This window comes from Calliphora vicina, chromosome 1, assembly GCF_958450345.1.
Source record: "Calliphora vicina chromosome 1, idCalVici1.1, whole genome shotgun sequence".
NCBI classification, from domain to species: Eukaryota; Metazoa; Arthropoda; class Insecta; order Diptera; family Calliphoridae; genus Calliphora; species Calliphora vicina.
The window spans coordinates 6,494,293-6,566,381 of record NC_088780.1 but is presented as its reverse complement, the minus strand read 5'-3'; the positions used below and the strand labels follow the sequence as shown (position 1 = coordinate 6,566,381).

Sequence of the window (72,089 nt, the reverse complement as noted above, 5' to 3'; positions counted from 1 at the left end):
GGACAATCTTATATGTATCCTCACCAATTATGCTGAAGGACGGTTATATACATATAGCAATGTTAATGGTGCCTAATAGATTTCAACTTAATCTACTTTTTTTTTGATTTCTTGTAGTCTTGTCAATTAATGCTGCAAGTTTATTGCAATATCCAGCGGTTGCCGTCTTGTAAAGTTATGCGAGTGGCACAAACATGTCAAAATGGTGGCGTAAATGGCATTCAGTTGTCTCTAATGGGTTACTTACACGAAGGTGGCAAACCAGAGCCACATTATTGTCCTCAAATATATTCACCTCAACTGCCTTCGGGTGAGATTGTATATGCGATGGTGTTTAAACCGCATAACTTTCAACTGGGTGTTAAATATCCTACTGTTTTGAATGTTTACGGTGGGCCGGAAGTGCAAACTGTTAATAATACTTTTAAGGTTTGTTACGATAAATTATTAACAAACATTTTCATATCTAATTAATGGTTTGTTAATTTTTTGTTTAGGGTAAACATCAGCTGCGCATGCATATGTTGGCAGCTCAAGGTTACTGTGTCATCTGTATAGATTCAAGGGGTTCAAGGCATCGTGGCATTAAATTCGAAGGCCACATAAGATGTCGCATGGGTCAAGTTGAGTTGAACGATCAAGTAGACGCCTTACGAATTTTGGCTGATCAATTGGGTTACATAGATATGAATCGTGTAGGCATACATGGTTGGTCTTATGGCAAGTAGATTGAATACAACATCTTTATCACACCACACGTCTTATTTAATAATTTGTATGTGTTTTTATAGGAGGTTATTTAAGTCTTATGGGTTTGGTGCATTATCCCAACATATTTAAGGTGGCCATAGCTGGTGCGCCAGTCACAAATTGGGAATATTATGATACGGGCTATACGGAACGTTATATGGACTTGCCACAAAACAATAAACATGGTTACACTGCTGGTTCGGTACTCAATTACATACATGCATTTCCCGACGAGTAAGTAATCTACAAAAATTCCATATTCATTTGAATATAGAAAATTTTGTTCTTTTTATTCACAGGGATAATCGTTTATTGCTCATTCATGGTCTCATCGATGAAAACGTACATTTCTTTCATACATCCCAATTGATAAATGCCTTGAATAAAGCAAATAAGCCGTATACTCTACATATATTTCCCGACGAACGACACTCGCTGAGAAATCTGGAATCTAATAAAAACTACGAGACAAAGTTATTATCGTTTTTGCAAAACTTGTAAATTATTATTCTCTGCTCTCGTCTCGTGTGTCGTTTGTGCAGAAATGAAGGAGAATGCTGAATCAAAGGCAGAATCCTGGTTGCAACACAGAATTATACATATATTATGTTTTGAGACTTTGACTTCGTTAATTGTACAATCGGATACATTTGTTGTGTTTGTTTTTAATTGCTGCTCCTTTCTCCCCTCCTAGTACTACTCTACAGCAACTATTATCTATCTATCTTTCTACTACTCACACTATTTTATTTTACAAGAAATTCTCAAAAAGGCTTCTACTAGTTCTCTGTGGCTGTCATCATCTTAAACGTCTGCTTAAGCGAATAACAAAGACATGTGATGCGAAAACGGCTAATGGCAGAGTTATTGATCGATTGGTTGGTTGATTGATTGCTTTTCCACAAAAATAACAAGGACGTGTAACAATTGGATAATTGATTGATTGATTGCTTCTAACAAATCCTGCCGGCGTAATTATGGTAAAACGTTTAAGAAATATTTATAGAATTGATGAAGAAGACGGACAACCTGTTATTTTATTGTGTGCTCGTTTAAAATTTAATTTCAATATATTTTTGTAATTTAAATAAACATAAATTATCAATGTTTTTATATAAATGAAATTTAAAAAAGTGTTAAATTATTTCTAGAATTTCAAGTTTTAAAAAATTAAAAGCGTTTTTTGTGAAATCATCATTTATTTTCTTTCTAAATTTGTTTTGTTTTTGTAAACGCAAGCACCACTGAGGGAGAGTTGCTTGCTTGTCAAATTAAATTGTATTATTGGTGTAAAGTACTAGGCACTCATATTAGGAAACAGGGCCACATCTGTAATTGAAATTTCAAAGAAATCGTTGCTTGGATTAGATAGTACAGGTGGGAATAATAATTATCTAACTTTTAATTTGTAGTATCCATTAAATAATGTGAATAAAACATGCAAAAATTTACCGATGTCACAAATTAAATCCAATTTAAAATGTATTTCTTACAATGCAAAACAACCCTTTATATATTAGATTTATTAATACAAAATTAATATTTTTTGTAGAAAAAATTCAAAATATTAAAAATAAACTATATGTAGAATTTTGTAGTGGCCTTAAAACTATATTGTAGAAGAAAGAACTTAATATTCAAGGAACTTAATATTCAAGTAACTTAAAATAAATATGGTAATCCTGATCTCGAAAAATACATCCCGGATTGTACATTTTAAAATCTCGAATCTTGGGACTTTTAAAAACCAGTTATATTAATTCAATATGTATAATGTATGTTTTTCTTAATTTAAATTAAATTTTCATGCTGAGGCGAGTACTTAAGATGTATCAATACTATTTTTAAATAAAAATTATTAAAAAAAAAAAAAAAAATTAAACAATCTTGTAAAGAAATACGATATTTATATATTTATATTATTTATTATATTTTGTTAAAAAGATGCAGTTCATTAAATTACATACTGCAATGAAAATTTGTAGTGGACTGCATGCAAATCATTTCAAATTAACAAAAATATCTTTCAAAATATGATTCTAATAAGCTTTTTTTTAAAAAAAAAATAAATAAAGTAGTGAGTTAAACATGTTTCAATGTTGTGAAAACGCGTCTGAATAAGAATGATTGATCAACATTCAAATATTTATTATTATAATCTCCATACTTCAAAACGATGTATACATACCAATGTTTTCAGTAGATTCTTCCGTATTGTAACTACAATTTTTGTATCTTCTAATTTCTGAGTTTCGAACTTCATCACGCAGTTCTTTTAAAATATCCGCACACTTCTCGATTTCTTCACTTGGTACTGAATCTACTTTATTGGTAGTTTGGTTGCCATGATTTGATTGGTAATTATAATAATTATTCGAATTGGTTAGTCCATTATATTGGTGTTTGCGGCGACGTAGTGGGAGCAGGCAAGTTGGCATTATATTGTATTGCAGACATAGATATTGTGTGATGGTCCCTGAGCTCAGTTAACGCTCCCTGAGTAGAGTTAAGACCATAGTTGAATCTGGGTAAATTATTATTAGGTTTTGAAATGTTTTCCGCTGTTTTTAACGAATCCGTATGAATTTGCGTGTTCTGTTTCTGCTCAGGGTAGACATTATTAGGACTTTCAGTTGTATTATTACTTGATATTATTGCGGCATTATTGATTAGTTCATCGGCTGGAGATTTGATTTGGGTATTGCCGTGGGCAGAGCATAAAATAATCAGTTTGAAAGTCGGCTGTCAAGCGCCTAATGTAAAATTGCTATAAATGCTTGTCCTGAAGATCTAGGAGGCGCACTGGATATCATGCGCATAAGAAACGCATGTGTTTGTGTGAAGTATTAGATTTGAAGTTATTTTCAGCAGAAAAGCTAATTTATCATTATTGAGTTTATAAAATTTTTAGGTGCTACCAAAATTTTTTTTTAAGTTCTGGCCAAAACGGACAAATAATGATTACTTATTACAATAAATAAAGGAAAATTAGGCACAAGTTTGTGAGATCATGAGCCAGATGAGACGGACTGTTTCTACTAATGTTTTTTTGCAACTGTTAACAATAAATATTACTTATTATACACGTTTAGCTAATTTAAACTTACCCTTGTTGTTAGGATTTTGTTGAAAAAGAAAAAAACTTTTTTGTATATTTTTATGTATTTTTTATTTCTTTAGCATTTATGCATTTTTAAAACGGACAAAAAAAATATATATATAAATACAAATTACAACTATACATACGTTTAGATTTGTTTTGGATGCATGAATTTTATTCATTTGTTTTTTTTTTAATTTAATTTAATTTAAATTAGTTAATAATTATTTTTTTTTTAATTAAGTTTATGTTGAAGTTACTTTAATTCATTAATATGTATATTTATGAATAATAAAACTACATACAAATATATTTGTATATAAACCTTCTTGATCAATATAAATACATATATATATTTTGTATGTATGTATATATAAATATTTTGTAAAATAATCATGTATATAATATATAATAATGTATTTATTTACTTTACAATACGTATAAACGAAAAATTAAACAAAAAAAAAAATTCCTTAAAAATTACAATTTCTTAAAGACGAATGTTGTATGATTCTTGTTTTTGTTTTCAAAATTTTATCTAAATAAAATAAAAATTAGGAAGTAAGGTTTCTTTAAAATGTAGCGGCAGTATCAGTTTATTTATTTATTTGTTTTTTTTTAAAATTATGTATTTCAACACCATTTCTAAAGAAATTTAAAAGAAAATAAAAACACGTATGTACATAATTTGCAATATATTTGCTTAATCTCTATAATATGCTCTTCTTTGTGATGTTTTAGTTTATTATTTTGTTAATTTTCAATTTAGTACCAAATTGAAGATACATATTTAAAACTTCTTAAATACCAAATTGTAAATTTCAATGATTGATGATTTGGATAACAATTTTAACATCATCAGAATTTTAAATTAAATTAATACAAACAAATATGTTGATCTATTAATGACTGAGATTGATTGTTTATTTCTTTTAAATCAGCTTAATAAGTTTATTTATATTTTTTTTTTCAAAAATCTTCCCTGTTCTGTAACACATTTTCAAAAACGTATCGTCGAATAATTTATGTTCTGCAAATCGCACGACTTCGTACATTGAAAGAGATTTGTTTAGTCGATTGTTGAATTTCCCAAGTAGATTCGATTTACAGAACACCAAAATATGTGAATATGAAAAAACAAAATCGTTAGTCGTATACGATTTACAGAACAAAACTGCATTTTCATAAAAAAATATTTTTCGCAAAACATTTTAATTTTACAAATAACAATAGTTTGAAAAATTAAGCAATGCCTGTAGAAAGGAAATATTGGTGCCGTTTTGCTAAGCTTAAAATGCCTTTTCATCGTGCATGTTTAAAAATACTAAAATTCTTTTTTTAATTTTTTTATGAGATTTGCGCCCCCTATTGTGGGTTTTTGGAACTATTTTTAAGGATTCAAAAAACATCAATTGTATTAATTTTTGATGCAGAATCGACTGATGAAATCAGATTTGCTATATATTCAACCCGTTTTTGCTCTACAGAAAAATGTGCTCAAAATCCGCGTCTTTAGGTGCGTTGAACCACCACAAGGAGTAAAAATTTTCCAAAAAAAAAGGACGCCATTATTTTTATTTACGCAAAAACCTTCAGAAAAATTATGATAACCGCAAATCAAATTTTTGAAATTAACTCCAATATTTAGGCAAAGTTTCAAAAGGATTAATTCTTAATCAAATTAAAGCATTCAAAACAAGTAATGCATTATTATTCCTTTAAGAACTCATTCTTTATAAAATTAATTCATTATTATTGAATCGTTCAAGTTATTTTTAATTTTAATCCAATTCAATTACTTGAATGACTCAAGTTTTCTTCAATTCAAATCTATTACAAATAGGCTTCAGTCAATTTGTTTCAATTCATTTTGTAAATGATTAATTTAGATTTGAATTAACAAAAATTGGTTTTGAATGAATTATTTTATGAATTAATTCAACGATGAATGAATTCTATTTCAATAATAGCATTTGAAAGAATTAGATTTGGGGAACGGATTTATAGAATGAAATGGCAGACATTTTTAGTTCCTAATTAAGATTTTAGTGAATTAAGCTCAAATTGAATTTATTATTCGATGCTCTGATTTAAAATTACTTCAAAAACTTATGGCGTAGAAACAGACAATTGTTATATTGTTAACGCAGTTGGTCAGAAATTATTATATTTTATATTCAAAACTAAATGTGGGTGCGTTCGTAAATGCAGTAACAATGCATCACTGCAGCATAACTAAAGTTTAGGGTTCGAAAAAGTATATTTGCCATTATTTCTTTACGTCAAACGTATTTTAATACATCATTTATTTTACTGTTGCAAAAATTTGCAGGTCATTGCATCAGTGATGCACAAATTCACTGTATTTAAGAAAGCATCATATATTTTCACATCAGTTTATTCTATAATGAAAATCGTGGTGTTAGAGACGAAAAAATTTTAAGCAAATTAAATATTTTACAAACATTTTTAGAGATAATGTGATGAAGTAAACGAATTTTTTATAAATCAACTCTATTCACCTTAATTTCAAAATATTTCCATTAAAAATTTTAGAAAATTTTCCCAACTAAGGGCGGATATCAATTTAATTATCAATTGGCTAAAAATGAAGAGTAAGAGTATTCAACAAGTAGTTATTGTTTTGCAATATTTTTGGTTTAAAAATATATTTATAATAACTTAACAAACAACTTTATTATGCAAGTTTAAAAATTATTAAATATATATATATATATGTATGTATTTATGTATATAGTTTATGTATTTATGTGTTTTTTTTCTTCTTAGGTTTTGTATACGTATGTTGTTGATGCAGGTTTTTTGTTACTTTTTTTTATTATTTTTTTAAGTTTTTATAAATAAAAACTTTAATGTATGTATATGTTATTATATTTAAATGTTATTAAGTATTTAAAATAAAAAAAAAATAAAAAAAACTATATATATAATAGTAATAAAATAAAAATAATAAATTTATTTATATTCTTCTTTTTAAGTAACGTACATATTATCCTGAATTTTTATAATAATTTTTATTCAATTTTGTATTATAATCAACAATATATTTGTTAAGTTTTAATTTAAACAATTATTAAAACTCAAAATCGAACATTGTGCTTAATTTTGTTGGTTTTAGGTTTTACAATCAATATACTCGTATGTACCACCTATAAATACGTATTGTTTTAACGTTTTTTTTTACATTTTTGTTAAATGTTTGTGTTACATTACATTACAGAGTTTTTTTGTTGTTGTCAACGTTACATTACGCTGCGTTTCGTTTCGTTACATTAAGTTATGTTATATTATGTTAGATAGTTAGTTATAAAATATTATCTACTAATGTACTACAAATTAGTTTAGGTTCTGCTTTACTTCCTTTTCTTTTAAATTATTTGCCTAAGTCCTTAGTTTTTATTTATTTATGTATGTTACGAGTACGAATACATTTTTATTTAGATTAAATATGTTTTATGTTTTTTGTTAAATAAAAAAAATATATATATATGTATATACTATTATTTTATAGTTTAAATCATAGTGTAACATATAGACGAGACGTATGTAATTGTCAAAAACCTAACTCTTGCAACAACAAAATACATGCTAGTCAATGTATTTTGTTGTTGTATCAGACATATGATTTGTTGTATTTTTGTTTGACAAATGAGAGTGTCTCGTCTCTATGTATAATTCTCTATGGTTTAAATATTTGCTTTCACAACATAAGCTTACATTTATTTTTATACACAATAAAATATCTGTATTTTTGTAAAATACACGCATACCTTAGAAATCAAACTGTTGGAAATGCAAAACTATTTTAACTACATTCAATATTTAAGTACAGAAGCATATTTTTTATACACATAATAAACTAAAAAAAAACATTATTGTATCAGGCAGTTATATTTGTTTCATTTTCAATTTCAATTACACAAAACTTTTACAAAAAATAACAATAAACTATTTATTTATTTAATTTGCTTCTGTACAATAATATAAAAATCAAATAAAATCAACAAAATGCAGCTAAGATTTTTTGCATAACTCACAACAAATATTTTTAGCTATTATTTTTTCTTTTATTTTTTAGCAAAATTAATAAACATCTACTATAACTATCAGAACGGACTGAGCTTTAAAAGTGGAACATAAAAACTAGGGAGGTTTATAAACGAAATGCATAAAATGTTTAGCTAATAAATCTATAATTTTCTTTTTTATAAATAAAGTCATTTGTTTTTTACAATCACTAATTTTTGGAGAACTAGAAAATGGAATAATTACATAATTTCTCATTATTTTATTGCACTTAAATAAATCAAGGGAATGCCCTAGGTAAAGTAAATATTTTGCTAGCAGAAAATAAATTTAAAAAACAATAAATCTGTACATAATTACATATATACACTTATATAAAGTTTAACATATTCTGCAAGTCTCTATCTCTGATGCCACCAAAAAAATAAAAAAATAAGTTTAGCAAGTTTTAAAATACTTTAGTGATGTATTGTAATGTTATTGACTTTAAACTGTATTCAATTTGTATTGAAAATTACACCAAACACAAATAAATAAAACGATTTTTTTTTAATCTCAGAAGGCGCAGAAATTAACGACCTCATGTGTGAAAAAGAAAATTAAATTTAAAAAATCTCTTTTTTTTTCTTGGACCAGCACTCAAGTTTTGCATTGTGTTGGAACTAGGAAAATAGGTTATGGGAGGGAGGAAAGAGAACATTCGATTTGACCTTTCCTACATTGTGACAGAAAAGACTTTTTCTGTGTTCTACTAATATTTAGTTAATTTTGTACGTTTTAAATGATATTTGCCATCAAAGGATCGAAAGAATTAATTAAAAAATCTATTTTAAAAAACAAAATAAAACTTGTTCGCTTAACCATTTCATTTAAGAATATAATTCCTTAGTACTTTAAATATTATGAATTCATTTCTTTGAGAATTATTATTAATCAGACCAACAGTGTGTCGTTTTATTTGTGGTTAGCGTGTTTATGCTGAATTTATATAAGTACATCATACATGGAAGTATTAAAGTATATCTACTAATTAATTGAATTAATTTCATTAGCACTAAATTGAAATTTAATTAATTATAATGCTTTTAATGAAATGTTTTCATGACTAATTATTTCAAAATTTAGATTCATTACCATTAATCAATTATATTTGCCCAATTCACAATCGATGTCGTATCGTTGTAGCTTTGTATGTCGTATTTTTTTTTAATATTTTGTTTTTGTTTCGAAAAATTTTGTTTGAAAAATATTTATGACAAACAACTTAAAACGCTACGACTCCGATTATGAATTGGCCAATTGCATTTGAATGATTTGAATTTTTTTAAACAATTATAATTACGAATTAAATAATTTTTTGAAATTTTATTGCCATTTGTTTACAAAGTTATAATTGAAAAAAGCAAATCATTATTGGCATTGTTTCCAACTAATGCCAATATAATTTCAATGTCAATTAATAATTTCCATGTATGATATAAATACAGTTGAATTGATAAATATTCCAAAATCAAACCCCAAATGAAATCAATTTAAATTTTACTAATTTTTTTTCTTCTAATTTTCTGCCTAACAACTTTTAAATAAACAAAATATTTATTATAACTGCAAAACACAAAAGTGAAAAAGTCTTTGCAACAAAAATACAACGTTGACTAGTGTCAGTAATAATACATTGATAAGCAAGCCAGAGTTTTGGATTCGAGTTTAAATTTCAAATAAAAGTGATACTATTACAAATAGTGGTTAATTTAACAGACTAGTAGTAAATTTCTATTAAGCTTAAACTAATTTCTCAGAATACATTAAAATATAGTACATATAACTTAAATAAAAACCAACATATATCTAAACTATTAAAATTTTCTAATAAATTTTTAAACATTTAATCGTTCTACATTTAAAAAAAAACAAAACAAATTAATAAACAAACTAAAAAATATGAACAAATTGCAAAACAGTTCTGTTAAATTAACCAACAATTAATTAAAATTAACTATAAAAAAAATAACAGAAACAAAAATATTTGTTAAAATTTCGATTTCTTAGATGCATGCATATTTAAAACAATAAAAAATAATACATTTAGATACATGTGTATTAGGGTGGCCTCAACAAAAATATTGTGGATGTTGCCATTTAAAATAAAAGTTAAATTCATTGTAAGATTTCGTTTTTCAAAAAGTTTTGTGCTGAGTTCAGTATTTGGTGAGCAGAAGCAAAGGAGAAAAAGGTAGTTTTTTAAGGTTTTTAGGATTTTTTTCATATATTTCTCGCAAAGGACTCATATATGAAATATTGGTATCATGTGAATGGCCTTTGAAAGGCGCGTATTATAAAAACCTTAAAAAGGACCTTTTCATGATTTGACCCGGCTCACCAAATACGGATGACAGAACAAAATTTTTGAGAAATTGTCGCTTTAAACAAACTAAACTTTTATTTTATTTGAGAAACATAGACACATTATTTCTTCTCCATATAAACAGGGCCACTCTAATGTGTATAATAAATACATATGTATATTATTTTGTTGTTGTTATAATTATATTTAAATATATGTATGTTTGTATATATTATATATATTTATTATTTATATATAGATTTACATAAAAACAAAGGAACTATATATTTCAGTCTTTTTAGTATAAAAAATATCTATTGTTTGCATAGTAAACATATGTATATGTGTGTGTGTGGCTATTTATGTATTTATGTGAGTTTGTAGGTATGTAATGTATGTATGTATATTTATATATTTCTTTAATATTTATAGTATTTTATTATTATTAAATATTTTCTTTATATTAATGGTTATTTATTCATTCATCCATTCAGTGTGTTTTGTTTTCTATTATTTCGGTTTTTTATTTTGTTAATATGTATGAATTTATTATAAAATTTGTAAAAAAAGTATAAGTTTCAATATCTACAGTTTTGTTTTTTAATTGAACGGTTTAATTTATCTATGTATTTCTATTTAAATCCTTGTTGTCTCATTTATAAACATGGCTCAGCAGTTTTGCGAAAGAATAATTAAGAATTAATGTTGTTAATAACAAAAAAAATAAATTATTTACTTCAGAAACCTAATAAAATTAAAATCAAAAACCAAAAATCATATTCTATGTATTACTTTTTATACCATTTATCATTTTTATAAATAGGGAATTCAATTTAACGATGTTCGTCTGTGTTACTTAAACAATGTTTTCTAAAATACCCCGACAACTAACTACGTACCCTATATTTATCAGATATACATACTTTCTACACCATTTCCAATTGTATTTCAGAAAATTTCAATTCAAATTCAGAATTTTCTAATTGACTTTCAGAAATTTTCAATTATATTTCAGAATTTTCTAATTGAATTTCAGAATATTCCAATTATAATTCAGAACTTTCCATTTATATTTCAGAAATTTCTAATTGCATTTCAGAAACTTCAATTTGTATTTCAGAATTTTCCTTTTGTATTTCACTTAAAAAGTTTCCAATTGTATTACAGAATTTTCCTATTATATTTCAGAAATTTGCATTTGTATTTCTGAAAATTCTAGTAGCAATACAAATTTCAATTCCTGAAATACAAATAGAAATTTCTGAAATACAATTGAAAAATTCTGATATACAATTAGAAATTTTTTAAGTAATCTCAAATACAAATTTAAATTTCTGAAATACAATTGGAATAATCTGAAGTACAATTAGAAATTTCTGAAATATAAATGGAAACGTCTGAAATATAATTGGAATATTCTGAAATACAATTGAAAAATTCTGAAATACAAATGGAAATTTCTGAAATATTTTTAGAAATTTCAGAAATTGTATTGGAAACTTCTGAAAAACAATTGGAAATGGTGTAGAATTCTGCTATTGAAAATCAGTAAAAATCGGTCTTTAAATGAAAATTATAAAATGTCCTCTTTTTATTAGAAAATTCCTTATTTTTTGTTTGGCTTTCGAAATTCTCCTCTATTTAAATAAGTCCAAAAAACTGTAAATTTTTTCAATATAGAAATGTATTGAATTTTAAAGGTGTTGAAAACCACCCAAATCATCTGATCCTGACAATTGAATACTCGAATAGTTAACAAGAACTTTCTTATTTAAAAAAAATAATCTTTGATGTTTCTTTTCATGAAATTATTCACTTTGTGTACACATTTCTTAATATACACAAAGCCTCATAAGTGAGTAAACACAAGTGAATTTTGTGATTTTTGTAAAATAATGAAAATCATTATAGTCTGGCTTAATTTTTTTTTTCCGAACCGAATCTATTATTAGCCATATCTCCAACAAACCGGAACTTTAAAATTTTAATCGATTGATTTCAAATTTCAAAGTCCAAATTTTAAATTTTCAACCACTACGTTTACTCACGACCTATTTGGAGTAGTCCATATTTGTACCTGCATTTTATAAACCTTTGGTCGATTCACATGTCATATTGTCATAATGTTTTAATATTACACGACTCCGTGGCTCGTCTTAACCGACTCTTTGGTCTTCGGCGCAGCTCTCTTCTGGTTGGTTACGATAACACAATAAACAAGCATACAGAGTAGTATTATTTTATGACATTTTTTTGCTTGAAAGGCAATAACAACATTTTCAAATCATTGTGAAATATTAGAACATTATGACATGAATCAACCAATTATATAAAAGTTGTTTTAAATAGATTTTAGTATAAATTTTAAATTAAAAAAAGGTGTCGAAATTTAAAAAATGTTTTAATTAAATAAATTTTATTATATTTTACATTTCAAAAATTGTATCGAAATTTTTTAATTACATAAATGTTTTAATACATAAAATATGATTTTTTCAGAACTAAGCAGATTTGATTAGCAGAACTGGCATGATTATTTATCTCTTTCTCAAGAAGCTAAATACAAAATCAACAACACTTTCGAATAGAATGATTGATATTCGGCTGATTTTAATGGTCTATTGTAAATTTTTTTTGTTATTATTTCCACTAGAAAATATATGGCTATCGTTTTAGTTAAATTAAAAGTATTCGATAAAAAGTTTATAAATTCTTCATTGAAACCCCCCAAAACTTATAGAATTGGTTTATTAAAATCTTTGAATGTTGGTAGATAGAATTGTTGTATATTTGTGAAAAATTTTACAACAAATTGAACAACATTTCTAATTGTTAAAAAAAATAACTTGTGAACAACCCAAACTACATACAAATGTACATAAAGTTTTGTAATCTGATATTTCTTTTAAGTTTTATTGTAATGAACTACATATATATGGTATTATTTCAAATTATATGTTTAACTATAGTAAGACTATTCAAAAATTCATATCCCAAATACATTATTTGTTAATTTCAACTGTATATACAATAAATAGCACAATAAAACGTTTTTTTTATTGACTTTACTTTTAGAAATATATGGCTATTGCTTTAGCTTAAAAAGTATTCGAAATTATTTAAAAGTTTATAAATTCTACATTGAAACCTCGAAAAACTTTTGAAATCTTTGAGTGTTGTGTGTCTGAGAAAAATTTTATTATTTAAAAACGTGAATTGAAAAACATTTTTAATTGTTTAAAAAACATCAAAAACTATAATTTTGAAAACCTCCACACAACTTATGAATCTGTATGTAAATTTTCTCAGTTATACAAAATTTCTGTAAGAAATGCTTGAGATATATAATGGATTTTGACAACAAACTAAGATTTTAACAAATTTTAAAATATAAATTTATAAAATTCAAAACTTTATTGAAAAAAATAATAAAAAATATAAAGAATTTATGTATATTGTTTTAGACCCATAGGGCAGAGTAAATGATGAATATAATTGTTTGTATTTGTTAAGGAGGGTGTTTGTTGTGTATGCACTGCAGCATGTATGTAGTTTTTTGTATATAATTTTTAATAGTTGTAATAAAATCAAAACATCATTGTTATTATTTAAGATTGTTGTATAATTAGTATGGTCTACTTAATAAAATAAAAATGGCATTCTAACTAAAATTGCAAAGTAAATACATACATAATGAAACATAATGAATGGTATAAAAATGAGTTTGTATGTTAATTGATTCGTTAGTTTAGTTTTAGTATAATGTGGTGAAAGTTGAAAAGTGTTTTAATTACATTTTTCTTTTTGTTTCGTTGTAATTATCAATGTATCTATCTAAGGATCTTTAGCATAGCTAAAAATCTGTATCTATTTGTTTTATAAATCTGTGTGTAAGTGATATTTTTACTTTTTTTTTGTTTTTTTTTTAATGAATTTAATAATTCTATGGTTGTTTTTTTTTGGCATACCATTATTAATGTAATTTAGTAGTATTATTTATACACATACATATATAGTTCATTTGCTTCCTCAATATTTTGTTTAAATAATTGAATTTGTTTAATTCTCTATGTGACATTCTTTTATTATTTTTTCTTGTTTCCTTAAGTTAAGCGTAATTCTCTATTTACATTTCTATAAACATAAAAAAAACAATGTTGAAAATCATAAATTTTTTCACCGATGGAAAGAAATATCGCAAAAGCAACATATTGTATTGTTGAAATGGTATGATCCATCCCAAAGCGGTCAGCAGTCGGATTTGCCATCTCCAATTTTAATGAAATTTGCCACACTTATTATGTATTGCAAGTGTTTATCAAATCATAGAATTTTTGAATCGAGACCTGTGGTAAATTTCGTTAAAATTGTAAATGCGAATTGTATCCGAAAACTGTCGTTTTCTATCCGCTTAAGGATTGATTCTCCCTAATAAAACTTGTTTAAAAAACGAATCTGAAATTAAGAAAATTAAGATGTTATTGTCACAATTATAATTTTTTTAAAAGTTAAGCAATATTTTTAAAATGAGATTTGTTTACTTTTATTTATTTCAGATTCGTTTTAAAGTAGCAACAAACTTATTTTAAAAGTTCTCTTAGAAGTTTTATATATATAGTAGTGGTATTTATTTATTTTTTTATTTATTTATTTGTTATTAATATTTCTGTCCATTAACAAAAATAATAAAAACAAGAGGACTTTATCAACATCGTTATTTTTGTTTGTTTGTTTGTTAGTAGTTGTACAAGATTAAAACAATAATAATAATGTACTAACTAACTATACTAAATATGTATTACTTAATATTGTATGTACATTCAATAAATATAAGTATGTATGTTTCTAATGCTACTATTATTGTTGTTGTTTCGATTAATATTATTATTATAATTATTAAATATTATTTACAAACGCAGTTGTGTATTAAACCAACTCAGTCAGTAGGTAAATATTTTCTCTTACATATAAATACATAATTGGTTAATGATTTTGTTTAGATTTTCTGTTTTTTTTGTTAAGCTTACGATGTTTCTCGTCCTACAAAACCATTGGGCGGCGGAGGTGGTTGTGTATGATGGTGATGTTGTTGCTGTTGTGCAGTTGGTTGCTTTAACCAGTTCTCTTTTGTTAACAGTGTTGAGGAGGCTATTAACGATGTTGTGGGTTTAGTCGGTTGCTGTTGTGATGTTGTAGTTGCTGTATTACTACTTCGGCTACTACTACTGCTGCTTTGGCTGCGACTTCGATTGGTAGGATGTTTTTTCTTTTGGCTGCGATCATTACTGCTACGCCTACTTAGTGGTATTCGATCTGATTTCATACCCTTGTTGGTGGGTACATCATCGTCTTCTTCGTCTGTTTCATGACTTGAAGAGGTTGAATGTGCGGAAGATGAAGATGAATATTTTTTAAAACGGTCTCGTAAACTTACTCCCCCTGCTACTCCTACTCCTCCGCCACCACCAGCTCCTGCTCGACTAGCAGCTGGTGGTGGTTGTGATTGTGGTAATACTGTCGCTGACATTGTACCAGTTAAGGCTGAAGGCGGTGGTGGTGGACCCATCAATTGATAGTTGGGATTGTTGCTTATACTGATGGCACTAGGTTCTGGAGCTTTTGGTTCATTCATCATAACATATGATGAAATGTTTTCCATTTTCTGTGTGGCGGGAGCCTGCATTAATTGGTAATTCGGGTTGTCGGTTGTTTGCAATAATGAAGAGTTCATTGCTGCTGCTGGATTGTTTGTGGAAGTGGATGCACCGGTTGTATTGAGTGATTCATCTAATACCTGATAGTTGGGATTTGAACTCATAGAAAATGCAGAGGATGAAGACATTTTAGGTTTATTTGTGAGGGTGTCGCCACTTCCACCCTCAAGTCTTTTGTAGTTAGGATTGTCGCTTGTATTACCAGCGTTATTGGGTGTGTAGAAACGGGGATTAGCACAATAGCTACCAGCGCTACCACTTCCTCCACTCTCTATTGTACCCAGATTCTGGCCACTCATACTTTTGCCACGCCCTCCTTTTGTTAAATTGTTACTGCTGCCACCAACACCGCCTCCCACAGCAGCACTATTGGGATTTGAGCTGGTACTTTTATAGCTGGCATTACTACCTGAACGCTTGTGTGTATTAAACAAGATGCTTCGAAATTTAGCCGTCACATTGTTTCCCAACGAATCTGCAACCGCCCTCAGACTTGGATATTTGCCGGTTCCTGTTTTAGAAGAGGCATTTGATGAAGCAGCCGACGCTGTTGATGGATGTAATGATGATGATGCTGGTTGTCCGATTACCTCATCGGGCATAGAGCTGGACAAAGGCATTATTGTTGGTTGCCTTTGACGTGCTTTCGAGCGTCCCAACAAATTTTGACCCGCCGTCGAGTGCACACCAAGATCATCTTCGTCATCATCGCCATGAACATTGGTGGGTACTTTCTCACTATAATTTGGACTAGGATCGTACATTTCATAACCTTGTTCATCCGAGTCTCGCTTGCTTTCCATCAAGTCTTTCAGTTCAAAGTCTGGAGCGACGTATGCATCAACGTCGTCGGAACGTTGTTGACGAGCTTGATGCTGCTGTTGTGCGTAACGCGTGGGTTGATACAGATTGCGATGATGGGGATGTGTGTGGGGATGAGGGTAATAACTGATACCTGGACCGGCCTTTCTCAGTTCAGCCGACGTCGATGGCGCCGAGTTAAGCATTTGATTATGGGAATTGATAATACGCGACATATTGAAATTGTTTCTTACATGCTCGTCCGGCGTACTACTAACCACAATAGGTGAGCCTGTAAGGCTGTAACATAATAATATAGCAAAATAATTCACAATAAATGTATCGATCGACACGCAAAAATATATATGTAGGTATGTATGTATGCTTAAAATTATTCAATTTTAATTATATCTATATATTCAAATATCTTAATGCTTATCATTATAACTAATGTCATACCTGTAAGGTGAATGAGGAGCATCGTCGTCTATTACCATAGATGAATCTCCTCGATGTTCAACTGATGAGTTATTATCCATATTTAATTTATATCCACTATACTCGCCCAATCGAAGGGGAGTTGTTACATCCTCCATATCATTATCATGATCATCGAATACATCTCCCGAACGCTGACTTCGTTCTGCAAAAAAAAATACAATGATACACCATAAAATTGTTTAACATTTTTCATTTTCAAATAATACCTGCTATTTCCTTTACTAGGATTTGTTGACCTTCTTCCGAATGAAAGAATGATACTTCACGGAAATATGGATCTGCCAAATCAAGTAGATAACGGATTATTTCCATAAATGTTGGTCTGGCCGTAGGTCTATGGTGCCAGCACTTTTGCATCAGACTGTACAATTTGTCGGGACAATTTTCGGGACGTTCCATTACACCCCCATCGATTACATATCTTAAAACTTGATCGTTTGATAATCCCTTAAAAAAAGAAAAACATGAAATAAGATCAAAAACAAGTAAGAGAGCTACAATTGGCTGTGCCGTATCTTATATACCCTTCACCATACATCCTCACCACTCTCGGTGATGGGTATAAAAGCAGCTTTGCAGCTAATTCTAATTGTGTGTGTAGTACATACCTGATAAGGTTGTGATGCCAATGTGGCCATTTCCCATAGTACGACACCATAACTGAAGACATCACTGGAAGTTGAGTAAACACCATCTCTTAAACTCTCCGGGGGCATCCAACGCACTGGTAGTAGACCTTTCGTACCCTTGCGATAGTAATCATTCTCATAAATATCTCTAGTCATTCCGAAATCTCCAATTTTTACAGTTAAATCAGCGGCTACCATACAATTTCTAGCAGCCAAATCACGATGCACAAATTTTTTGGCTGCTAAATAAGCCATACCGTCAGCGATTTCAATTGCCATTTGATAAATGCGACTTATTGGCGGCGGTTGGGCGGACACTTCAGATCGTGCCGATATTGGCATATCCATGTCATCTCGTACATCGATACGATGGGCACGAAGATATGACTTTAGATCACCATTCTTCATTAGTTCCATTACCACTAAAGCTGGTTGGCCTCGCGAGCACACACCCAACAAGCGAACAACATGGAAAGTATCAAACTGTTTCATTACACAGGCTTCATTCAGAAAGTTCATGCGTTCTCTATCTGTGGCATTTTCAGTAACCGTCTTAACGGCACATGGTGTATCGTCGTTGCTATTATTGTAGCCTTTCAGAATACCCTCATAAACCATGCCAAAAGAACCACGTCCCAAGGGATTTAACAGTATAACTTTATCACGGGCCACTTCCCACTCATCCGGTATATACTGCAGACTAATATAGTGCGGATTCACAGATGGGAATATTTTCAAGTCCGACGGAGGCGCCAATATTCGTTTGCGACACAGATAATATATGAAAATACCAATTAAAATTACAGCGGAAAGCGTTCCAACTGCTATGCCAACAATAACACTCGTTGGCAGAGTAACGGGCTAAAATTTAATACATTATTTATGGTCGTTATTAATTGTTTTTTAAAAATTAAAACAAATTTAAATTATCCTTACCGGTATATAAACAAATTCAGTATCCGAGTACTGACCCTCGCCTGCTAATGTATTTGTAATTATTCTTATTGAGTAATTACCGGGATTGAGATTAGTTAATACATATCCATTTTGTTCATAACCCATTTCTACATAATCCAACTCAGTTATACATCTCTTCTCCTCAACGGCATCTGGTGATTGTAATAAATATAATATCGTATAGGATACGACGGCACCGTTTGGACGTTCTGGCCTTTTCCATGTCAGACGCACATTGCTTCTAGATGAATTCGTTGATTCTATCATGGCGGATACATTATATGCTTTATCGACATTATCTGCAAATTACAAAATAATAAATATAAATATAGGTATTCTAAAAACGTTTGACAACAATTGTTACTAAAATCATCATACGCACCAAGTTTCAGCGTGCGTATGTGTTTTTTTTGTTCAATACTGCAGTCGGCTAAAGTATCGTTAAGAGAATCCTTCTCCCTGCAAGCTTCCACGCTCAACAAATACCATGAAAAATGTTTCAAATTTGAGAATACATATTCAGTCGTTGAGGCATTCACTGAGTCAACAACAATTTCGTAATATTCCCCTTCAGGATCCATACGAGTTTTGTTAAATAAAAGCGTGCCATCATTATGAGGATCGACGGTTAAAGTAGTGGTGGTTGTAGTGGGTGTTGTAGTATCGTGAATTAAATTTGTCTCAACTGGTACATCGCGTATATGACGTAATAGAAAACTATCAAAAGGATCACCTTCAATAGCACGACGATTCCTATTATTATTCGCATCTAATAATTCATTTGAATTCAAATTTCTGCTGCTGGCTCTGGTTTTATTCACTTTTCTAAGAAATGCATAAAAATACATACATATGTACATATTCTATATACAAGTTATCTAATATTATTTGATTTCAACTCACTTGACATAGACAAAATTTTGTAGAGCATTTTCCAATTCAATGCTGGCATGAATGCTGGCATCAATTTCTTCTTCATCGTAGACTTTAGCATTCTTACAGTTGCAGTTCTTTGGTATTGTTGGCTTTTCAGTAATAGTTGCAACCGGAATTTCTGGCTTACTAATTTCCTTTAAAGCTGTTAAACGTAAAAAATGGTAAAATTTATTTATATTATATATCAGTTATTATTCTAACCTTCACCATGAGTGATGGTTTGTCATTCCGTATGTAATTTCCACATTTTCCATTTGAGACCCCATAAATTATATATACTTTGCGAAGCCCCCAAATAACTTATAAACTGATTGAAACATTAATATATCTGGTATAGTCCTGTTTCGGTTGCTAAATCCACGATTAGCTCGATTTTTGTTTAACTATTTTTTTTCCCATTTTTTATCTTAAAATAAACTTTGATGAATGGTATACATTATGGTGACCCCAAACAAACTAAAAGAATAATTTGATTCAGTCTAACATGCCTTTTTTGACCTGGCGCACTTTCAACGATGTATCCCGTTCGAAAATATACGTACTTTAAGTTTTATAAATTTTGTCAAGGAATTATTTAAATTCCACCAAATACAGCCTTTACACTTTTGGTACAGCATCATATTAAAATGATACTTTTTACAGCTTTAACATTGCAAGATAGCAATATTACTGAGGTCTCTCTTTATTATTTAAAACTTTTTCAAAAAACAATTCAACAAGAAAATTGGATTTTATTTAGTGCTTTAGTGATTTTCAGTGCAAAATCCCTAATACTGTGGAAATTACAAGCGAAAAGACGTATACTTATTATTTTGTATATCAATTTTTTATACTTATTCTTTTGTATGTATCTAACTACTATATAATATAACTTACGATCTTTGCAATAGTTTCGAGACTCTATTCGTTGAATGCGTTTATCATATATAGCTCGTATTTTATACTTAATCAGCTTTCCGTTTGCCGTGGTAGGTGGCAACCAGGTCATAACAATATTATAACTAGAGTTGGCATAGGCTTGCAAATTATTGACACTTTTCGGTTGATCTGATTTCGTTATAAAATTTTGTATTGGACTTTGACCATTACGTCGTTCGGTTGAAATAGTCGATGTCTTGACATAGAATGAATAGCGTGTATACGGCTTAAGATTTTGATAAATATAGAAAGTATCTTTAGTAGGCTCGCTTATTTCCCATCTAATGGAATGAATGGATAAATAAAGCAATAGATAAATACATTCGATCATAATAAATACTACGGCAAATACTTACCCATCTTCACATGGACGAAAAGCGTGTTTTGTAGCATTACCATGTGGATCTTCGATGTGTAAAAACTGATAACCAATGAATGTACGTTGATCGACGTATTCCATTGGATTTTTGATTATAACAAAGGCCATAAGTGAACCAATTTTCGATACCGTTACGTCGAGTATTGTTGTGTTACCTTAAAGCGTAAAAAATTCGTACAAAAATTATTAAATTGCTTGCAGCAGTTTGGTGCTTTAAGGATTATGATTATTTACTCACATGAGCCCCTAGAACCATTCGAATCTTGAGATACTTCAGTTTTATCAAACTCTTTTTGTTTTAGCATTGTGTGATTTAACAAAGCATTAATCTCCGATAGACACAATTTGGGATTAAAGTGAAAATATACAGTTCCCTTTAATATTTGCACAGTTTGATTGGGATTCCATATAGTTTCAATGTCGGTATTTTCCAATACATAAAAGGCATATCTAAAGAAAAAGAGATCGGAGATTTTAAATGCAATTATTTAAAATAAAATAGATAAAATTATTGTATAAATTTAAATTTATTGTATAAAAAACCACTACTCAACCATTATTTGTAAACTGAGTGCTTTTCATAAAAAATTTGAAAATTATACAAACTTTGTCAAAATAACTTACTTGTCCTCAACTAGTTTTTCACCTTCTATTTTTTGTAAATTTCTAAAAAATTTCAAATCAAAAATGCCATAAGTACCCTGCACCTTTAAAGCAGTTTCGATTGTAACTATCGACGATAAACCGTACGCCAAATCTTCCATCAAATGGCCTTAAAAAAGTAATGCAACAGAACCAATCGTAAAGTTGAAATATTTAAATAGAATTACAAATAAAACATGTTACTTACGACCGCCTCTTTTGATATTAATCATCAAAGGTGATTGGACAATGTGAGTGCAACCGTGAAATTCTCTAGCCCTAGCCACGCTATCGATAAGGCTACCTTGGCATTTCTTAGTGCACTTGTCACCACACTGCACACACGTCATATTAACTTTTGTATAACCTTCTGGACAGACCGTGGAACAGGATCCTTCATACGCCACCAACACCTCTTGTCGGTTATTTTCATATTTTGTACCAATAATATTGCACGATTCAGCTGTCAGACATCGTCGATCCAGGTACTATAATTTGTATCAAGAGATAATTAGTATTAATGTTTAATTGATTTTCAATTTATATGCTTATACTTTATAAAAATTATCTGGACATTTGTCTATGCATGTTGTATTGTAAATAGAAAAGTTTCTACAGCTAATACATTCGTTTAAGTTGTTGGGCGAACAGCCGCCAATGCACGCTTCATTGCAGCAGGTGTTTTCATCCACACAGTTGTTTTGACATCTCCTCGGACAGACTTGAAAATTATATAAAAAATAAAATTTAAATAATTAATATAATAAAAATATAAAATATTGCATTTTATAAATTTTTGAAATAGCAATTACTTTTTTGACACGATTTACTGTTCCAACAATGACGGCGACCATGATGTTCCTTGCAAGCCAGCTCATTTTGTCCCGCATTTGAATCACCCACACTCCATTGATCTCCAGGGCAAGCCGGACATTCAATGGTATCGCGGTTTAACTAAAATAAAATAATTATATTACATAAAAACAATTGTATGATAAAAAGTCGGCAAGAAAAACATACCTCGATAACTATATCCGTAGTATTGGAGACAATTTGAGTCCAATCTATCGACTTTACAAAACACAACATTACATTCTTTTCGATCCTTACGCCACCTCTAGATATTGTTGTTAAATTCGTAAGACCCAGCTCCTCGAGATGAGAATTTGAATAGACAATTAAGGCATAACCTTCAAATAAGACTCTGCCACGAATTACGCTCAAGTTGGGAAAAATTCTACCAATCGATCGTAAAAACTGAACTTGATAAACAATTATAAAATCCGTAATTTCTGTTAACAATGGAAACGTTTCAGTGTAGTCCTCAAGCGAATTTCCATTCAAGAGTGTGATAAGCAAGAAACCTTCAATAACCGTACAGTTTTCTAGTTGATGAAATTGTGATGCTGAATTTCGAATATCGAGAGATTTACAAACTGGAAAAAAAGAGATTTCAAATAGTTAATAACAATTTATTACAGTTTTCGATTATCTTTTCAATCGATAGGGCCGCATAAAAGTGTTCGTTTTAAACGTATTGTACTGTATATCAAGGGTTAAATATAAATACAACCTTTTCCATGATGTCATATTAAGTACGCACTTATAAAACAACCATTAAACATTCATTCTCATACTAAAATACAATAATTTATTCAATTAACACGTAATTTCTTTTAATATTATGTTGTAGTTTTTTTATTTTTTAATTTGTTTAACATTATTTGGAATCCTAGTTTATTAAAGTTGTATTGCGTATTAGTTATTACTAAATTCATACGCAATAAATTGCTGCTACTATAAATATGTTTAATAAGTATCCTTTATTATTTAGTTAATTATAAAGAACAGTAAACAGTTTGAATTTCATTTGTCAATTAGACAATGTGTAGACCCCCTGCTAAGGTTATAATATTGTTTAATAAATGAATGACTAGACCATGTAGTGATGAAATTTAAATGGTTAAGTTGAATGTTTTATCTGTATTAGATTCATATTTTGTATGAACTAATTCATAAATTTACTTAAAATTAAATATATTTACATATCAATGATTTGTTTTCCTTAAAGATGTACGTATTTAGATCAGTGAATGAAATATGTTAAAATCCGATTAATGCTCGAGCCCCGGGGCATTGTTTTAACAAACATCAGAATTATTGGATTTGAAAATGAAAACACAACTAAAGCAATACTGTTGGATAATAATAAAGGTATTGAAAATTAAGAAACTGCTCGATAGTTGAACATGGAATCGAATCATTATACAACATTTTTAATAAAGAAAAAGCTATAAAATTGCGGTCTACATAAACCCGCACATTTTCGACATTATTTTGAATTCTTTATCGAAGAAATTTTACGAAAAAGTGATTAATTTTCGAGAAAACTTCGAAGCATTTTGCATACTGGGTAGTATTCTTTAATTTCATAAGATTTCCTTATTGTATTGACTTCTTCAATAATTCCATGATGTTCACAGAAGCCTGGGATACTATTTCGATCAATGATCAATTCTTTTGAACAAAATTTTTAAAGGGAATACTTTGTATGTTTAGTACTTGTAAAATCTTTAAATTTCTACGATCTTCTTCCAAACAAAAGGGGGCTTTCTTCAGTTTTTTGATAGCAAAGGACAGCACATTCTTTGCAGCAGATGGTGTATTTTGTTGCCGCTCTCTTCTAAATTGACTATTTTCGTCATTTAATATCTGGATAAGAAAGTTCCAGGAGAATTTCGAAGTTCCGAATGATAATAGAGAGCCGAAACCATTGCACTGAAGACGTGTAGTCATCGAAGCATTTATTCATTGGATATGTGAGTTGGTTTTAAATACGTCATTTAAATGTTTGGCAGAAATGATAAAAAAATGCCTTGCCTTCCAGTAGAAAGATATCCATATTCTATTGACTTCTTAAATAGTTCCACGGTGTTTACACAAGCCTGGGATCATAGAGAATAGACATAGAGCGGAAACTCTCCTGTCAAAGACCTAACTCAGTTGTCAAAAACCTAAGTGGTGAGAATGTATTAGTAGAAAAAACTATGTGAAAACAAAAACAACACTCGTATGTGTGACTATTTTGAGTAATTTTTTTGTTTGAGTTTTTTTCTAGTTTCCGCTCTATGTTTCTCTATGCCTGGGATACTACTTCGACCAATGATAAATTATTTTGAACATCCTTTTAAAGGGAATACTTTGTATGTTTAGTACATACTTGTAAAAACGTTCAATGTAACTTCAATTTGTACGATCTTCTTTCATACGAAAGAGGGCTTTCTTCAGTTTCCTTCTGGCAAAGGACAGCCCGTGCCTTGCAGAAGGTGGTCTATTCAATATCTGAATAAGAAATATGCATTTTAAGTTCCAGATGATTGCATTGAAGACGTGTGATCATCTATTCATTGAATATGTCATTTAAATGTTTGGCAGAAATTATCAAAAAATGCTTTGTTGCCTTCCAAACGGAAACGTTTGTATTTTTAGTAAAACTTTCAATGTAACTTCTATTTCAGCGATACTCTTCCAAGTGAAAGAGTTTCTTATTCGGTTGTCTGGTAGGTTTGTAACAAGCAGGCACGAATCCAGGTCCACCATTTGGGGGAGGTGGTTAATAAAGTAAAATTTATTTTACATTGTTCTTTTTTTTATGGGGGGTATAATTCCCCACCGGATCCGTGCCTGATAACAAGTGTTCTCTTCTGTTGCCACTCTCTTCCAAGTTGTATTTTTTTTCAAGCAGTAGTCGTTCAATATCTGAATTGGATATTTGCATTTTTGGTTTCAGCTGAATGTGGAACTTCCAATTAACTAGAGCCGAAATCACTAAAGATGTGAAGTTTATTATTAGAAATTCTGTGGATTTATTTTATAAAATTTAAAATTTATAGTAGACTTTCTGATGCTGTTTCCGTAATAGGTATTTATAACAGAGGAAAGCTCCTTAGACATTTGCCCAATTCACAATTGGTGTTGTATCGTTGTATGTCTTAATTTTTTTTATTAATGTTTTGTTTTTATTTCGAAAAATATTTACGACATACAACGCTACAACATCAATTGTGAATTGGGAAATTGAATTACGAATTAACCACTTATCCGATTGTGATCATATTTTGGAGAATATAAGTAAGTATTTATTTCGATCTGGATGACAGGATCGTTTAATTCAGAAGGCTCTAAAAAAGCAGTTTTCTATTTTTGTCAAATTTTTATTACAAAACATTCAAATCAAAACTTCAAAACCGATACGTAAAGGGTTAATGATATACGATATACCTACTGAACCGATTGAAGCATTAAAAGGGTACAGTTATAGGGTAAGTTATGGTAAAAGTTCAAAAATTATTTTATAAATCTATGAGTATTGATCATAAAACAACATACCATGTTCTGGACGCGTTAGACGCACTTGTTCTTGTGTGGATGACGGTTTCAATTGAAGTTCATTTATTGCAGCGACATCTCTTGTTGATCTTTCCAAGGTGGCTAACGATGATTGCAGTGTTGTTTCAAAGTCTGAAGTTAATGCTTGTGATAATGGCAAACATATTGAAAGGAACGATAAACCCATTAAAATCCATTTGGTAAATGATGGATTTGCTGTATGATGTAATGATGATTTTTGTTTAATGTAATGACAATGTTGCTGTGGCTGTTGATCATTGAAATGTGTCAGTCTTTGTTTTACTTGTTCAAGAGAATTCTGTTGGTGGTGGCGGCGGCTTCGATAATGTTTGTGGTTCTTATCGATAGCTGGAGGACAATGGCGTAGCAGAGACGGCGTAGTTCGTGTAACTAACACTAACAGTGTTTTTAATATCATAACTATGTTGTATAATTGTAGAAAAAATCGTTTTTTGCAGTCTCCTCCTCTACTCGCGGAAAATCGCCTGCTACACATGTTGGTTGGAGAATTATTGTTGCAAGTAGCATTGGACGTGTACAAATAGGTTCGATGTGTATTAGACGTTCGAAGTTTAGCATCAATTTCAGATGCTGACATTGTCGCTGTTGCCCTCGACAAAGGCATAGCTGACAGATTTGTTGTTGTTGTTGAGGCGCAGGATGTTTTAAGCTTTAGGTTATCCGTTTGAGTTCGATTTTGCTCGTGGAGGTCTCTTAACAAATAATAGGAATTTTGCATATGAATCTCTTGATTGTGGCTGGTGTTGTTATTATTGTGGCTCGCTGAAGATTCTTGTGCAGACTTATGTTTGAGTACGTTATTGTGGTGGTGGTGGTGGTGGTGTTGGTATGTTGGTCTACAACTACTGAGGCAGTTATTATTATTATTACATGAGCAATTGTTGTATACCTCAGCTGGTGGTATACTATTATAATTCGACATACTATCATCATCGTTCGACTCATTCAGTCGATTACATTTCATACAAATGCGTAATTCTGGATTATTTTCATAATTGTATCTTGTTCTTCGTTCATTTTGTATCTGAGCATCGCACGATGTTTCAATGGAAGTAAAGCAGAAATTTCGAAACGAACATTTCGTTAAAGAATTCGAATTTGTTTCCGTAGTTAATGATGTTAATGATTGTGATGTTAGTGTTTGATTTTCTTCCGTTTTTGAACTTTGTTTCGATGTTGCTGTTGTTGTTGTGTTGTTGGAAGTTGTGATAGCAGCGCTGTTGTCGCTAGTATTGTTGCCATCCACTGATTTAACCCGCTTATGCAAATATAATTTTCTCTTTTTGGCCATTAGTTCACTAATGGTTTGAAATTTAACTTCCAGTTTGTTCAAGTTATCTCCGATGGCAGTCATTTTATTAACATTTTCTTTACATTTAAAAGTATTTTAATATCTGGAAGGAAAAAACCAAGAAAATTATAGGTTAATACTGTTTTGGGTTTAGATAAAAATTTTATGTGAAATAATTTAATAAAAAAATTATTTAGGTACGAATTAATGCTTATGCAGGTCATAATTAGAATTTTGTTTGGTCAATTTAGTAATATATAAAAAATCTTCAATCGACCCCATTGTGCAGTTAATGAATTCTTATAAATTTATTAATTGTTTATGGAAATTTTACATATTTTCTTGTTTACATTAATTCTGAAAACGTTGACCACAAAAATATTTACATTTATACTCTTCTCTAAATAGGTTTCACAATATAACACTTCGTTGCAATATACGCAAGCAGTAGTGGAGTGATATAAGATGAATGAAATGTGTAAAATAAATAAATAAACTGTAAAATGTCACAAATTTAAATTTACAATTATTACGATATAACAATAATAAAAATATTTTTTACATTAACAATAAATATATCGTTATAAATACATACATATGAAAGTGATTCATGATCAGTAGACTGATCTCAAAAAATTAATTTGTCCACCAAAGGATGGTAAAATTTATAAAAAACAAGTAAGAGAGCTATATTCGGCTGTGCCGAATCTTATATACACTTCACCAAATTATACTTCAAAATTAAAATTTTAAATATTTTTAGGTAAAGAAAATTTATTTTTTTTCCAAAGCTGTTGTTTCATTTTTTGGAAAAAAATTTTTTTCGAATTGTTTTTTAATTTTTTTTTTTTAATATTTAGCGAAAAGAAAAATTCGGTTTAAAAAATATTTTTTCCGATTTTAACCCATTGTATTCTTATATACGTTATTGCAAAGGTCTTTGAAATATCTATCATTATATATCCATATTGTATATATTAATGACTTAGTAATCCAGATATAGGTAAAAAAATAGGTTGTCCTGGTTTTTCCTTATATCTGTAAATAGCAACCGAGACGGAAGAATTCCGGAGATATTGATGTATGAATCGTGTATGTAAGTTATTTGGGGGCTTCGGAAAGTTGATTTGAACAGACAGAGATACGAGCATGGCTTAATCGAGCTATCTATAAGGATCCAAAATATATATACTTTATAGGGTCGGAAATGAAAAATGTAGAAATTACAAACGGAATGACAAACTTATATATTCCCTTCTCACGAAGGTGAAGGGTATAAAAACATTGGATCAATAAATATACTGATCGGTTAGTATACATATAAGTCTTAAATTGAATGATAAAGTTAAAACAATCAGCCCTTTACGTTGTTTTCATTACGTTAAATCCCTTAATAATATTTTAAACTAGTTGATCGCCCCGGCTTCGCCCGGTAGCATTTACTAATGTTAGTTCTTCAAGTTTCTCCAACCCACGCACACCAGCCTGTTCTTATTTATTTGCAAATAAAATATCTAAACTTTTACTGCATACTTTAGGGAGCTTTTTTATTACAGTTGACTGGACTCACAAAAAAAAAAGAATTTCCGAGTTTAACCCGAAATTTTGGAATTTTTTTCTTTACAAACCATCTTCTGAAAATTTCGAATCCAATAAAAAAAATCAGCCAAATCGCTACAGCCGTTCTCACGTGATGACATTACATACATGGACCATTTAATTTTTGTATATATAGATAAGTTTCCATAACTTAAAATTGCGTGATTTGCAATAGATGGTTTTTGTTTTTAATAAATTATATGTAATTTTGAAGGATCATATCTGTTATTTTTTCTCATTTAATTATTGAACGTTATAGAGTGAACAACAAAGTTGTTATTGCTTCGAAAATGTACATTTTTTTGTGCCAACAAAGCGGGAAGTTTTGCTTTTGCCGCAAAATGCTGCTGAAATCTGGCCAGATCATCACATGGAACCTGTACCGAACGCAACTGAAAAACGACCAGAATATGGGACCAGACATGAAACCGTAATATTCAATCAGGACAACGCTCGGCCACATTATGCAATACCTGTTAAAAACTATTTAGAAATAAGTGGTTGGAAAGTTTTGCCTCACCCGCCTTATAGTCCAGACTTTGCCCCGTCCAATTACTATTTATTTGGATCTATGCAGAACGCTCTCTCTTCACCTTAGAACGGATATCCGAAATTGGCTTTATTCGTTCTTGGCCTCAAAAGATGAGCAGAGAAAATACTCTTCCTTGGTATTAATCAGGGATTAAAAACACCAACAGCTGTTATAATTTGACTTGAAACGGATCGTGTAAAACCAAAAGGCAACAGACAAAAGACTTTTATCACTGATAAATTTTAATTTAATTTTCTCTTACTAAAGCCTTATGGTCTAAAGTCAGCTTTAAAGATACCCGATCGATTATGGTTTATTACAATAACGTAATCGATTGAAGATATCGTTGTCTTTGTTTTTCCTCCATAAAATTTTGGATCAGTCTAATAATCGAATGTGAGTATGGGCAAAATAAAATATTTATGTACGTACAAAACATTTAAAGAAAAATATTTTCATGAATGAAATAATTATAATTGGCTGGTATGTCTGTGTATGGCCAAATGTATGGTTAGGGTATGGACGATATTTGTGTAAACTCGTAACGTATTTGTATTGACTGTCAGAAAGACTGTTTGCTGTTTGACTTACTACGTAGCCTGACGCATTTATAGTTATTCGATTGTAAGCATGTAAGTATTTTTGTACGAATGGCATTTCAAAATTCATTCACAAGATAAATTAATGAAAATATAATTCAAATAGCACCGTAAATATATGTAGTTACACAATGTTTGACGACGTCAACAACCACAAATAATAATAATAATACAATAAAAATAAAAACAACCACAAAAGACTTTGATCAACAAATACTATATAAATACGTATGTAGGTAACATACGTTAAATAATAAACCTGCACTTATCATGTCCAGAAACTAGAAAACGAAATCAAAACAAACCCATGTACACAGAGTGCCAGAGCTTCTAAAGACTTTATTATTAAGTATTTGACTTACAAGGGTAATTATTAATTCAAATCATAATTCTATTACAAAATTCTTGGAATTGTTTTGAAATTTAGTTGCGCACCTAAAAACTGAATAGTTTTCAAACACTTTTGTATATGAGAGGTAGTTATAAACATAGCTATTCTAAGTAATTAACCTATTTTAAGTAAACTTGGTAATTGTTATTAAATCAAGAACAGAGGATTTACTTTTCTCAATACATATTTTCATGAACTCTTTCAGCCAATGTTTATAATTGCATTTTTACTTTAATTAAGGTTAATTTTTTATGAAAAATAAGAAAGAAATAAAAATACAGCTAAAGGTTTTTATAGAATGGGGCTGGTTAGTTTATTAACCACCATGACGGTTGGCATTAAAAATAATTATGATAAACATTTTCGTAGTGTATAAATTTGTTTCAAAGCTAATTAGCTTTTTGACTAAATTTCGAGACCAAAACAAACGAAATAGCTGTGTAGGTGAGACATTCCCCATTTTTATTATATCATCTCCTGTAATCACCCGTCTCTTCCAATCTAAAATTGGTTCCTCATTTTGGTTCCACCACAGCAGTTCGGACTGAAACCCTCTAGCTTCCTCTTGAGCACTCCCCAAAGGTGTTCCATAGGTACTTTGTTGACAGCAAACCAGTCTTTTGCCAATTTTTGGGACTGCTTCTGACCATTGTCCTGAGGAAACTCCCATCTGAAGGTCATCTCTTCCTCAGAAAATGGAAGCATTATGATTTGCAATATATTTACGTAGTCCAGGGTGCATATTTTGTTCTTAATCCAATATATTTGACCGTCACCAGAAGAGGAGAAACAATCCCATATCATGATGGATCCGATTTTTGCTCTATTTTTGATCTATATCTGGATTATTATGTCATTAATATAGACAATATGATTAACTAATGATAGATATTTCAAAGTCCATTGCAACGATGTATATAAGGCTATAGTAAGTTGTACCTACAATGGATCAAAATCGGGAAAAATATTTTCTAACCCGATTTTTTTTTCTTCAAAAAAAAAATTTAAAAAAATTGGATAAAACCTTTTTAAAAAAAATTATAAAACAATTTGAAAAAAAAAAATTAAAACAATTAAAAAAAATTAATATTGTTTAAATAAAAATATATAAAAAAAAATATTTTTAAGTATAATTTGGTGAAGGATATATAAGCGGCACAGTCGAATATATCTCTCTTACTTGTTTATCAAAGAGAATAAATAGTAGGTATAAAATATTACTTTTTTAGCTCAAGACAAACAAACAAGCTCTAAATAATAAAGTAACACTGAATTCAAAGAACAATAAACACTCTGAGATTTTTTATTGAAACCGGGAAACCTCCTTAGAAAACAACGGTTTATAATATTTTCAAATTAATACATTAATTTAACCAGAGCACCCTAACGAAAAAGTTTAGCAAAAAAACATAAACGATGACATCAAAAAAATTAATTGCTTAACAAAATGACAATAGATGTCAATTAAAAAGTTTTAAAGACTCTAGAAAAGGTGGTTAGAAAAGTGACCACTAAACCGCAAAGAGTTAAGTACTTTTTGTAGGTACAATTTTCAAAACAATTAATAAATTTAACTATAATAATTAATAGAGTTAAATTTCCTTATATATTTTCAAAATCAATACATTCTTTAAAAAATATGTAAATAAGTTTATTAAAATCGTTTGTTTTTCATTTAGTTGGCCATTCCAAAACCCCCCCAAAAAAACCTTTAATTTGTTATTTATTTACTTTTTACGTACATATGTACATAGTTATTTGGGCTCTTATCTTTGGAAAAATTTTATCACACTCTAAAATAAAAAAAATACCAAAGCACCAATAACAATAATAATTTCAACGATAGATTAACAAAAGAATTTCAAAAATTTCGTAATGTTCATGAGGAATGTGTAGTAAATGTGGTTGCTAGATGGTTGGGTTGGATGGATGGATGGATGACTGGGTCGGTTGGTTAAATGTTTGGTTTGTTTACAGTTACAATTTATTAACGAACCAACACTAAATAGAAATACGTGTTAGTTAGATATGAATGAATGGCCTGAAGTGGAATCGCATTGTTGTTCATACATATGATGGTGATGATGATGATATTTTGGTATGTGAATGACTGCCTGCCTACAAACATAGTATATTCGTTGAAGAAATTTTAATCAACTTGTTGGAAACTCATATGAATTTCATTCATATATGTATTTACCACTTACTTTTAATTATGAATGAACTTTTAAATTATCGATTACACGCACTATATACCAACTTGTTATAGTAAAAATTGATAAACATTTTTAAACGTTTTGAAGGTAAATTGTTTTTTATAACGAACATACTAACTGCTACATATACATATGTATTTATTTAATAATATGTATAAACATTTTTTTATGTATTTACATTAATGTTACTCCAATTTTAGTTTTGTTGTTGTTTTTCAATATTTAAAAAATTTTCAAAATCAAATTTTATCTCTGAACCATTCCATTAAAGAATTTAAGGGATATATTTCTTATTGCTTCAAACGTATTGAATTCGTTCCTTTGAGAATTCATGTTTTAAAGAATCTATAATACCTTCACCCAGAGAAAAAATATTATTGTAACCATTTATTTCAAAAATTTTTTTTAACAATATTATAGTCACACTAATTATTTATATGATTGTGGTAACCATAATATGGCAAAGTTAAGATTTACATGATAATCGCAATCATATATGTATGTATATGATTGTAGTAAATAAATCTATGTTTATGGCAATCAGATTATGATATCCATAAGCCGAAAACTAAATAATATGGTAAATCCTTCATCATAAAAATGGTACTTATTTACTGCAATCATATATATGATTAATACAATCATGTAAACCCGAACTTCACAATTTTTAAAATTTTTTTTTTTAATTTTTTTTGAAAATTATTTTTTCCAAAAAAAAAGTCGAAAAATTTTTTTTTGGAAAAAATAATTTATGACAAAAAAAATCTTTTGATGAAAAAAAATTCGGGTTAAAAAATATTTTTCCCGGTTTTGACCCATTGTAGGTCCAATTTACTTTGCCTTATATAAATTGTTGCAATGGACTTTGAAATATCTCTCATTGGATATCCATATTGTCTATATTAATGACCTAGTAATCCAGATATAGGTAAAAAATCGAGGTTGTCCTGGGTTTTTCCTTATATCTCAGCCATTTGTGGACCTATTTTCTCGGTTTTAAATAGCAACCGAGCCGGAAGAATTCCGGAGATATTGATCGTGTATGTAAGTTGTTAGGGGGCTTCGGAAAGTTGATTTCAACAGACAGACAAACGGATATGGCTTAATCGAATCCGCTATCTATAATGATCCAGAATATATATACATACTTTATTGGGTCGGAAAATTATATTGTGGAAATTAAAAACGGAATGACAAACTTATATGTACATTAGAGTGCTCCAAAAAAATAAAATTGCGAATTTTGACCGTCCCCCCCTCTAGAATTGTTCTATGTATTGTAGAAACACATTGTGTAAAATATTAGGATGATAGGATAACGTTAACTGGTGGCGCAACGACGCTGAAGTTTTGAGGTGCATTTACAAGGGGAAAATATGCAATTTTTTCAGTTTCTGTAAAAATTTTGCCATTAAATAATGACTTTTACAATTTAATTTAAAAGAATCGAAATGTGTACGTAATTGTCGTTATAATAAGATATAAAAGACAAAAATTGGTGAAAAAATGTTAAAGTTATTAAAAAATCGCCAGGCCATTAACGTGTCTCAGGCCACTAGAACAAGAAATTTATGAACAAAATTAACATATTTTGAGAAATATTAAAATAAAAGCTTATTTTTACTTAAAATATATCAATATTTACTTGTATATGAGTTTTTGTCCTCGTAGGATATCGTTAACCTATTCGCAGGTATGACCAAAAAAATTAAATTTTTTTAACGGCATTTTCAAAACTCCAATTTCAAATTTTTAAAAATTTTGTTAAACAAATTTCAGAATTTTTTGATCATCACATGGGGATTTATTGACAACATAATAGGGAATAAAAATGTGAAAAAAGTATGTCAATACCTCCTATAGTTTTTCCGTACCTGCGATATAAATTTTGCAATTTTCGAGAAAAACTAATTTTTTGGCCATATTTTGGGGAATGACCAGAATTTCCTTACTGTAATGATTTTTAAGTAAAAGCTATTCAGAATAATATAGTCCAGGTAATTTTAAATATAGTCTGAAAGTTTTACTAAAATCGGAAAACTTTAACCCTTAAATCGTGAAGGTCAAAGGTCAATTTTTTCAATATTTGGAATTTTTCATGGAAAGATAGCGAAATATTATATATTTTTGGGCCGATTTTGATGAATCTTAAGAAAAATATAAAATTAAGTCTAGTATTCACAAAAACAGTACAAAAATGGAAATTAACCCTTAAGAGTACTTGGTGTCAAAATGAATGTGTTTTTCGAGATTTTAAAAGTTGAGGGTCATTTGGACCCCAAGTGCTATTAAGGGTTAATTTCCATTTTTGTACTGTTATTGTGAATACTAGACTTCATTTTATATTTTTCTTAAGTTTCATCAAAATCGGCCCAAAAATATATAATATTTCGCTATCTTTCCATGAGAAATTCCAAATATTGAAAAAATTGACCTTTGACCTTCACGATTTAAGGGTTAAAGTTTTCCGATTTTAGTAAAACTTTCAGACTATATTTAAAATTACCTGGACTATATTATTCAGAATAGCTTTTACTTAAAAATCATTACAGTAAGGAAATTCTGGTCATTCCCCAAAATATGGCCAAAAAATTAGTTTTTCTCGAAAATCGCAAAATTTATATCGCAGGTACGGAAAAACTATAGGAGGTATTGACATACTTTTTTCACATTTTTATTCCCTATTATGTTGTCAATAAATCCCCATGTGATGATCAAAAAATTCTGAAATTTGTTTAACAAAATTTTTAAAAATTTGAAATTGGAGTTTTGAAAATGCCGTTAAAAAAATTTAATTTTTTTGGTCATACCTGCGAATAGGTTAACGATATCCTACGAGGACAAAAACTCATATACAAGTAAATATTGATATATTTTAAGTAAAAATAAGCTTTTATTTTAATATTTCTCAAAATATGTTAATTTTGTTCATAAATTTCTTGTTCTAGTGGCCTGAGACACGTTAATGGCCTGGCGATTTTTTAATAACTTTAACAGTTTTTCACCAATTTTTGTCTTTTATATCTTATTATAACGACAATTACGTACACATTTCGATTATTTTAAATTAAATTGTAAAAGTCATTATTTAATGGCAAAATTTTTACAAAAACTGAAAAAATTGCATATTTTCCCCTTGTAAATGCACCTCAAAACTTCAGCGTCGTTGCGCCACCAGTTAACGTTATCCTATCATCCTAATATTTTAGACAACGTGTTTCTACAATACATAGAACAATTCTAGAGGGGGGGGACGGCCTGTATCTAGAAAGTTTTTTTCGTCCATACAATCTTGGAGCACTCTAATGTACATATATACCCTTCTCACGAAGGTGAAGGGTATTAAAACAACATTAATGGAGTCTACAATTTGGAGAGCTTTAATATTGTCTTAAATCAAGATAATTGAATTGAATTTAGATCGACTACAGTTTAATTTAAATTAGAAAATTTCCTAAAACAAAAAAACCATAGAGAATTATACATAGAGACGAGACAGTCCGATTTGTCAAACAAAAATGCAATAACAAATTATATTTCTGATACAACAACAAAATACATTGAATATCATCTATGTATTTTGTTGTTGCAAGAGTTAGGTTTTTGACAAGAGACTTAGGTTTTAGGACAATTACGTCTCGCCTCTATGTTACCCTAAGGCTGTAACTTTACAATAAAAGATACAAAAAACAAGGTAACTATAAGGAAAGCTACAGTAGGAAGCTTGAAGATTTCATTTTTATAACTACATACTACCCACAATGACAGTTTTCCCTTAACGAAAACATGATCAAGATCGCGCTAACATTATCCGAAAATATATGTATGTATGTGTATAATAAATAAATAAATCTATATCGACATAAATAGTTGTTGTGTTCGCTGCCACCATTTATCATATTTATTTATGCTAAAAGTATAAACAGCAATCGTGTTTATTTGTGTATCAGAGATGTCAATGTAGGTACAATGGTACTTTTTCTTGGTACAATTCGATTTGGAAAAGTACAATGGTACATCAGTGACTCATTTGGTGCAATTTAATTTCGCTGTCAGTTGCTGTATAATTATGAAAACGTGTTCCATCCATTATACCTAACTCTTATTTATTGGGCACTCTGTCAGAATTATTATAAAAAGATGATGGAAAAACAATGAGAACATATATATTTAGTTCATAGGTATGGATCATTTTAGTTTATAATTCAAAACTGAAGTTCAAATAATTGAATCGTTCAATTGAACTAGTTCGTTCATGAACTACCAAAGTCTAATAAACAGCAAGTAAATTAAATCATGATTAATTTTCTTTGTAGCTATTTTAATTTCTTTTTTTAATTTTGGACTTTGTGGTTTTTGTAAAAATTTGCGAAAATCATAACCAAAAAAAGTACAATTTTTAAAATTTCATTTGCCATGCCTGATGTGTATGCTTTGTTATTTTATTTATTTTGAAATAACCAAAAAAAAAATCAAACCAAAAGACACTCGCGTTTTGCTTATTGTTTTTATTTTTAATTTTCTTCTTTTTCTAATTTGGTAAAAATAGCGTGCCACAAATTTTCAGAAGAAGAAAAAAAATTACATTTTAAAAATATTTGCACTAAGCTACTAAATTTAGAAAAACTAACAAAACAACACACTAAAAATAATTACCCGCTTGCTCACACAATGAACATGAAAACAACAACAAAATATAAAAACACTCACCTACCAACATCAAAAACAACAACAACAGGAACAAAAACACACACCTAAGAATGAATGCTTGGACGGACGGATGGTTGGCTGGTTAGTTGGTTGGTTGGTCGGTCGGTCGGTCTTTTGGATTATTAAAACAAAAGAAAATATAAATACAACTCGTTGAAAGTAAACTAATAAACTAAAACTATAATAAAAACAAAAACAGCCAACAGACAGCATGCATGCATACCAGCCAAACCAAAACTAACAACAATAACAAGCAAGCCACTGAAAAAAGATCAGTCATTCGCTCTTTCAGCTCATTGTCGATCGTTAAATCTTGTAATTTTCTCTTTTTTTATGTATTTTAAGGTTAAATGTAGACAGATATTTATTTTAATGGAAAAAGAAAGTAAAATGAAGTGGAAACAACAACAAAATAATGTCAAGGTTGATGGAAAACAAAACAACAACAAACCATGGGAACCGTTTTTTATTGCATGTACTATGTATTTACTATCTGGAACTGGGTATTTTTCAATTGAAAAATTTAGACATTCCGCTAACTGAAGGCCGGTGTTTTCTTTTTAATTTAAATTAATAAGAAATTTCTTAAATATACAAAAACCGTTAGGCTCGTAAAATGAAGTTAAGGTACCTATGACGAAATAGGCGTAACCACTACAGTAAAAAGGTATTTATTTGATGTTACAATAAACTATAACATGAGGAGACGCAGCTACAAAACTGTGTCTATAAAACAAACTTTAAGTTACTTTAAGTACATACATACATACCAATAATTGTTGCTTTTATTTGGAAAACTTGCATAAGACTTCTCAATGTGTCCACTTATTTTTGGCCTAATTTGACATCCTATCGCTATGGTAAGCAAGGTCTTGAGTGGCCACACTGTTTCAAAAGTCATTAAACAGTTTAAAGAAGACTTGAACATTGAAAGAAAACCTGCACGCAGAGAAAAAATATAATTGGGCATGGTTACTGTAACCATTTATATAGTGTTACAAGTTTTTTAACTATATTATAGTCACAGTAACCATTTACATGATTGTGGTAACCATAATATGGTTAACTTACGATTCACATGATTGTCTCAACCATATATATGGTTACAGTAAACATATATATGTTTGTGGCAACCATATTTATGATAAATAATTTTATCATAATATGTTGTTCTCAGATTATGATTATGAAGCCTTAAGCCGAGAGCACCATAATATGATAAGTCCTTCATCATATAAATGGTTGTCACAAACATATATATGGTTGAGCTAATCATGTGAATCGTAAATTAACCATATTATGGTTACCACAATCATGTAAATGGTTACTGTGACTATAATATAGTTAAAAAAAACTTGTAACAATATTGAAATGGTTACAGTAACCATGCCCAACTATATTTTTTCTCTGCGTGTGGAAGGCAAAAGAAGTCGAGTTACTCTTTCGAATACCACCGAACACTTCTATCAGAAAAGCAGCTCGTAAAGTTAAAGCTTTTTTTAAACGCAGAGCCAAAGCTAATGCTGAGTTGAAGTCGTATAAATTTCAGAAATTTACAGATCGCAAAGCGGTCAAGAATTTAGAAGCAACATTTTATAAAAAAAACAAGTAAGAGAGCTATATTCGGCTGTGACGAATCTTATATTCACTAAATTATATGTATAGTGGGACATCGATTATCCGTATTGGTCGGGACCGGAAGCATTCTGGATAATCAATTTTCCCGGTTAATTGAGTACCAATTTTGAGTAGTTTTTTAAAGGATTTTATGTACATGTTTAAATAATATAAGGATTTTATTAAATTTCGGACATATGCCCACAGCCTTTCATTTTCTGGGCAGAGTAAGTTATTCTACGCATTTTTCAAAACTGCAGAAGTTCCAAGCATTATTAATTGACAAGAGTGCTTTTTTGATGTTAAACGCTTTCTTAAATTCTTATCTATTGATTGATATGAATAGTTTTTGCACTATAGTTTTTCGATAATGACATTTAAAGCTCCATATTGCACCATGATCCATCGGTTGGATCAAAGACGTCACATTTGGTTTGGAAAATTGTATAAATCATTCATTGCTGAGTTTTTCTATTCTATTGATATGAATTGTGGCAGCTATATAATCAGCTGAAGATTTGTGTCCTAAGTTTGTGAATTCCATGTCGCTTTTTTGTTTAATTTTGAGTGGAATATTTAAGCCTTTTCATTCACTATTAATCCAGAACTTTTGGTTCTTCCTCTTTTCGTTTTATTCACATTGTGTTTGTTGTTAAAAAATAATCGAAAAAATTGTGCTTATAATCCCGGATAATTGAGGTAATTACGGTTAATCGATGGAAAATGTTGAAATCGATCCAAAATTTGTTTCTTTTTCTTTCACGGATAATTGATGTTGCCGGATAATCGAATCACGGATAATCGAGGCCTCACTGTACTTTAAAATACAAATTTTAAATATTTTTAGTTAAACAAAACTTAAAAAAAAAAATTTCGAAATTGTTTGAAAAAAAATTTTTTTTGTAAAAAAAAAATCAGGTAAAAAAATATTTTTCCCGATATTGACCCATTGTAGGTGCACCTTACTATAGCCTTATATACAATGGACTTTGAAATATCTATCATTTGATATCCATATTGTCTATATTAATGACTTAGTAATCCAGAAATAGATCAAAAATAGGCCAAAAATCGAGATTAACCCGGTTTTTTCCATATATCTCAGTCATTTATGGACCGATTTTGTCGATTCGAGCCGGAAGAATTCCCGATATATTGATATAACAATCATGTTTCTACGTTATATGGGGGTTACGGAAAGTTGATTTCAACATACAGACGGTCATGGATATATCGACTTCGCTATATATAATGATCCTGAATATATATACTTTGTGGGGTCGCAAATGAAAAATGTAGAAATTACAAACGGAATGACAAAATTATACCCTTGCCACTCATGGTGAAGGGTATAAAAATGTTGTGTGATGGATGATGAAACTTATGTACTGGCAGACTTTTCACAACTTCCAGATCAAGATTTTTATATGGCGGAATCAACTAAATATAAAATCTTCAATGGAAGGATTTCCGGAAAAGTGGATAAATTTACAAATATGTAACAATATTTTAATGTTTAATGAATTTGTACAATATTTTAATAAATTTATGTACCTACGTATTTTTGAGTATATTTATATTGAACGGTTTAAGTTTTATTTAACTTAATACAAGTATAAGTTTTTTCTGGTGCACTCTTTAGGCCAGCCAAACAATTTAGTTGTTTTCTTTCATCGCCCCTGGATCCGCGCCTTTATTTATAGTAAACGGTATTTTTGCGATAACGGTTACGTGTCTTTTAGGATCTTGCTATTTCCTCTAGAGCAATTTGAAAGACCGGTTTTACGTGAACAAAGAACAAACCCCAATTTTCAAAAATATGAAATTCTGCACTGATTAGATAAATGAAGCGATTTTGCAAAATGTAATTTAAAATTTACTTCACATTGATATCAATAAAACTATACCTATGTGTTAAACAAAAAGTGTGTTTTTAAGCCAATTTACTTCCTAACCTCAAATTTGTACAAAATATTTGTTTGTAAAATGTTTCTTATTCTAAGATAAATACATACGTAAATTCTTTTAAAAAACTTCTTTAAGATTACTAAACTAATAGATTGTACCTATTAGTTTAGTAATCTTAAAGAAGTTTTTTATATACCTAAAAAGTCGAATGTTTTTAAATACATTTGTATTTGTAAATAATTTTCTAGACGAAATTTCGTTGGGAGAAACAAGAAACAAGCAGTTCAGATTTTTTTTTTAATAAAAAAATTCCTTTTTGTTCTGTTATAAGGATACATATTAATATTAGCATTTGTATTTGAAACTGCGTAGTATTTACAACGCAAAAAACTGTACGAGTAGAGTAGGTTCAATAAGGATTCTATGGAATTTTCTAATGGCAAATATTTGTTCCATTTTAAGTATGTATGGATTTGTGTGAATGTGTATGAATGTCCTAAGTTAAACATTGTTTTTAAAAAGTATAGAATCTGTCTTAAATGAAAATGTAGTTCAATTGTTTATAATAAAATATCTAATTGATTTAATGATAGAGCAGAGATACATAATAAAGTCTTTGCTAATAGTTTTGTTTTTATTTCTAATTAGATTCACTCGATTCACATCATGTGTATTAACATCCATCCATATTCGTACAAATAAATAGTTACTTTGTATTGGGGCGAATCAAAGAAAGAAAAAAAAATAAACACAGAGAAAACAACAACAATAATAACAAAAATACGAACGCATTTCTAAAGACTCGTATTATGTTGTTGTATTTAGTATAGCACAATTTTCCTTACTTCCTTCGTTCTATTCTATTTTGTTTTCAAAACACTTTGTACAAAATCAAAACAAACAACGACAACGACCACGACTGCAAAGAAGAAGATACCGGTGTCGACTATTATTTGCCAACACCAGCCATGATGTGATGGAAGCAAAATAAAAATAAAATACAACAAAAACAAAAACAGAAAAAAATATTACGAAAACAACCCTCAAGATGACGTTGACCCCGAAAATATGCAAAAGCGTAATAGCCAAAATAAATACAAACACACACACACAGCAAAACACAAAAGTAGGGTTGTCATTCGTATACAAATTATACGAATAATCGAGGGAAACAAATATACGAAAAACTTGTCACTACTAATGGAATGATTTTCCATTTAATAATAAACAATATACAACCTAGATATACTACATACCTTGACAAATGAACTGATAGCCTTATACAAAATTAAAAATACTTTGGAATCTAACGTCTTTCAATCCACAATTATTTCATAAAATATTTAACGAGCCTTTATTTAATTAAAATGCTCTAATTCATTATCATTTACATCTATTTATTATTGTTAACAAACTAATTTTTAAAAATTTTCTTGTTTTAATAAAATTTTGTTAAATTATTCGAATAATATTTTGTACTCGTTATTTGTTCGAGCTTTGATAAAAGTTCCTTAGTAATTTCACAAAATTTTTGGAATTTAACTTTTTAAGTTTTTAATTATTTAGAATTTGAGTAGGTAGTTATTTTTTAGTCGTCTGATAGCCGGCTTTGAGGCGCCGCCGACCTCTTTTGGAGTCAGCCGCCGCCGGGAAATTTAGACGGCGCAGGACTCTGTCGATCACTCGACTATTAAAAAAAATATAAACTTTTATTCGATTAAAATAAAACAAGAGAGGAACCCTCACACTCATACACAAACATCTACAAAATAAAAATAATAATAATAAAAAGGCAGGCAAAGCAGAGCAGACAAACATTCAACCGTAAAAACAAACAGCTATGAAAATAACAATAAAACGTGGACGGCGACAAAAACAACACAAGAAGTAAAGAGCAAAAGAAATTAAAACTAAAGTTGTTTTCTTTCTTCATGCTTTTGTTTGTGTCGAGAATATCTATAGAAACTTTTTAAAACAATTGAATTGCAACAAAAAGCGCATGTGCGAGACCAGACATATAAATTCATTTAAAAATACCAGAGTTTACACTTTAGATTTTCTTTATTCTTTAAAGCCATGCCACGAAAGTCATGTACCATAACCGCCAATTTGGTTAGGAAGATAATTTGCAGGATAATGATTCGTAAGTGTGGTTCTTAGCCCTTTACTGGTATCGTGGGGTCAAAATGGACCCCACCAATTTGTATTTTTTAACTGAAAAACAAAAGGCTACTGTTTATGGGTATGTATCTACAACAGTTAAGGGTTAGGTGAAGTAACATATTTGTGGTAATTAAACCAATAATTCTAGCCTTATCTCTAGGCTTAAATTTGATTAAGAATTTACAACACGATGTAGATACTCAATAGGTTTACTTAAATGGCAAAATGTTGGGATTTTATATGGACTAAAATTGAAATGGCTTGAAATTCCATTCTTTATGAAAGCTCGATTAATGGTAAATTTGAAATTTCATTTTGTTCATGTTCTGGTACATAAATCATCGTTTGTTATCAGTTTTCCGCGTTCGTGTTAAACAACTAACTGAAAAATGTTATTTAAGTCAAATTGTGTCGCGTTCGCTATTATAAATGTATGTTTTAAACGTAGGAGGGAAGCAACAATGCCGTACTTGGGAAAAATTAAGAGACATATGCAAATTAAAGTATGAAGAATATTTTATAAGAAAAAGATAATTTGAACACATTTTACTTCCATAGGGTTCTCTAAAATATGAACTTAGTGAACTAAGCTGTTCATATTTTAAAGCTTTTTAAAATATTAAAGCTATTTTTATTTTTTTAACGTATTTTATCTATCTATCTAAATATGTCGCGTGCTAAATAATACTAAACGTTGTAAAAAAAGATGAATGGAAATATTTTAACATGACAACTATCAACGGAAAGTCACATATTGCTTATTGCTTAATTTTGTTTTTTTCTAGATCCTGTCGAAAACGATATTATATTAGGCAACCTTCACCAAATTATACTTTAAAATAAAAATTTTATATATTTTTGGGTAAACAAAATTTTTTTTTATAAATTTAAAAAAAAAAATGTTTACAAAGATGTTTACAATTTCAATCATAAATATCCATATTGTGATTTAATATTCCAGATATAGATACAAAAAATAGGTCAAAAATCGAGGTTGTCCTGATTTTTTCGTTATATCTCAGCCATAAATAGCAAGCGAACCGGGTCTATATGAATGTATGAATCATGTATGTAAGCTATTTGGGGGCTATGGAAATTTATACACAAGCTTCAAAGCATGTTTTTCGTTCATTGTCATGTTGGAAACCCCAAACCCGAGTTATAAGGCAGCATTACGTTTCCCAACAAATTTTTATAAATAAATCGATCCATTTTATGACAAACAGCCCCACACCAATATTGAGCTTCTACCATATTTTGCTGTACCTTTACAATATTGGAGATTAACTAAAACATGGTGCAGGCTCAATAATGGTGTGGGGCTGTTTTTCATAAACTGGAGTTGGAGAAAAGATGCCTCTGTTTTGGGTTTTCCAACATGTCAATGACCCGTAACATGCTTCGAAACTTGTCAAGAAATGGTTGAGTGAATTAAAAGTTATTCAAAATATGTATACCTATGTATAGTTTTTTATTCATAGATGTGAACAATCAAATACATAGTTAAGAACAAGAAGGTTACAAAAGTGTATAGTGTCATCGTTAAAACTGGGATTCCAAAACAAATATGGAATACGCGTGGCAACACTAATCTTTAGTTTATTGCTCTTATGAGAATTCTTGAAAAATGTAAAATAAAAATGTATGAAATTGTTTTAAAAAGAAAAACAACAAAAATAATAAAAACAACTTGAAAAATACGAGTAAATTAAGGGCGGAAACTACAAAAACAAAACACAAACAGCATAAAATGTAACTCATAGTTAAAGGTTTTTGCTCAATGGATGGAAGGAAGGAATATGTACATATGTATGTACTTTTGATGGGTAGATAGATAGATAAATATGTAGGTATGTAGTAAATTGTAGATGAATTGATGATGGATTGCGGCAATAATATTCATAAATTGTAGAATACATACGAGTGGTATGAGTGAGAGACTAGGTAGTAGACAAACCAGACTTCACTTTACTACAACACTACACAACACAATAAATATGCTTTACAATTCGTACGTTCAAACGCTTTACACTTTTCTACAAACAAGTCTATGAATGAACTGTTTTCGTATACGATACGTTGCGATACAATAGACAGATACAGATACGATAGATTGTAGATGAATGCATGGATAAATATGTATGTATGTATGCTTATTTGTTGTTGCAGAGGAAAAACCACACACATTTCTACAAACACACATATTTTAGACGAGTGGAAAATAAAAAAAAAATATAAAATAACAAAAACAGTCAACAATTGCACATTCCTAAATGTGGAATAGTGTCATTCAATATTGAAGAGAAAGAGTGAAAGAGAGATAAATTGATAGAGTGAGAGCGTTTATAAATTATATGAATGAATGATAAATGACAACATTTTAGTACATAGTAGTGAATCAAATAGAGAAATGTGCTTTGGCCGCTTGAGGTAAGAAAAAAAAGCCAACGATTATCGCATTTTAAACAACGCTTATCATTCTTACAAGATACAAAAGTATTCATCAGCTAAATGCAAGCGGACTAACAGACACACATACATAACAAACACACACACATACACAAATGCAGACAGCCAGCCACCAAACCAGATGGACGGACACATGAATGGAATGTCAAACTAACAGACAGATGAACAAACAAATATCTATTTAAAAAGAAGCAAAATAAAAACAAAATCTTGATACTATAACAACTACAACAACATTACAATAACACTATACATATTGAGAAGAGTCAGAAGAATTTCTGCATTTTGTTTTGGCGCAGACGACACAAACGTCGACGTCGCTGTTGTCGCAGCCGATGCCTTTTGTGTTTCTGTTTTTGTTTTGTATTTTCGTCTTTCTAAACTTGTCTTTTGTTGAAAAAACATACATGTTCTCTTGACAGAAAACAAAACACACTCTCGCAGCCCAACTCACACCAACTTAAAAACACGCACGCTCACGAGAGTTCCAAGGCGAATATGGTTACCAAAAGAAAATACCAAAAAATGAAAAAAACAAATGACGATGTGAAGAGGAATGCTAAAAACTGTACAAGAAAAACAAACAATAGTGTACAGTGAGTAAACGGCAAGAATTGAAGCACATTTCGATTCACTTAGACGAGGTGGAGGACGGTAAAGTGGTGCACACAGTACAAGTACAACCAAAACATAGAGCCGCCAAGTCAGTGAGCAAAAATAAAAAAAAAAAAATGACTGGACTTATTTACCACTACACAACACCTCTACTAAGCGAGGGCTGCCAGATGTAACATTTAGTTATTTTATGATTGAAAATTGCAGATTTTTGTTGCAATATAGTAAATTTTTAATCAAAAGTCCAATGACTCGGGTTTCAAGGTCCTTAACATTAAATCGGCCATAACTAAAGTATGAATTCTGTTTTATTTACCACTTCACAGTACATCTACTAACGAGGCCTGCTAGATTTAGTAGAGTTGAAAATTTGGGTAAATTCAAAATTTAGTCTATTAAAGGAAAGTTTCCATTTATCTCTTTCCTTGGCCATGTACCAAAACTGATCGAAATACTTGCTTGTTTCCTTTGTAATGGTCCTTCTCCTAATCGACCTAAGTTTCGTAGTCCTTGAGTATTACACCTTTGTACAATACATTAGATATTTCTACGGAGTATATTCACACAAAAAGCATTCATTAATATATATTCCTGTTCATGTACCGAAACTCATCAAAGGACTTGATTGTTACCTTTTCAATTGTGCTTTCTCTTTGTCATTTTCGGCCAAAAACTAGTTTCGTCGTCCTTGAGGATTCCAAAAATGTATAATGCAACTTATTCCGTTAAGTTGTTTAATACATTTTTGATCAATGCCATTTCGAACTGTAATACTCCATAGAGTTGAGTATTCGATATTCGATTTGGGTTTAAAATTCCAAGAATTGAGCAAAGGTTAAAGAACTGTTAAAGAAAAGTTTCACAACAGTGCAAGGGATTATGGACTTAATGCAGTCCTCAAAGAGTCTTTGTTTTCTTGGTAATAGTGTGTGAGCGCCATATGTTTCCAAGCTTCACAATGCTGCACTTTTTCCCTATCCAGTTTCGATTCAACAATCCTTTGAGAGCATATATGTAAGTCAATTAATCAAAATTTTCAGATTCTTAATAATATAGGTCAATCCTAATAGTTTTAGTCTTCGATATATTAATCTTTAAGTTTCCATTCTTACACTTTATATCTATTATATTGAGTAGGTTCTGAATATCGGAAAAGTATTCTAAATCACTCAGCTTTTTATTAAAGAACAATTTAGGCTATTTTAGCTCAGTGTTAAATTGTCAATTACCGCATTTAAAACAGTTCTGAAAAGTAGTGAGAAAGTCCACATCCCAGTTTGCGATCCAAGTCGGAAAACTGTCGCTTTAGTCTCCTTTGTGAAGTACATGCTCTACAGGTAGCCACTTCTTGATTTTTTTTAAATAGTTCCAATATTTATTGGATTTATCTATCTCTTTTTATTTGCCTTGCCTAAACCCTGTCTGAGTTTTCCGGAGACTACCTTGAATACAATTTGAATTCTATTTAAGAATATTTGAAAGCTTCCCTCTGTGTAAATTATTTTTCACATTCGGGGTATATTTCCCTCAGCGTATGGATACATAACATCCTTTAACATCATAGTATCTTTAATGATATAATATTGCCAACGCCAAACATAACTTTCTTATTTTTGCACTTTCGGTCCAGTCTCATTTCCTTCGGTCGTCTTAGAAATGTTCTCTCATCATTGCCTCTTCAATTCTATTTGGATTTATCCGAAAAGAGAACAGTATTCCATTTCTGATTTTTTAGGAATACTAGATTCTTCCTCTTGACAATATCAACCAAGACAAGTCTCATTTGCCCTGTGACTAACAGTTCGAGAACTAACTTCATTTTTGGGAATTTCTCAAACTCTTTTACTATTCATTTATCTTGTCTTGGTGTAGTCTTCCTCCCAAATGTTGATTTTATACAGAACCTGCCTCATGAATTTTTTTAGGAAATTGTTGAAATTGCTAATGTATTAATTGAATATCTATCACTGATAGTTTTTTGTTTCAATATTGAAATATGGGTGAAACATGATGACTTCTTTCTTATAGCAGTTTAGAAGTTTCCATTGTTTTGTCAATGCTAATCTCGACACGGAATATTGATTTCAAAATATTCTTTTTTTTGTTTGATTGTTGATAATTTTGCTTGCATTGCAAATAGGTCTTTAAATAAAAATTTTACTAATTTACTAATTTGTTATTCAAATTCATCTGGCAGCCCCTCATTTACTGCTAGTGTTTGCGTACGTTCATTCTCTTAGTTCCATCGTTCGTTTGTTTCTTCATTCGCTCACTCACTCGTTTCTTTCGGTTCGGGATTGGCGAAAAAAACAACAAAACAAATGTCGAATATTATTATTTTTTTGTTTTTCTTATTTTATTATTTTTGTATTGCTGTTTGCGTGCGTGCGTAATCAATGACGCATTTTTTAGATATGAAATAAGAATAATATGTATAACTTGTAAAAAAAAGCAATAAAAAAAAATCAAAAACACAGAGTCAAAATGAGGGCTAAAGACGAAAAATTAGATCCTATTTGAGTCACGATGTACAAACATTCAAATTTACACAAGCTTGTGTACTTATTTTTTTAGACTTTATTTTTTTTTTTACTAGTAATAACCATTATGATAGATTTGTTGTTCTTGTTGTTATATGAAATGCTTACTTAATCCGATTTATTATGTTTGTTTATTAGAACACGCCTACAAAACATACAATTCATTTTAATTGCACTATATAACGCCCACCACAACAGCCAACAAAGATGATTACATACATACATTTATGATATTAGTCAGTGATGGCAAGATAAATCAGTTTATATTTATCGGTAAATCCTTATACGAAAATTCTTACATCATCGAAACAAATTATCGATAAAAGTAATATTTACATTGACAAGTGTTTCAAATTTGTATTTGAACATTGGTATTTTTAACCGGTTTCCGGTTTTTGTTTACGATTATTTTGTTTTTATTTAACTTAACTTCACTCTCACAACTGACAAACACAGCAATTTAAAACGTTTAATCAAAACAACAAGCAGTCATCATCACAGCCAGCCAACTCGTACGCGGATATTATTAAAATAAAATTTGATTTTATTTGCTTTTGTGTATCCGTTTTTAAGAAATGGTAGTCATTGAAAATAAATAAAAACACATTTTTGTTCTTTGACAATTTTAGGTTATTTAAAAATAAAGAGAATTTTGTTGGTCTGTTCCAGTACAGGCTTTAGTTAGGAATAGTAAGAGTTTGTCAGAAAAGCAACCAATAATTTTATGAATTCCTTTAAAACCCAGAACCAACTAGTACTGGAGCAGAGTTCTTAATTAATATTTATTTTTATAACAAAATCAAATTTGATCCCAAACAAGAACTATGTTCCTTTCATATTCGCAGTGTAGAGACAAATGCTAACAGAAATGGATATAATCGTATATTGTCAATGTTCACATGTTGACATAAATATGATTCCTTATCGCCTAGGCAGAGGACATTTTACAGGAATTTAATTCAGCGAAAGTGTCGAAGGTGAAGACCTAGTAGAGTTCCTCCAGAATGTCCCATTACAATTCTCTGGAAAAAATCAAACATTCCTGATTTGTGACCTATGAGAAAGCATCAAATTATTTCGTACACACATAATCCTTCTCAAAATGTTCATATAAAAATTCAATCATCCTAGAAGTATTTGATCAATCTTAGATCATTGCTTGAGATCTTACAGGAATTTCGAATTATGTTTATTATAAATCAGTAGAGTTCCGCAGAATATTTGTTTTCGGATTTTGAACAGTATTTGGAAACACATTTTACGAATACCAAAACTTAACTATAAAGAAGAGCGATTTCTCCAAAAAAATTCATTGGACTTCGAATTTTTCTTCTCCCCTCTTAACTCCCTGTGGAGCATAGGCCCTGTGGTCTTCAAATTAAGATGAATATTGATTTTTCATTCGGTTTCGAACTGAACAAATCGTTATCGATGGCCGATTTAAAGATAACATCTTAGGATATTTATTATGTTAGATAGCCAGGTGGCAATTAGGGCCTTATCTTCCTATGAGGTGGGGTCTGGAGTATTTATGGAGTGCGTTACATCTTTAAATGAACTCGATGTGCTTAATGATCTGACATTGTTCGGCCGGGGCACTTTCATTGGACCTGAAACTTTCTTTTTCATCCCGCAGGAATACTGTAAAGAAAGAATTCTATCTTGGGTTGAATCGAAATTTGCCCGTCATTGGGGTAACTTGTGTGGACTCAGGCATACCAAACGATTCATTAATCTGTCCAAACGTCGTTATCGATCGTAGAGAGCGATTTGAGAATACTTACCAGACATTGTGGTGTTAGAGCTACAAAATGAGGGATTTGTGACTGCCAAATGTTGGCGACGAAGAGAGCGAAATAGCTCAGTTCACAGTGATTGAAGCCTCACTATTAATAATAATCATCGGATTATTGCTAGTTGAAAATAAAGATTACAAAGAGGCATTGGAGCTTTATGTCTTTAATTATCAAAAATTTCAAAAGGAGACAACTTTAAATCGTTTAAATTAAGAGTAGAGTATTTTCAAATCTAAACGAGAAAACTCTTCTTGTTGTTAAGTTTTAGGTTCATTTCAATAGATCCATGACTCATCGCCTATCTTGATTGTTTGAAGCTACGATATTGAATTTGTTTAACATTTCCCTGGGCCTGAAATTATCCAAAGCAGTACTGTACTGAGCGATCCTCATTGTGGTAAAAGATGACCACGATTTCAGACGGCAAACAAGCGAAATAAGATGCTTTATAATGGTTCTGGAGGGTGTTACAGGGTCAAATCCAAGCTGGTACAACACAATGAGGTAAGCATATGTTGAATACCATAATTCCGGAAAATCCTCCACTTATATGCTTTTATTGGAGTGAACGGCAGTCCAATTTCAAGACACTTGTGGCTAAGGTTGATATGTTAAGTACCAAACTGCAACTGGATCTGAACAGAAGTAGTATTAGGATGATCATAGATATAGGGAAATGCATCACTGGGCTGCATTTGATGCGCATCTGTGATTAGTTTACGATGCTGATGCGTAGACAATGCATCAGCCATTTTGGTGATGCTTGTTTGATGGGTTTTTGCGCATCATCTGTTGGCAACTTTTGCATTTCAGAACGTACTGCGCATCAGATGCAGCGCAGTGATGCATTTCCGAAAAGGCCCATAGTTATAGGTCATTGCCCAATTAGAGCTAGGTTTGACAGATGCCACTGCAGCACTCCGGCCGGTTGTATTATTACGACGACAAAGATGAGTTAGAAACATCATTTGCCATTACACGGAGCTGCAACGCCACAGAAGTAATTTTGCTTCACCAGAGGAAGGGCAGTTCTTCCGTTTCCTTATTGTTATGAGATATTCCTGTAATTCTTGCCATCGTTGAAAGGATTGACAACAAAAACAATGGAGATCTCCTTGCGGAAGTGTTCTTAGTATTTAAATTGATGATTTATAACCACAAGTTGGAGAGGCATTTGATGAAGACATAAAATGTTCTAACAAAAGTTGTGATGCAAAGTCGAAGTATCTGAACAGGTGTTGCCATTTCGTAAAGCATGAGAAGTATCCCTCGTATACAGAGTCATCATATCGATCATTTAAAAAGCTCTTCCTGAAAAAGTTCTAGCAATGCTGCTCGTATTATAAGCAATATCAAAAAATTTGCGATATTATAAAAACTTATAAGAAAAATACTATACAAATTCTGTGGACTTTTGACAAAACAACTTAAGTAGAATTTTCAAATTTTTCAGGAGAACGTAAACACTCTTGATTAAATCGATAATTATTTTATTATTTGTCTATAAAGAATTTCGACACAAACGATAAATTCAACAGATTTTATTTTAGATTTTACGCCCTTCTGAAAAGTTTTCAAATTCCACTTAAGTTGTTTTGTAAAAAGTCCATAGAATTTTATTAAAATTAAAATAAATAAATGTTAACAGTGGCATTCTCCGATTTTGTTACGGAATTACCTACAGTTGTATTTTTAACAAACAAACATTTTCATTGACAGCTCCACCATGAGGGTAGAAAAAGAACTTAAACTTTAAAGATCGTAAAAAATCCAAAGGAACATAAAATATACTACTATGGGCTGGCGTAAATTAATGACTTTATGAGCCGTTTATCTGGACATTAACACTAATTTCTTAATACGTAAAGATTTATGGGGCAATATAAAGGAAGCAAGGGGCATTGTAAAACTACGTTCTAAAATATGTTGTTCTTTTTATTTTTTTTTTTTAACTCAACTCTCATCTTAAAACGTAATAAACTTGGGTGTAGGTATTGTATTGTATTAAGACATTAACTCGTACCATAATAAAGAGTAGTCAGTCAAACGACGATAAAATTGACTGATTGACTGTCGAACTAAGTTGTGTTTGTGTAAACAAAATTTACGTACGTACCTTTTTCTTGAATGATGACGAAATATTTGGTGTTGTTTGGTCCTTAAACAATATTTTAAGAAGAATGTGATGTCTGTATTTGTGTTCACTTTTGCTGTTGTTAGTGTTGTTCTCGGTTCTCTGTTGTTGTGGTTGATGTTTATGATGTTGTTAACTTCACACTACTCACATTTATTACACTTTTTAAATACATAATTGAACTTCATCAAAATAATTTCTTTATTTTTACTTTTTGCCAGACAGAAAAATAACACATCATACATCACTCACTCTCTCACACATAAAAATTATGTGTTTCCAATTGTGTATTTCTTTTCTATTAGAGTTTAATTTTGTTTATTTTGTTTTTATTTTTATTATTATTATTATTTTTATTTTATTTCATATCCATTTATTGATTTCATGAATTTCTTAACTGTAGATTTTACTTTTTACATACTACACTTGATTTTGTTTTTGTTCATCTTCTTCTTGATGTTGATGTTACTGTTGTTGTTTTTGTGTTTTTCCCTTCTGCTTTTAATGTTTTTATTATTGTTGCTGTTGAATATATTTTTGTTTTAATAATTAATTATTTATAACCAATCACACAGCCACACACACATTAACAATACAAACATAAATAAATAAAAATAAATAAAAAAAATAATTTTATTTTGTAGATGTTTTAAGATTTTGTTTTCATAGATTTTTGCATCATTTCAAGTATGTGTGTTTCAACGAGGGCAATTTGAAAATTTCACAAAAATTTCTGTTTTTAATTTCTTCAAGAAACATTTACGATAACATTCGATGTCATATATAAAGGCTCTAGAAGTCTCTCTTTAACCCAACAAAGAAACATCTTAAAGTCTTGTGATTAAGTTTGCGGACAAAACTATATCTAAATACCCATTTGAAAATTTCTCAAAATCTCTTTTTAATTCTTTCAAGAAACATGTTAGAATGAATGTAAATTATTAGATGTATGACTTAAAAATGCGGAATATTTAAAAAATTTTAGATTTTATTTTAAAATATTTGTGCAATATAAATGTATTCAATGTATTGGCCATTGTTAGCTATGATCTTCCCCCACCTTTCTGACAACATATGGATTTCGAGTCAAAAGAACTGCTCATCATTTGAAGCCAAGAACGAATCAAGCCAATATCGGATACTCAGTTGCAAAGTGAAGAGAGCGTTCGGCATCGATCGAAACAAATAATAGTCGGACGAGGCACGAAGCCAAGCTTCGGGTTAGCGTAATGGATCAATTTTTCATCGCAAGTAATGATTCAGTGCAAAAAAGTCGTCTTTGAAGTTTTCTCGGATTTAATTCGTATGATACCACAAATTCCCTGCTTTTAGATGAAACCTGCTGCTCACAAACGTTTTGAAATTGCTGTTTGAGTAGCTCCCAATAATTTTGCAAAGCTCTCGTTGAGTTTTACAACAATCTTCATGGTGTAATGCCTCCAATTCTTGGTCTTCAAACTTTCTTTGTCTTCAGAATCACCACTTCTGAACTGAACAAACCATCTATCGCACGTTGAAGCCGACGGAAAAAATTCACCATAATCTTTGGTGAGCAATCGTTCTGCTTAATTTTTTTTCAAATTAAATACGTAAAGCAAAACTTCTCGCATATGAGGCTTTGTTCGACATTTCGAAGCAAAAAAAAAACTATAATGTTACAATAAATGACATATATGTTATTAAAAACAAAAAAGGCGTTCAAAAGATACGCCATCTATTTTAAATCCCACATTTTTAAGTCATACACCCAATATTTGGAGATATTTTTAATGGCTTCGTGATCCCTCGCCTATCAGGATCTTAAAGTCTGCTTTTGGCGCATTAAATTTCTCGTATTCTCATGCAATATTAAATGTTTACGACTGAAAATAACCAAAGAATGCCTTGCATTACAGGTTTTCGTTTAGAATCGATGTGTTCTGACATAACCGACTCTGGAAATGGCTTTATAAAGGCTCTGGATCGTCACAGTATGGATCATATGAATCCCATTCTGTCTTCCTCTCTCTAAAACATTGAGAAGAAACATGTTGAAGTCTTGTGGTCACAGCCAAACATTTAGCATCAAAGGAAGAGTCTGGGGGAAATGAAGTATAACATTGTGAAAGGATAATCTTAAATTAATTAACTTAAGTCAGTTAAGACTGTCAGTTGTTCGTAGAACTTGGAGATCCCGCAGAGTTAAACATGCGGTTTCTTATAACCAGCAAAAGTCTTTGACAACACTTTTCCCACGTTCCCATGATCACAATTGGATCTTCGCTCTGGAACGTACCGAATCATATTAAGCAAAAGATTGTCAACAATGCTTTATCAACTGGAACGTACCGAATATTAAGCCAAAGATTGTCAACAATGCTTTATCAACCGGAAGTTTTTTTGCCCCCAGAGAAGAACTTTCGATGACAGTAGACCTGTTACAACACTGTATAAAGCAGAAGCAGATTTTAGGAAATTCGAACAGTTAATTATATTTTGGATGTCACATTTGGAAGCATTTTCACTTCCTTAGAAGTAAAAACAATGTTCTCAAAGCGCTAGCCAAAACTCGTGTGGGCTTCCTACAAACGCCGTGGAGAAATATTCTTATGAACGAGGAGAATAAGCATATTTACAGAATTATCTCATATACATGTTTTTCTAAATATACAGGAAACATTTCTTTGCAGTTAATACTTGGTAGTTTCAAAGTACGAGGAAGAGTACGTGTTATCATTAGTTATCGAAGTACTAGATCGTAATCACAATAATAAAACGATTTATTATTAAATTGAAGTCAACAAAGGCTTACAACGGGAAATTTGTACAGTAAAAGTGCCTACAAAACCATTATTAACTTCAATAATCGATGCGGACCTAGTTCAGGAATATTCTTTGATGACATTGTACTCTGTATATAACTTACATTAACCAATACATGAACAGTATTTCTCTATAAACAATATAAAGCCGCTATGCAAATCGAGGAATTTGTTACAGAAACGCCAGCCATCAACATTTACATATCATGATAGTCTAGCTGCGATAAACCCCTTGATACGATATCAGCTGTAATAGGATATCATGTCTGAATGGTTACCAAGGCATTCGAATGGAACGAAATGTCTTAGACGTATATCCATATTCCATTGATGGAATTGTCAAATATGATCAAGGGGACCTTTGAGAACTCACAGATGTTATACGATTACCACTCTTGTACGATATGTAATATTAGAAAAAGTACTCTTGTGACACTTGATAGGAAATCTATAGCACTTCTGATAGGTATTTTCTAAAATTGCTACTACACGACTTGTTAGGACAAGAGCTCTACAGAATCGTTGACTCAGGTATCTCCATAGTCGTCCTTTTCAGGATCTGGGTAACCTCAAAGTTGAGGCACTGAGGTTGAAAAGTTTGGATGCCTTTTTGAACATTTGGATATCATAATGGTCGCCGTGAAAGATGACTGAACTCTCATTTGGTGTTCCCATATGGAAAAAATATGCTCTTTTCAGTGTGACCTCAAAGTTGAGACACTTAATGGTTTTATCAGGAGTACAGAGTGGTTCCAATTCATCTCTATACCCTAGTACAGGGAGGAGAATTGGGTTGTCTATTTTAACATATGGATATCACAATGGTCGTAATGAAACCTGACTGAACTTGCATTTTGGCGTCTTAAACCTAACCTAACAAGTCATTTCCATATAGAAAAAACGCTCAGTGTGACTTCAAAGTTGAGACACTTATCGACACTGGTTTTATCACATGTAGGATAATTGTGTTGTCTCTTTGAACATATGGATATCATAAGAAACCCATGACATTTCAGTGGACTCTCAATATGGTGGCCGATTCATTTAAACAAAGTGATTGTTATTGGATTCTCAAAAATGTTCACTTAAATTTCCAATCTATCCTCGATAGAATACTTTGTTATTGTTATTTCTTTATTATTATTATTGTTATTATGATTATTATTATTTTTATTGTATTGTTGTATTTTTATTCTTATTCTATCTATTCTTTGCACAACTCAATTTAATACTAACTAGAGTATAGAGCAGAGTAGCTAGCTAGCGGCTGAGCTCAATTTACTAAATATGTATTTTTGTTTTATTTAATGGTATGTACTACATATTTATAGCTATTGTTGTTTTCGTATAATTTTATTTTATTATTTAGGTTGTTCTGTGTGTGTTCGTCATGCAATTTTTATACGTCTCACTTGAACACAACACGTTTTCATGTCCATATGCATTTTATTATTGTTGTGGCACTTTGTCTGATTCTCTGTCTGTCCGTATGTCTGTTTGTCTGGCTGGCTGGATGGATGGCTTTCAGTTTGTCTGTCTGTCTTTCTTTCATTCTGTCCATAACATTCGGCTGGCTAGTATTTCTGTTTATCATAAGTTTACTTTTGTTTTTCTTGTTGTTGCAGTAGTATTTTTTATATTTTTATTTATTATTTCTTTCGTTTTATGATAATTGTAAGGTGGTCGTGGTGGTGCTTTTTATATAGACAACTTTATGTATGTTTGTGTGTGTAATTTCTTAAAATTATTTATTTTTTTCAAGCTTCAATCACAAGAAGAATCGTCTGATTTGAAAAGTAATTTTCTTATTAATCTCTAGTTATTTTTGTAGCGACTTTTATTATTTTTTTTCTTCAAAATTCACTTGAAATGTTGTAAAATTCAAAACAAATTTAGCACTTTTACTCTTTATTTATTTATAATTTGTTTCTTTCTATTAGTTTATTTATTACGATTTGTTTTTATTTTCATTTGATTTGATTTTATTTAGGAACGTATTAACAACACACCCGTCTCACTGTGGGCTTCCGCATCAGCCTATTAGACTTGTCCGTCGCTTATCTATTTGTGTATTTACGCCTATGTTATTTTGTCGCTATTTTTATTATTATTATTGTTGTTTTTGTTTTCATCATCGTCGTCGTCGTCGTCGCCGTATTTATTATTGTTCTCCACATACTACTCAAGCAAAAACAAAAACTGAGACTCATACATTTACATGCCGAAGCACAAAATAACAAAAACAATACATAGACTTGCCAATTCATGAATAGCTATGTAAAGCCCAATTAACACGAGTTGTATTCCCCGAAATGTCTACAACTATTGACGCCAGACACAAGATTAATTCACATTTAAACAAGATAAAATTATTGATCTATGCTGACAATAAATAAATTAAATGGAATTGATGAGGAAATTATTATTTTTTTTTTGTTACAAATTCTAAGCTTTAATTTACACCACCAAATAGGGAAAATGTAAAAGTCAAATTCCCAAGAAATTGTGGAATTGACACTCAAAACCCCAATCAAAGTACTTGGCGTCCTATAATTCCCAAGTGAAGTAAAAGAAAAAAGAATTCGAATCAGAAAAAACTTGTACACACTATTCCAGCCAAAACTTATCCTTGATCCAACAAATTATTATTATACCCTTCACCTTCGTGAGAAGGGTATATAGGGTAAACGCTCCTATAGTCGGCATGACCCAGTAGTCGGCATTTTTGACTTAAAAGCTTAATAAATAAGAATAACGATAATTTTATACAAAAGTAAGATTTAACTTTAATTAAACATACACTCATTTATCTTTATGTAATGTTTAAATTTGGGTGAGATGAGTATTTTCATCTATTTTTGTCCTCATTAAGTGACCATCTTTCAACTGGTGCGGAAGTGCCTGTTTTTTAAGAAATTTTTTAGTGGCAAGGCCAACTAAAACAAGTTAGTAACCATATCAATTTAAGTAATATTTTTACCAGAGTGGTGTTAACAGATAAAACTTTGTTTAAATATTACCTACAATGTGAAAGTTTTCACAAAAAATATTTTTTTTGGTTATTTTAATTGATGCCGTCATTAGGAACAAAAATTTCTATGATTTTCAATAGTCGGCATAGTGATGCCGACTTCAGGAAAATTGCTAATTTTTTGTATTAAGCTCAAATTCTACAAATTTGTTTATTACTCATCTCTCTTGACAATAGATTTGGAGAAAATGAGTTTGAAATGAGTTTACCCAATAGTCGGCACAGTTTTAATTGAGCATTTTAAGAACTGCCGAGTATAGGAGACCAAGCATCCTGAACTCGGCAGCAGCTTTTTATTTGACTGGAGATCGTTAAACAGAGTAATATTTAGAGATTCAGTAGGTATTATTAATTCTAACATCTTAGAATTCCAAATATGGACACTCCAGAAAAAAAACCCATGCACCAATATCCTGAAAAAGCCTTAAAATATTTTCTATGCGAGAGAAGGCCCGATTTCTGTATTAGGTGCCAGTAAACAATATGGAGTTCCGCGTTCAAAAATATAGGACAAATTATACGGTTCCGAAGGTCCTATGAGAATGGGGCCGCAAACAGTGTTATCTAATTCCAAAGAAAGTGAGGATTAACTTAACACGGTTCAATCAATCGTGAAGGAAGAGCATCAAACCACACCATTTGTATATGATCTACCCGGAAAGAAATGGTATAAAGGGGTTTTTAAACTGTTCTCTCTAAAATAATCATGTAAGGTACCTTAATAAACAGGCTCTTTACTAAATCAGTTGGAGTTATTAGTAGGTGATCGGCCTGAAAATGAGAAAAGAAACGGATTTGGATCTAGCTTTTGAAATAGTCAACCGACTAGCTCCTAATATGAGCGTAGAATTGATTCCGATGACATCGAAGAGAACAATAACTTAAAAATAAATTATCAAACTATTGAAATTGTGAGTAGTCTTACCATAGAGGCAGGCACGTTCATAATTAACAAGGAAAAGTTGAAAATATGGTAGTATCGCCAACTTTAGCTGCAGAAAATCACAATGAAACGTTGAAACCTGTTCACTACTCATCTCCAACTTTATCAAATAATTATTCAAATACTTGGTTTCAGCCTCTTAACTGTTCAAGTCCAATCCCAACAAGTTGTAGTTGTACATTTAAAATTTTTTCAAAGTTTTTTAATAATATTATGGTCACTGGGATATTGGATATGATTGCGGTAACCATAATATGTTTACGTTACCATTAACATGATTGTAAATAAATATATATTTATGGCAATCATTTTCATGATAATGATTTATCATAATATGTTGATCTCTAAATGGTTACCGCAAACATATACATAATTACAGTGACCATAATAGAAAAATAAAATAAACCAAAACATATTAAACAAGGAAGATAAAACGAGTTAGGGGCACATGTGAAGAGGATTTGGACACAGATCCTGAGGATGATGGTCTAAAAACGTAGGATATGATATTTGCCCACAGTCGTTTCACCTCAAATGCACTAATTTATGTTTTTTATTAGTATTTATTTAAATGGCTGATATTTTAAATAAAAAATAACTTGAATTCTTTTAAGATTTTATTCTTTTCTTAATAAAAAATGCTATGCCGACAATTGGGTCACAAATTGCCGACATTAGGATCAAGGGTGCCGACTTCGGGTACAAATCGTGTTTTTTCAAAAAAACGTAAATTGCTCAAATTTAATAAAAACTGCTTGAAAAGAATTAATTGAGTCTAAAACTATACAAATTACTAAACAACAATAACCCATTTACATCCCAATACCATGTTCGCACTCATAATGGTATCACTTTAAAAACTGAAAAAAAGTTAAACTGCCGACTACTGGTGCATTCACCCTATAAGTTTGTCATTCCGTTTGTAATTTCCACAATATAATTTTCCAAACCCTATAAAGTATATACATTATGGATCCTTATAGATAGCGGAGTCGATTAATCCATGTCCGTCTGTCTGTCTGTTGAAATCAACCCAAATAACTTACATACACGATTCATACATCAATATCTCCGGAATTCTTCCGGATCGGTTATTTAAAATCGAGAAAATCGGTCCACAAATTGCTTAGATATAAAGAAAAAACCAGGACAACCTCGATTTGAATATCTAATGATAGATATTTCAAAGACCTTTGGAACGACGTATATAAGACCATAGTAAGTTGAACCTAAAATGGGTCAAAATCGGAAAAAATATTTTTTAACCCGAATTTTTTTTTCAGCAAGTTTTTTTTCGCTAAATATTTAAAAAAAAAATTACAAAACTAAATTTTTTTTAAATTAAAAAAAAAAATAAAATTTAAAAAAAAACAATTCCAAAATTTTTTTTTTTCATCGAAATAAAATAAAAATATTTAAAATTTTTATTTTGAAGTATAATTTGGTATATAAGATTCGGTACAGCCGAATATAGCTCTCTTACTTGTTTTTTTAATCTCGTTATCTTTTAAATCATTAATTTTAAACAGTTATTTCGGTTAAAATGGTCACCGAAAAAAGTACGTGAAAAAATATTTAAGACTTTTCAAAAAAATCCAATATGGACTTTCAAAAAATAGCAAAACATCTGAAGGTTCATCGTATAATGCCATTAAACATTGAAAGAAAACCTGAATCAGGAAGGTAAGGCAAAAGAAGTCGAGCAAATCTTTCGATGAGCACCGAACACCTGTATCAGAAAAGCAACCCGTAAAGTTAAATACATACTCTGATTCTTTTGTGCGCAGAGCCAAAGCTAATGATAAATTGAAGTGAAATGAAAGTTCCAGATCGAAATGCTGTAAAGAACTTGGAAGCAAAAGAATGTGTATTTTAGGAAAATATTTACACTATAAACAAAGCTGCAACGGACGCGTTTCAGAAAGGTAGATATTTTTGTGATCGCTCTTGTTGCGATAAACCCCTAAGATTAATACACATCAAAAATGGAGCATTACTATAGTACAAATAAATCAAAAAGGCTTGCAGAGAATGAAATAATTGTGTAAAATACCTATTTGGATTAGTGTGTAAGAAATTAAAAGAGAAAAATCCGTTTTATGTCACGTATAGTCGTACAATTGTCACGTACGATTACATGGAATAGGATGGCCGATTGAAGTGACGAATGTAGCAAACAAACATTATTTTCTGGATACTTCAATTGATGATTTAATCACGAGTGGCACATGTTTACTGATATTTAAAGGATTTATGGATTTAGGCTTACAGTTGTACTATCGCAAATTTAAACTCAAAAATTCTGCACAGATTTCAACGAAACATTTTCAGGTAAATTCTTAACACACCAATGGTGACGTAAATTTCACTTTAATCAATAGTGATGCCGGTCTCACGCACCGGGGTTTTCAACTGAAGATGTTTCGAAAAATAATAACGGAGAATAAAGTTATTCGAATTTTTTAACACACCCGGTCTCACAGACCATAGTCACCATTGACGGGTTAATATACATACGTTAAAAATTATATATCTCTAGTGGGCCTTACAACTTAGGATGTACTTGAGAGATATGGGCATTTCCATTATGGCGTGACGTGACAAAATGTCAAAAAAATAATGAAAATGTCAAATTTGTAAAAAGTTTTTTTTTTATATTTGAGAAGTAATTAAGTAGGTACCACTTTATTCAGATAAAACAATTGACCCTAAGGAGTTGAAGATATTAACAAAAATATGCAATTGCGTGACGTTACCAAAACCAGAACTGTGGTCTGAGTTGCATTACAAAATTACATAACTCTGCAAATTGGGCAAGACTTTTTATATAAAACCTTTTCTAGTAGGATTTGGAATAATATAATTTTTTTTCCAAATTTAAAAGTCTTCCCTCGTTTTTTATTTGTTATCCTTAGCATCTGATGTGACGTTACGTTATTTAAATTTCCATTTCATATAATTAAATAATTTATTTTCGTAAATGACTTTCGGAAGTTGGCGTTATATTAAAGCTATTATGACCAATTATGGACCGATCGCCATGAAATTAGGTCGAGTAATTTATGTCTATATCTTATTTCTATTGAATTTTATGTGGATACAAACATTAGAGATTTATGCTCGCTAAAATGATTTTCGGAAGCGGGCCTTATATGACTAATTAAGGACCGAGCATTTCCACCGTGGACTTTTCGGTGGAAATACCCATATGCAAAATTTTAAAATTTGCTGAGTAGATATTTTTAGAAGTATCCTACCAATTTGTATCAAATATCGCTCCCATCTAAATACAATCCTACACTTATGCGAATATTGACAATTGTTTTGATTTTCACTTCAACAAAAGAGCCTGGCATCCCTTTTTTGGGCTCAAACCGAAAATGAAAAAAAAAAAATAAGAACTCACGACACCGAGACAACTAGACTTGCCAGTTAGTTGTCTTATAAAATAAGAGGAAACATAATAAATACCTACGAATGAATACAAATTTTGAAAAACAGAAAATTCCCAAAATAAAGAAAAATATTTGTAAACTGTCAAGCCTGATATTAAACGACCGAGAACCAAATACATTTCTACATACAATTCATACCTCTACAACCAAACATATCGAAAAAGAAATAAAAATATAGAAAAACAAAAAGATGAAAAAACAACTCAAAAAAAAGAATAAAACAAAACAATCTATGTATGGTGATGTTAAAAACATACACTCAACACCGCACACACACACACAGAGCACAGAAGAAAAACAATCACCACCATACAAACACACAAACACCACACGAGTTGTGATACAAACGGGGAGTAACAAAACAACACTCTATTTTCTTGTTGTTTTTGTTGTTGTGTGTTTTTTTCAATTTCATTTCAATAGTGTTTTGGAATTTTACTTGTTTTGAAAATTTTTTCCCATTTGTGTTTACACTAGCGCTAAATAGAGGAGTTTGTGAGAGGATAGACAGACAGACATGTAAAGCCGCTCTCTTGTTATTTTTATGCTGTGCAGATAAAGTTACCAGATTGGTTGTAGTGTAGGTAAAGATAAAAAGGATATGTAATTAATTAACCCTCCGATAGTCACAATAATTTTCAATTGAGACTAGTCGCAATGTATCAAATTAATTGATACAGTAGTTTTGACTTACCTGCCTTTCACTTAAGAGCATTTTGCATATAAGTGCACAAAACTTGTGCTTTGTATATTTATTTTCCAAACTCCATATAAATTCGTTTATTTAAGAACATTGTTCATACCTGCACATTTAATATAAGTGTATAATACTTTTGGAAGCTATAACTGGTTTTCATGAAAAAAATTTCATTTAGCTGCCTAATACAAAATTAAATCAAAATAAAATAACTAAAATACGATTTTGAAAAAATGAGAAGTTTGCAACTTCTTAATAATTTGAAACGTAGCTAAAATAACAAATTTGTCGTTATGTTTAGACGGAAAAATCACAAAGCTTCATGTAAACTATTTGCCGTTAGCTGCTTTTTTGGGCAGTAAACTTAAATGCACTTACCAGCATCAATGAGCACGTAAGTGTATTAAGGTTAACTGCATTTTTATCTTACCTGCACAAAATATCGTGCAAAGTTGGTTGTGCAGGTAAGTCAAAATTACTGTATCAATAAAGAAAAAGCCGCGTTTGAAAATAATCTCTTAACTTTTTATTTCGTAAACATAAAATTCAAAGTATTTAAAAGAGTAATAAAAATAAAATTACAGTAAAAATATATTTTTGTCAAAAAATATGTTCGCAACTTAAGCAACTCTACTTTGTTCTTATGATATCGGCTTGCCATGGATTCTATAAGAATTGTAAGACCCCTTTCACACTAGACAATTTAGTCTCTTGTGCTTGTATGTAGATACCAGAGGTAATGTTGGGTTGAGGAGAAGAAAATTTTGCATGCTGTTTTGTTGTTGGGCAAGAGACTTGCGCAACTAAATTGCATAGCCTTTTTAAGCAATTCAACCACACCTGCTTTTTACTTATGTAAATGTCGAGTTCCGATCCTGCTCTTAAAAATACCGAAAAAGATTATCAGATGGATTCAAGTCTGTATATTGAGCTGGCCAATTCATGACATGAATTCCATAAGCAGATAAACAATCTTTGACGAGCATTTATAGTAAATTTTTTGCAGTTTTTATCATCTGTATTGAGTTGTATATTGTATATTCATACAAAATAATACAATAGTTGCTTAATTATTAATTCATAAAATTATTCTAAGAAAACTACGTTTAATATAGTTTTATAAATTATCAATAATAATAAACGAAATCATACCGAACAATTTAAAGCCCATCGCCAGTGGTATCATAAAATGAGGATTATTTTTAAGAGTTATTGAAATGTTCAATCTGCTTTTTTGAATATACGGTAGCAGAAAAACGAACGCTTAAAAAAGTTTCATGGTCAAGAAATTTGAAAAAGAACATAGTAGAAATTTTGTAACATACATATGTATTATAGTATCAATTCCAGTGGTAAACGAATTATGTCACTGTGATATAAAATCTTATGATACAACTTTCGAAATATCCTCGGAAATATCAGTCCAAAGCTGGTTCCAAGTTTCCCCTACGATAGCTCGTGCATTTTGAAATTAAGTAAAATAATCTTAACTGGTAAAGCGAATGATTAGAGTTTTTAAGGTGGAAACGTCATTAACATGTCTTCAAATTGTAATGGCTAAGAACCTGGCACTGCGTGATGAACTAAAAGTAAAGTTTCGGGGGAAATTAACTAGTTAGAATAAACTCAAGAGGCTCCTTGATATTCAATGTTTATTTTTGGTGTAGCTCCAGAGACAACAGCTCAGTAACAAATATCAAAAATCCCTGAGCAAAATAGTCGTTTTTGGCGGGGGAACATATTTGGGTGCTGAGTCATCAAGCTAAAAATGGAGAAGAAAACTCTGTTATCAGTGACATAGCTGCTATGAAGGGTCAATGAGCAATACATATCTCAAAGTTATGAGATGATATGGGCTTTTCCACGGAGATGGGTGTTGACAGGCTGTCTAATCTCGCATCGCCTTCCGAATCATGTTACTTCACGATAGCAACGGAACTTCTATCATTAAACACTTACTACCACGTTAATGTAAGACAGCTCTATCAACGCTAGGTCGTTTATCTGACATTACTTTAATTTGGGTGGATAAATTAGCCAGAATGGGATCTGATTTAAATATCTCTAATGCCATTGTCATTTGCAATTATGCTGGGAACTATTAAAAGTAGTATCTTCAGAATCTTTCTGAAAATAGATGGAGTAATTTAGACACAGGTAGAGTGGACAAGTTGTTGTGGCCCTATTTTAAGTTTTTACACCACGACTTAAAAACACAAAATAAATAAATGCAAAAATAATCAAAATAAATATAACTTAAAACTAATATCACAGTTGAAATCAATTTTTTTAATTAAAAATCTCAAATTTTATTCCAAGATTTTCAACTCCGTAGTTATAGGTTAACTATGTGAAGTCTGTGTTCGAAATACACCAGAATTTTAAACCTCTGAGTCCTGCTACATATATAGAACATGTGATATCGGTAACTGACTGTCGAACAATTTACTCCACGTCAGTTCATATCAAGATTTTCAACACCGTAGTTATAGATTAACTATGTGTAGGCTGTATTCGAAATATACCTGAGTCCATATATACATATAGAACATGTGCTGTTGGTACCAGACTATCAAACAAGATCTTCAACAGAATGCAATTCTGATCACATGTAAAATATTACCGGCTACAAGATTATTTTTCTAGTATATTTTCACTTCCACCAAAAACTGGGTCTTCTGAATAGTGATTTAGTGATAAAATTTCCAATTATTGTCGTGAAAATTATATGGCAGCACTGACAATAAATGACAGTGATGATGTTAATGATGGGGGTAGAGAGAGAGCATGAGTGAGAGGGACAGAGACGTTTAGATTCTCAATACACATGTACAACAACAATAATAATATGGCATAATTTGCTGCGTAGTATTTTGTAGTTTTATTTCTTAGTTACATATTTATTTTTCTTTAATTTTGTTGTTGTTGTTGCTGTCGTTGTTGTTGTTGCTGTCGTTGTTGTTATTGCTGATGTTATTATTGTTGTGCTTGTAGTTGTTGTTTTAAGGAATTTTTAGCAAAATATCTTTCAAATACACTATAAAATACAAAATATTTCTATTTTGTATTTCTTTTTATTCTTTAAAAGCAAAACAAAGTAGATATGTAGCAATGTAATAAGTAGGTACATGCTTTTTTTGTATTTTTTTTATTATTAGTTTTAGCTAACAATTTATTAGTTTAGTTAACTTATAATTAAATGAATTTCATCATGATAATTCATTATTACAACTAGTTTTTACTTTTCTGTTTTTGTTTTTGGTTTGTTTTTGATTTTAATGTGTATCACTCACTATATTATTGTTATTCTTATTACTATTATACTAATATGACGTTTAATTAGCTAATTAATCACTTGATATACATATTTATTTATTTTTATTTATTTTGCTATTTTTATTTCTTTATATATTTTTTGCTTTTGTTTTAATTTCATATTTTTTGAATGCGTAGAAAAATAACAAATACAATATAGGTATATTTTTTTGTTCAATATTTTTGTTTTTGTAGGTGACTAGAAGAAAACTATCACTTCTCGTATATGTGTGTCTGGCCATAAAATGAGCAACATGGTTGAAGAAGAAAAAAACCAAAAATTTAATAATAAAACTATATATTTAAAAATAACTCAATTGATTAAATCACTTTTTTTTAATTTTTTATTTTCACATTATTCACATTTTTTTATTTTTATTTCTCACATTTTTTAACCCACCATTATATGTATTTGTATGTACAATTACCATACATATTTTATTTGCTTCCACAAATCTTTGAGATATTTTAACATTGTGGTAGCTACATATTTACTTTTTATTTATTATTACAAACAAATAGATAGGTATTTATTATTTATTTCCGGTTAATAATAAAAACAAAAATAACAATTTGTAAGTGGAATTGCATATGAACGCAAAAATAACTCACTACTAAACTCTACTCTAGTTAGTAGACTGGCCTTCTAAAACACAAAATAAATACACACACACACACGCAGACAAAATTTTCTGCTTTTGATACTCTTCTAAATGTTTGGTATTCTTCTTCGTAAACACCCAACTTTTACCGTTTTTTTTCTCTCATTTCATTTTATTTTTATTATTTTGTATTTTAACGAGAGCACACTCACTCACATTATTCGTCTTCGTCGTCGTAATTGTCGTGTCGTACACACACATCTTGGCATGCATTTCTTTTCGGTTGTTGTTGTTTTTTCTTTCTTCTTTGTTTTGTTTTTATTACGCACAACACATTGGCAGCGCAGTCGACGCCAACAGCGATGTTGTTTTTCTTTAAGAAAACACACAACTCTTACGCACACTCTCATACACACACACTCGTTCGTTCATTCGTACAAACTATATTCTACACCGTGTGTCCGCACAAACAAACTTACGTACGTTCAACTATCACACGACAGTCGTAAATAAAAATCATTCACTTTCCGTTTCGTATGCGATGAATGCTCTTTTCTTTTCATTTATTTATATTTTTTGGGTTTTTTTTCATAGGTATTTTCATTATTTTTGTTTTGTTGTTACAAAAATATTCACTACTCACTTTGTTGTCATATTGCATTATTAATTACTTTCTTTTTAAATTTTGTTTGTAATGCTGTGTAAATGATTAAAATTAAACTTTTGTTTCTTTTCACTTTTAAATGCACTTTGCCAACGTTTAATAATAAAGCTAGGTAGTTGTTGTTGATGTTTTTCTTTTTACTAATAAAAACAAAATTTATTTTATACATATAAGTATAAACACATAGGTATGTATATTTTATTTATACTATTATTTTGATTTCAATTGTAGTACCGAACGACAACGAAGAAATAGTCAACATGTGTTTACTAACGCGCTACAGAACGTATACTAAAAGTAGATAGACAGAGAGAGAGTGAGATACTTTTAATTTAATATCGTATCCGCCGATTCTTCAATTCTTCGTATTCTTCTTGTTTTGCTATGTGTTTTGGCAACGAATAGTGATGCCAAACATTTATGTCTGCACGAGTTATATTCAAGGGAAAAGTCTAGAATGGGGTAAATTTAATAATTTAATTACAAGAAAATAACCTACATAGCTAAAGGTATGGCATGGCAAATATTTGACAAAAAGTCGTAACCACTAAATAAAACACTTTTGAATTCTTTTATTTATTTCAAAAACATATTATATTCTTCATTATGAGTGGCAAGGGTATATATATTGTTACGTTTTTACCTTTTAAAAACAGTGGTTTAGTTCCTCTAAATAAACCGGATTGCAAATGAAAGCAGTTTATTTAGTAGTTTAAAATGTGTAACAACTCTTTATTTATTCAAAATGTACAACAACAGTTTAAATACTCTTTCAGTGTTTTTATACTCGTTTATAATTCGCAAAAATACACGCACTTAAATTATACACTTTTTAATGTACAAGTATATGTACATTGGTAATACAGTTGATGTTTACTCTAACAGCGTATGATAAACTGACTTACGACTGTAACCTCTGCGCCATCTTTCGTGTAGCTTCTACAATGATCTTAACTAGGACAAAACTAGTATATTCAAATACTAGAGCTTTTGATGTTAATGTTAGCAGCTTAAACATTAAGAGTTGTCATACTTACAAACAATGCTAATAACTGTATTGTTGGTAAGTAGAACCTTCTACTGATGAACATGTTTATATGTAAACACGATGAATGTTGCAGGCAGTCTTTACAGACCGTTAATAAATTCATATCGGTATTGCTATTTCGTAACAATATGTTTGTCATTTGTAATTCCGTTTACAATTTCTACATTTTTCATTTGTGACCCCATAAAGTATAAATATTCTGTCGATATAGTCATGTCCGTCTGTATGTTGAAATAACTTACATACATGATTCATAAATCAATATATCCGCTATAGTCCCGGTTCTGTTGCTATTTAATCGAGAAAATCGGCTCACAAATGGCTGAGATATAAGCAAAAAACCATGACTACCTCAATTTTTGAACTATTTTCGATCTATGTCTGAATTACTACTTAATTCACTAATATAGACACTATCTATGGAAATCTAATAATAGATATTTCAAAGACCTTTCCAACGCCATAGTAATTTGGGCATACAATAGTTTAAAATCGGGAAAAATATTCTTTAACTCGGTTTTTTTCCCAAAAATATTTTTTAAAAAATATTAAAAAACGATTTTAACACGAATATTTCCAATCTTTTTTTTCAAGTAAACTTTTCCAAATATTCAAATTTCAAAAAATCTTAAGAAAGTATTTTTTTGTGTTTTATTAATATAAAATAAAAGTTAATTATTTAACTCGGTCATTGACATGCTGGAATCTGTATTCAATTCCAGTTATATATGTATGATATGAATTGAATTTATATATTACGATGAAAACAGCTCCATCGAGAATGTTAATTGTGTACTTGGGGACAGGCCCTTTCGCTTTGGCTAATTGTATATCAGCATTTTTTCGCGGGGCAAAACGACCAATACCAGCAACATTTGCCCTGTGGCTAACAGTTCGAGAAATAATTTCCAATTCTAGACTATTAATAACCACCCGTCATAATTTTTGGGGAATTTCTTAAAATTTTTAAATTATCTTGTCTTGGAGTAGTTTTACGAAGTCTACTTCCCAAATGTTGATTTATTAATTGTATATTTATCACAGATATCGTTTATTATTTTGGTTTTTATACAAGGTGGGGCAAAAGTAATCAGTAAACCTATTACAATCAGCTGTTATATAGTTGTTTACCGTCGAACGCGTCTAATCTACGCCCAAGTCATCCTGAATCTAAACGAAGAGGTGGACAATTTTCCATCGAAAATTATCGTGTGCAATGAGGCTCATTTCCATCTTATCGGTTACGTGAATAAACAAAATAATCGTTTCCACGAAGAGCCATATTACATCCGCTCAAAGTTATGACGCGGCCCAAACGACGGCTGTGGACTGCTCGCGCTACAGAGCCATGCATTTTTCTTCCTCAATTGGTACTGGAGAACAGGGGTCCCAGCAGTACGGTGCAACGGCTCACACTGCTCCAGCCATAACCGATATTCTGAAGGAAGCATTTGCCGGATCGTTTTACTTTTGCCCCACCTTGTATATCGTTTTAATACACTTTCCTTTTGTTTTTCCAATGCCTCATTCTACAAATGTATTTCATTTAAATTTTACTCTTTAAAATTGATGAAATCAAATTTGTCTTAGAAATAATTGGTAAAAGTTCATGTTTTCGAAAACGAAAACTGTAATTAAGGAATATAGTATAAAAAAACATTTCCTAGTACTATACTCCTTCGTTTCGGCGATCAGAATTTCCCCCTAGATCGTGTGATTTAATACTATTGGATTTCTTTTTATGGGGTTATTTGAAGTAAAAGTTCAATTTTAACAATTTTAGCATTCAGTTGTTAGATTATATTTAAGCATATTTTACTCTTGAGATCATATTATAAAACATTTTTAGAAATCTTTAGTTTTTAACATAAATTAAACCCTATTCATCAACTTAATGGAAATTGTATTTAAAATTTAATTAGTTCGCACTACCTCGACAGTACTGTATTATTATCCGTTATAACAAAATGCACATTATTATCTACATCCTGCATTACCATTCTCCAGAGTTGAATTTTGTGTACCATTTGTTAGTATGGCAACATTAATACTTCTTAACTGACACTTGCTTTGATTAACATTCGTTTGTATTTATTTAACAGTTTTACACTATTTAACAATAGATGGCACTGTTGGTATATTTAATCAGTTAATTTAAATAAAAACCGATGGGAAAATAATAAATTAATACACAAACTAACCCCCATATTCATAAACGGTTTTTAAATTTATCAAAGGTTTGTAAAATACATAAATTTCCCAGTAAGCACCAAAGCCCCAAAAATTCAAGCACTTGAACATTTTGTTGGAATTTGACTTGAATGCAAATGTAATTATACTTTAGACATGAAAAATAATTGAAAATTTATTTATTTTTCAAACAAAAAACATATGGCTTGAATTTATGTTTCCTTTTTACTGGAGAATGCTATTGAAATAAAGTGTAATACAACTGTAATTCAATTGCTTGACTATAATTCAAGGCTTGAATTACACTTGCTTTCAACTTGAATTCCAGTAAAAATGCTTATTGGGTTGGAATGAAAGTTTTCTTTTATAAATAAAAACAATTCGTATGAATATGTGGGTTAATATTTAATATTTCTCAACACTGGTGAGTTAAATAGATGATCTTTGGGTAGAAGATAAATTCAGCGTGGGGGGTTTGGTTTGAAGAAAAAGCACTACAATTTACCAAATGTCTACAGCACTAATTTAAATTGTTATTGCTATTAGAATTTTCTGAAATACAAATGGAAATTTCTGAAAAACAATTGGAAAATTCTGAAATACAATTAGAAACT

The 72,089-nt window shown here is 30.3% G+C and overlaps 2 protein-coding genes across 8 annotated transcripts in view; one reads left to right on the top strand and one right to left on the bottom strand.

Annotated features, from left to right (window-relative positions):
• LOC135949328 (dipeptidyl peptidase 9) overlaps nucleotides 1–1,944 on the top strand; it is an 8,973-nt gene extending 7,029 nt beyond the window's left edge. Inside the window, exons 8-11 of the mRNA XM_065498857.1 lie at nucleotides 118–429; nucleotides 498–720; nucleotides 792–984; nucleotides 1,050–1,944. Of these exons, the coding sequence (XP_065354929.1) occupies nucleotides 118–429; nucleotides 498–720; nucleotides 792–984; nucleotides 1,050–1,251 (930 nt within the window). The 3' untranslated portion in view covers nucleotides 1,252–1,944. The remainder of the gene's footprint in view (nucleotides 1–117; nucleotides 430–497; nucleotides 721–791; nucleotides 985–1,049) is intronic.
• A 13,298-nt stretch (nucleotides 1,945–15,242) lies between these two features.
• Nucleotides 15,243–68,547, bottom strand: InR (Insulin-like receptor). Of its 7 annotated transcripts, none has more exons than XM_065498850.1 (18): nucleotides 67,372–68,547; nucleotides 52,712–53,251; nucleotides 26,108–27,543; nucleotides 22,739–23,154; nucleotides 22,531–22,672; nucleotides 22,273–22,439; nucleotides 21,927–22,206; nucleotides 21,701–21,848; nucleotides 21,315–21,526; nucleotides 21,054–21,231; nucleotides 20,656–20,978; nucleotides 19,747–19,921; nucleotides 19,226–19,668; nucleotides 18,823–19,142; nucleotides 17,866–18,747; nucleotides 17,464–17,704; nucleotides 17,216–17,399; nucleotides 15,243–17,056 (listed from the first exon to the last, which is right to left on the bottom strand). In XM_065498850.1, exons 3-18 carry the CDS (start codon nucleotides 27,501–27,503, stop codon nucleotides 15,265–15,267), a joined length of 7,299 nt encoding a protein of 2,432 aa, XP_065354922.1. In that variant the 5' UTR covers nucleotides 27,504–27,543; nucleotides 52,712–53,251; nucleotides 67,372–68,547; the 3' UTR covers nucleotides 15,243–15,264. The 7 variants fall into 7 exon arrangements, with proteins under 7 accessions (XP_065354922.1, XP_065354923.1, XP_065354924.1 ...); XM_065498851.1 differs by having other exon boundaries at nucleotides 67,584–68,547; XM_065498852.1 differs by having other exon boundaries at nucleotides 68,053–68,547.
• Between the last annotated feature and the right edge of the window lie 3,542 nt (nucleotides 68,548–72,089).

Coding starts and splice junctions, on each gene's coding strand:
- InR (XM_065498850.1), bottom strand. CDS start 27,503: ATGACTGCCATCGGAGATAACTTGAACAAACTGGAAGTTAAATTTCAA. Junction 19,669..19,746: donor CAAAATTTTGTCTATGTCAA/GTGAGTTGAAAT, acceptor TGCATTTCTTAG/AAAAGTGAATAAAACCAGAG. Junction 18,748..18,822: donor CTGAATTTGTTTATATACCG/GTAAGGATAATT, acceptor ATTAAATTTTAG/CCCGTTACTCTGCCAACGAG.